The sequence below is a fragment of the Bubalus bubalis genome, chromosome 4 (genome assembly GCF_019923935.1).
Source record: "Bubalus bubalis isolate 160015118507 breed Murrah chromosome 4, NDDB_SH_1, whole genome shotgun sequence".
In the NCBI taxonomy this organism is placed as follows: domain Eukaryota; kingdom Metazoa; phylum Chordata; class Mammalia; order Artiodactyla; family Bovidae; genus Bubalus; species Bubalus bubalis.
Genome location: NC_059160.1, coordinates 63,321,715 through 63,377,870, shown reverse-complemented (window position 1 = coordinate 63,377,870; position 56,156 = coordinate 63,321,715). Strand labels below are relative to the sequence as shown.

General features: G+C 46.1%; 5 protein-coding genes, 1 long non-coding RNA gene and 1 other non-coding gene across 22 annotated transcripts; 6 read left to right on the top strand and 1 right to left on the bottom strand.

The window, feature by feature from the left end:
- The first annotated feature begins 6,029 nt into the window (after positions 1 to 6,029).
- APOF (apolipoprotein F) lies at positions 6,030 to 7,484 on the top strand. 3 transcript variants are annotated; one of them, XM_006075010.4, is made up of 2 exons: positions 6,030 to 6,190; positions 6,420 to 7,484. In XM_006075010.4, the coding sequence occupies exons 1-2, from the start codon at positions 6,106 to 6,108 to the stop codon at positions 7,379 to 7,381; spliced, it is 1,047 nt and encodes a 348-aa protein (XP_006075072.1). In that variant the 5' UTR covers positions 6,030 to 6,105; the 3' UTR covers positions 7,382 to 7,484. The 3 variants fall into 3 exon arrangements, with proteins under 3 accessions (XP_006075072.1, XP_025139539.1, XP_006075074.1); XM_025283754.3 differs by having other exon boundaries at positions 6,124 to 6,253; XM_006075012.4 differs by having other exon boundaries at positions 6,184 to 6,325.
- Positions 7,485 to 8,355: 871 nt separating this feature from the next.
- STAT2 (signal transducer and activator of transcription 2) lies at positions 8,356 to 24,821 on the top strand. 2 transcript variants are annotated; one of them, XM_006075025.4, is made up of 24 exons: positions 8,356 to 8,593; positions 11,413 to 11,556; positions 11,706 to 11,859; positions 12,205 to 12,300; positions 12,476 to 12,565; positions 12,657 to 12,732; positions 13,152 to 13,237; positions 13,401 to 13,549; positions 16,447 to 16,605; positions 16,709 to 16,801; positions 17,018 to 17,077; positions 17,439 to 17,459; positions 17,670 to 17,763; positions 18,143 to 18,190; positions 18,271 to 18,354; positions 18,501 to 18,599; positions 18,701 to 18,836; positions 18,958 to 19,010; positions 19,136 to 19,230; positions 20,488 to 20,624; positions 20,798 to 20,980; positions 21,219 to 21,276; positions 22,099 to 22,427; positions 22,711 to 24,821. In XM_006075025.4, exons 2-24 carry the CDS (start codon positions 11,426 to 11,428, stop codon positions 22,851 to 22,853), a joined length of 2,574 nt encoding a protein of 857 aa, XP_006075087.3. In that variant the 5' UTR covers positions 8,356 to 8,593; positions 11,413 to 11,425; the 3' UTR covers positions 22,854 to 24,821. The 2 variants fall into 2 exon arrangements, with proteins under 2 accessions (XP_006075087.3, XP_006075086.3); XM_006075024.4 differs by having other exon boundaries at positions 11,706 to 11,883.
- Positions 23,582 to 33,035, bottom strand: IL23A (interleukin 23 subunit alpha). Its single transcript, XM_044941509.2, has 5 exons — positions 30,430 to 33,035; positions 25,274 to 25,799; positions 24,950 to 25,051; positions 24,161 to 24,307; positions 23,582 to 24,045 (listed from the first exon to the last, which is right to left on the bottom strand). The coding sequence occupies exons 2-5, from the start codon at positions 25,439 to 25,441 to the stop codon at positions 23,884 to 23,886; spliced, it is 579 nt and encodes a 192-aa protein (XP_044797444.2). The 5' UTR covers positions 25,442 to 25,799; positions 30,430 to 33,035; the 3' UTR covers positions 23,582 to 23,883.
- Positions 25,864 to 28,189, top strand: LOC112584549. 2 transcript variants are annotated; one of them, XR_006550495.2, is made up of 3 exons: positions 25,864 to 26,162; positions 26,944 to 27,039; positions 27,152 to 28,189. It is a non-coding gene; the product is annotated as an uncharacterized LOC112584549 (long non-coding RNA). The 2 variants fall into 2 exon arrangements; XR_003108827.3 differs by having other exon boundaries at positions 27,139 to 28,189.
- On the top strand, positions 29,179 to 43,067 carry PAN2 (poly(A) specific ribonuclease subunit PAN2). 10 transcript variants are annotated; one of them, XM_006075018.3, is made up of 26 exons: positions 29,179 to 29,316; positions 29,970 to 30,375; positions 33,030 to 33,199; positions 33,311 to 33,431; positions 33,572 to 33,649; positions 34,242 to 34,509; positions 34,924 to 35,266; positions 35,467 to 35,563; positions 36,407 to 36,526; positions 36,739 to 36,858; positions 37,136 to 37,264; positions 37,393 to 37,592; positions 37,692 to 37,825; positions 37,964 to 38,070; positions 38,286 to 38,384; positions 38,502 to 38,575; positions 38,682 to 38,829; positions 39,270 to 39,413; positions 39,542 to 39,601; positions 39,829 to 39,919; positions 40,494 to 40,651; positions 40,748 to 40,891; positions 41,022 to 41,201; positions 41,327 to 41,420; positions 41,697 to 41,894; positions 42,394 to 43,067. In XM_006075018.3, the coding sequence occupies exons 2-26, from the start codon at positions 30,094 to 30,096 to the stop codon at positions 42,426 to 42,428; spliced, it is 3,594 nt and encodes a 1,197-aa protein (XP_006075080.1). In that variant the 5' UTR covers positions 29,179 to 29,316; positions 29,970 to 30,093; the 3' UTR covers positions 42,429 to 43,067. The 10 variants fall into 10 exon arrangements, with proteins under 10 accessions (XP_006075080.1, XP_006075075.1, XP_006075078.1 ...); XM_006075013.3 differs by having other exon boundaries at positions 39,243 to 39,413; XM_006075016.3 differs by having other exon boundaries at positions 37,692 to 37,837.
- TRNAE-UUC lies at positions 38,884 to 38,957 on the top strand. The gene has a single exon. It is a non-coding gene; the product is annotated as a tRNA-Glu (tRNA).
- Positions 43,068 to 45,054: 1,987 nt separating the features above from the next.
- Positions 45,055 to 48,300, top strand: CNPY2 (canopy FGF signaling regulator 2). Of its 3 annotated transcripts, none has more exons than XM_006075026.4 (6): positions 45,055 to 45,373; positions 46,001 to 46,113; positions 46,258 to 46,373; positions 47,146 to 47,349; positions 47,511 to 47,607; positions 48,135 to 48,300. In XM_006075026.4, exons 2-6 carry the CDS (start codon positions 46,026 to 46,028, stop codon positions 48,176 to 48,178), a joined length of 549 nt encoding a protein of 182 aa, XP_006075088.1. In that variant the 5' UTR covers positions 45,055 to 45,373; positions 46,001 to 46,025; the 3' UTR covers positions 48,179 to 48,300. The 3 variants fall into 3 exon arrangements, with proteins under 3 accessions (XP_006075088.1, XP_025139540.1, XP_044797445.1); XM_025283755.3 differs by lacking the exon at positions 45,055 to 45,373 and adding an exon at positions 45,493 to 45,871; XM_044941510.2 differs by lacking the exon at positions 45,055 to 45,373 and adding an exon at positions 45,817 to 45,840.
- Positions 48,301 to 56,156: the final 7,856 nt, after the last annotated feature.

The following is a 56,156-nucleotide window of genomic DNA, read 5'->3' as shown; positions in this document are numbered from 1 at the left end:
CTAGTTGGTATCTTCATTTTTAAGAAGAGGATTATTCTCTACCTGCAGCTCAGCTGCTTATGAAAGCGCACAAATGTGACTTTGATTGGCCTGGAAGAATGGCTCCTGTGTGGTACCTGTCATTATGTAGTACCACACTGTTTTGATTACTATAGCTTTTTAAAAATTTTCAGGAACCACTTCATTTTTCATTTTACTGACTTCTTTTTGATCACCAAATTTGCTTTCTTCTTTGTAGTGATGTAGCTTTGTAATACGGAGAAGGCAATGGCACCCCACTCTAGTACTCTTGCCTGGAAAATCCCATGGACGGAGGAGCCAGGTGGGCTGCAGTCCATGGGGTCGAGAAGAGTTGGACAAGACTGAACGACTTCACTTTCACTTTTCACTTTCATGCCTTGGAGAAGGAAATGGCAATCCACTCCAGTGTTCTTGCCTGGAGAATCCCAGGGATGGGGGAGCCTGGTGGGCTGCCGTCTACGGGGTCGCACAGAGTCGGACACGACTGAAGCAACTTAGCAGCAGCAGCAGCAGCTTTGTAATAAGTTCTGAAATCAGGAAACAAGTTCTCCAATTTTATTTTCTTTTTCAAGATTGTTTTGGCTATTCAATGTCTCTTGAAATTCCATGTGAATATTAGGATGGTTTCTCTACTTTACAAAAAACATCACTAGGATTTTGGTAGAGATTGCATCAGATTTGTTAGTCTCTTTGGGTAGTATTGATATCTTAACAGTATTAAGTCTTCCAGTCCATGGGTGTAATAGCTTTCTGTTTATTTTTGCCTATTTAATTTCTGTCAGCAATGTTTTGTAGTTTTCAGTGTATAAGCTTTTTTTTTTTTTTTGCCTCCTTTGTTTACTCCTAATTATTTTATTCTTTTTGATGATGTTGTAAAAAAAAGTTTGTTGTAAAAAAATTGTTTTTTCTCTTAATTTCATTTTTCCATGTTTTTCATTGTTAGGCTATAGAAATGCAACCAATTTGAGGTGTTGATTTTGTATCCTGTAATTTTGCTTAATTTGCTTATTAATTCTCATAAGTTTGTGTGTGTGTGTGTTGCAGTTATTTAGGGTTTTCTACATATATGATCATGTCTTCTGCAAACAGAGATAATTTTGCTTTTTTCTTTCCAATTTGGATGTCTTGTTTTCTTTTTCTTGCGTAATTGCACTGGATAGAACATCTGTCACTATGTTGAGTAAAAATGGCATAAACAAACATCTTTGTCTGTTCCTGATCTTAGAGGAAAAACTTTCAGTCTTTTTACCATTGAATATGATGTTAGCTGTGGGTTTTTCATATATAGCCTTTGTTATTGAGCAAGCTTTTTCCTATTTATATTTTATTGATGTAAGATGCTTCTCTACATCAATTGATATGATTATGTCATTTTTCTCCTTCATTCTGTTAATGTAGTGAATTATACTGATTGATTTTCACATACTGACCCACTCTTACATTCTAGAAATAAATCCTGCCTGATAATGTTGTATAACGATCTTAATATGCTGCCAAATTCAACATGCTAGTATTTTGCACTCATAGTCTTATGAAATATGTTTTCTGTAGTTTTCGCTCCTTGTAGGGTCTTTGTCTAGCTCAGATATCAGGGTAATACTGGTGACCTAGAATTAGTTTGAAATGTCTCTCCTCTTTGATATACTGAAAGAGTCTGAAAAGGAGTGGTGTTAATTCTTCTTCAAATGTTTGGCAGGAAAAAAAGGAATGAAAAAGAAAACCCGCAAATGTTTGGTAGAATTCACCTATAAAGCTGTTTTGTCTGGGGCTTTTCCATATTAGGAAAATTTTGGTTACTGAGTCAATCTCCCTACTAATTAAAGGTATATTCAAATTTTCTATTACTTCATGATTCAGTTGTGGTAGGTTGTGTGTTTCTAGCAATTTATCCATTTTCTCTAGATTATACAATTTATTAGCACATACTTATTCATGCATCCACATATGTTAAGTCTGACTCTGCAACACTATGGACTGTAGCCCTCCAGGCTCCTGCGTATGGGATTCTCCGGGCAAGAATACTGGAGTGGGTTGCCATGCCTTACTCCAGGGAACCTACCTGACCCAGGGATCAAACCCAAGTCTCTTGCATCTCCTACATTGGCACCTGGGTTCTCTACCACTAGTGCTACCTGGGAAGCCCACATCTATTCATGATATTCTCTTAAAGTCCTTTTTGTTTCTGTAAAACAAGTATTAATATCCCCATTTTTGTTTCTTCTTTTTATTGAGATGTAATTGACATATTAGTTGCAGATGTACAACATAATGATTTGATATTTGCATATATTGCAAAGCAATCACCACAATAAATCTATTTAACATCCATCACCAAGTATAGTTATGACTTTTTTCTTGTGATGAGAATTTTTAAGGTCTATTCTTTTAGCAACTTTCAAATATACAATACAGTATTATTAACTATACTCACCATGTTGTACATCACATCCCTAGGACTTTTCAGTTTTCTAACTGGAAGTTTGTGCCTTTTGACTTCCTCTACCCATTTTGCTCAGTCCCCACCTCCTGGCAACTACCAATCTGTTCTTTGTATCTGTGAGTTCAATTTTTCTTAAAAGATTCCACACATAAGTGACATCATGAGGTATATGTCTTTCTGAGGCTGACATTTCATTTAGCAAATTGCTCTCAAGGTCTATCTAGTGGTAAAGAACCCGCATGCCAATGCAGGAGATGTAAGAAATGCAGGTTCAATCCCTGGGTTAGGAAGATCCGTTGGGAGATTGAATGGCAACCCACTCCAGTATTCTTGGCTGGAGAATTCCAGGTACAAAGGAGCCTGGTGGGCTATGGTCCATAGGGTCATAAAGAGTTGGACATGACTGAATTGACTTAGCATGCTCACATGCAAATTCAGGTAACTGGACTTCCCTGGTGGCTCAGTGATAAAGAATCCACCTACCAAGGCAGGAGATGCGTCATCAATGATCCCCAGGTCAGGAAGATTTCCTGGAGAAGGAAATGGCAACCAACTCCAGTATTCTTGCCTGGGAAATCCCATTGACAGAAGGAGCCTGGCAGGCTACAGTCCATGGGGTTGCAAAGAGTCAGACACAACTTAGTGACTAAACAACAACAACAACTTCAGGTAGTGCTGGATCCCTCCCTTTGCACCTCGTTCTTGCTTCCTACAGTTTTGGTAGTGTATCTGTACAGACCAACCCATCTTCTTTCTTCTATCTGCTCTTAGTCGTCAGGGGCCACTTTTGGGAGCTAAGAGAAATAAAATAAATAGAGGGAAGGACCCTGAGCCCCTCCGTCTGGCCTGTTCCTTTTGTTTATCTATCAGAAGTGAGTGACAACACCAAGAAAACTTTTTACTGCAACCACATGTAGAAACCTGTACTAGTTTCAGAAGGCATCAGATACCATCTTTACTGCTGAACCCTAGAGGAAACTGCTTAAACCTAAACTCCCAATTTTTGGAGAATTGGTTAGATATGGAAAGAGTTACTACCCAGATGATGAATAGATTTTTTTTTATGTTTCCCATTAAAATTAGAAAAGTGAGAAGTGAAAGTTGTACTGATTTCATTCAACTTACCAATATTTTCAGTTTCCCAGAACTTCACCCAGTGTATCCTGTTAATGAGAACTTATTAAATGTTTTGGGGAGTCTTGCCAGAGATCATCAGTCTTTTTACCTTACCTCTTCTCCCTTTCAGAATCTACAGAGGAAATTTCCCTCATCTCATGTATAGGTCCAGGGTAAAACCTTAGGATGACAGGGATATGGGGCAGGACTAGCAGGGTCAAAAACAGAAAAGGCCCTATGTCAGCATAGGACAAAGGTGAGAACGACAAAGTCTGGGCTGGAAAGAGATGAATAAATATTTGCACATGCTACATCCTTCACTGTTTTGGATGCTATCAGCATTCTGGTCCTTGTGATTTTGGCTAGGCTAAAGAGGAAAGTGGGATACAACCAAAAAATCAAAATAGTCATTCCAGCCATGAAGATACCAAAGCAAAGATGTTTGGACTTTCTTGTTCCTCTGATTTGTTTCTTCCTCAAAACAGTGAGGACCTCCCATAGCCTTTATGGGTGTGAGGTATGTTCAGGGTAACTGAAGTTTCTAAGGGCCGAGGCACTTCCAAGCTCTGACCAGTCCTGGAGTCTCTTCATCCCAAGCCTTTCCCCACTTCTCACTCTGAGTCCTGTTTCTTTCCAGCAGGGCTGTTCTGTCGACCTACCATGATCCAGGCTGCGCTGTTCCTTTTCTTTGTCTTGCTGTCCCCGGTGGCTTCCTTCCCAAAAAATGCCCAGGGAGGGGCCCCGACCTTCCAGCAGTCTATCTCAGAAACTGGGCATTCTCTGAACCTGCTTTCCAGCCAAATACCTCTCCCAGATCCTAAAACCTGCCAGCATCTCTTGCATGTGGCCCCCTCCTTAGCCCCTCTGCTTGAGCACCTATCCAACTTAGCTTTGGAGGTGGTTCTGGAAGAGGCTGGTTGCACAACCTGAGGCTCACATTCTGCAGCTTCAGCTTGTTAAGATGGGAGAAAAGGACCAAACCCCTTATCCATGAAAGCAAAAAGCACAATGAAGGAAAAGGCACTGGCAATGCTAAAGTAATTCTGAGGAATCTTGGGGGACCCCCAGGGAGGCCTGGATAAATAAAAAACTCAGCTACTTACCTTGAGAGGTTTATTAATGATGGTGAATAAAACCCTCTGGGCTGGCTAGTCTGCCAGTTAACTTGGATGGTGATTGAATTCGCTGAGAAGCCATCTCCCATGTTGCTGGTAACACAATTCAGAGCTTTTGCTATCAACATCTTCTAGAAATGCCAGTATGAGTCTTGGGAACTAGTTGGAGAATTAGGTAAAAAGCTTAAAACATCCCCATGTTAAGAGCCTCTCAATGTCTATGGGTGACAACAATATAATTTATAAAATGTTCTACAGCTATTCTGAAGTGCTTTATGGAGAAACTGATTCAGGAACTTGTCCAGATTCTTTACTTCAGGTATTCAATGCCACATTGTAGACAGATCTGCTCTTCCAGGACTGTGTTCAAAGATGGGACAGGGACTTCCCTGATGGTTCAGTGGTTAAGAATCTGCCTTCCAATGCAGGGGAAGCAGGTTTGATCCCTGGTCTGGGCACTAAGATCCCACATGCCACAGGTTAACTAAGCCCATACACCCTCAACTATGCACCACAACTAGAGAGAAGCCCACACAATGTAACAAACATCCTGCGTGCTGGAACAAATACCAAACACAGACAAATAAATAAATAAGATGGGACACAGTAAGTAGGCAGAAATGTTGGACACTACTTAGGATGCTGCTGCTGCTGCTGCTAAGTTGCTTCAGTCGTGTCTGACTCTGTGTGACCCCATAGATGGCAGCCCACCAGGCTCCCCTGTCCCCGGGATTCTCCAGGCAAGAACACTGGAGTGGGTTGCCATTTCCTTCTCCAACGCGTGAAGTGAAAAGTGAAAAGTTAAAGTGAAGTCACTCAGTCGTGTCCGACTCTTAGCGACCCCATGGACTGCAGCCTACCAGGGTCCTCCGTCCATGGGATTTTCCAGGCAAGGGTACTGGAGTGGGGTGCCATTGCCTTCTCCCTACTTAGGATAGATATACTCTATTTCATCCCAGTGCTGGCGTTAACCTTGCCCTTCTCCACTTAGTAGCTCTCAGTTCTTATTTCACATTACATTTTTCATATTTTCTTTCAGTTAGCATATACTGTGCCTGTAATACATCTCAGCATGAGAAGCATTTGAACTTTTTTCCTCATTCATCTACCTGTACTAAATCCCCAATGAGACACTGTAGCTTGCTAATTTAATTTTTAAACTGAAAAGAGAAATAAAAGGGAATGATAGACATCCAATCTCTTCTGATTCTTAATCTCCCAGCTTCTATCATGAGCTAAAGTGGGAACGTGACAGGGACTGGTTGGAAATGCCAAATACCAAAGTTTTTAGATACTGAGGCCAAGTGTGTGACAAGCGCACAAAGTTTGAGAAGCCAGAACAGATGAATAAATATTTGCAGAGATTACATCTCTTACTGATACTAGGGGAAAGCCAGTATATCTGCTCTCTTCATGGGGCAGAGGAGTCAGCAGAACAGGATCGAGGGGCTACCAAATCCATCAAAGCAGTCTCACTTCTTAATCACTGCACTGTTTGGTAATTTGGAGCTCCTTGTAAATGGGTGGAAATCATGCTGAGGAAGACCTGAAGATGGAGAAGGTCAAGTGGGAACAATTGGGTTGAGTTTCCTGTTTTTCAGTCCTTTAGCTAAAAAAGAACAGAAGTTTGGAGGTAACAGATGAGGTTCGCCCTGAGTCCTGGGCTCCTTTTGGACCACAGCCCTTAAGGAAATGGTTTGTATGTTTCTGCTTTCTCCCCTCTCCAGGGCACTCTGTTACGAACCTGCATGGTCTCAGACTCATCATGTTACCAGTTGAGCTACTTCTTTGCTGCTTCCTGCTGCACGCTGCAGATGCCATTTCATCTGGAAACCAGATGGATGTCTTACTACATCTTCCTTCACCCTTGGAATCCTCGCTAACTTCCTCGTACCCCTTGTCTTGCCAGACCCTTCTTCCCAAATCCCTCCCTGGCTTCACTCAGATGGCCCCTCTCCCCAGGTTTCTGGTAAGCCTGGCACTGATGATCGCCCTGGACAAAGCTGGTTGTCAAGGTGATGTACAGGTCCTGCAGCTTCAGCTGTACCGCCAGGGGGGTGTAAATGCTACACAGACCCTCATCAGACATCTTCAAGAGCTGGAGAAAAGCCGAAGCACAGGGAGGGGAGTGTCAGTAGATGCTCTGGCCTCTGCTCTGCAGCTGTGGGCTAGAGAGAACCCAGGCCCACAGAGAGCCCGACGATCACCCTCCATCAAAGACTGTGAGCAGGAGCAGGAGCAGAATGTGCACAATATAGTCCAGATGTTGCCGGGAGTGGGAACCTTCTACAATCTGGGCACAGCAATATATTATGCTGTTCAGAACTGCTTGGACGTGGCCAAGGAACGAGGCCGAGATGGGGTTATAGATCTGGGTTATGACCTTCTGATGGCCATGGCTGGATCGTCAAGGGGATCCACAGGACTAATAATCGGTACTGCACTTAAACCTGCACTGAAGGCTGGGGTTCAGCGGTTGATCCAGTATTACTATGAGAGAGAGGCAAACACCCCTCCACCAGAGACCAGCAAGGAAGTCTTTCGGAGCACCTCAGATATGAGTGAAGTGGAAGAAACAACTATCATGGCCCCTTTCGTGTCAGAAGTAGTAAGTTCAAATCCATGCTGGGGGTGGACCTTATTCAACAACTGTGGCTTAGATCCTAGGTATTGGAATATTGAGATATAAAAGAAGGTGGTAGGATCCAACCGTTAGGATTCCACCCTTTCACTGACAGAGGGCCTAGATTCAACCCCCAGTCAGGGAACTAAGATCATGCAAGCCGTGCAGCACAGCCAAAATAAAAAATAATAAAAAGATGGTTACCTCTGAGTAAAGAGAATTCAATCCAGTCCACTTAATCCAGCAGAACTCTACTCTGATTCCTTCCCTTCTATAAACTACCATCCATAACCAGATCAGGATTAAGTGTTCTGAGATTACAAAAAGGCAAAGAAAGAGGGGAATGAGAAGAGCTAAACTTTTTCTGCTCACTTTTTGGTGGTGTGGCCAAAAATAAGTACATAATAAAAGAAGGTGGTAAACACGATGACTAGATCTAGTATTCTGATAAGTTGTAATGTGTGTGTTCAAAATCCAAATCTCTGATTTCTTATCAAGGAAAAAAGCAGTACTGTAACGTGTAAGAGTTTTAAAGTTTGTGGTTTGGAATCAGAGGATTTGGCTTTGAATCCAGGCTCCACTTGTTAGAGCTTCAGTGATCATTGACTAGTAACTTATTTCTCCAAACTCAGTTTTTTAAAATTTGTAAAGTGAGGGTAATGATTTGCATCTCAATAGGTTTCGTGGAAATTAAAAATGATATGCTGTACTAATACTTAGCACCGTACCAACAATAAAGAAGCTTTTGTCATTGTTATTGTTGTTGTTACTTAAGCCCTCCCCTTCCCGTCCCAAAGTGTCGCAATTCCGCTTCGTATATCAACGCCTACAAGGTCTTGTCTAGTCTCGGTTCCGCCGAGTGGGTTCTGATTCTCGGAAATCAGCTGTTTCAGTCCTGAACAATTCTGCTAATTGGACTCCTCCCTTCGCACACACGGGGCGGGGCTTACTTGAGCTCGCCTACCATTTGCTGCTGCTGGAGGTGTGGTTTCGGTTCCTCTTGCCCCGCCCCTTGGGGAAGGAGGAGTTGTGGTGGCGCCAATGAGCTCACTTCCTGGGGAAGCGTTTGGCTGAACGGCCGCCAGTGCCGAAGTGCCCCTCTGGAAGTGACGAACTCTGAGATTCAGCCTCTTTCTCAAGCCTGCGGAAAGGGGGCGGGTCCGAGACGCCGGCAGAAGCCGAGGGCGTCTCTGGAGGCCCTGGTGCGGGAACGCTTTCTGGCGTCCGGAAGCTTGGACCGGAGCTACTGCAGGGAACTGGGTCTGAGACCCTAACCAGGTACTGGCCTTGTGAGGGCGCGCGGGGGTGTAGGTGGAGGCGCGAATTTTTTCCTCAGATGGAAGGTAGGCCCGGGCGGGTACACCCCGGAGGGGTCAGACTGTTTCCAGGTAGAAATAGGAGCTGTCGCTTGCTGCCCCTCCTGTCCAACCTAGGGGTCCATTCGTAATGCCCCACTCCAGAAACACCCCTACTTCCAAGACTCGAAACCTGGCATTGTTGCATTGGTTCAGCGTCTTGGCCAACACTTTTACTTTTTGGTCTGTGTGTGTGTGTGTGTGTGTGTGTGTGTGTGTTTGTTTTATTGGAGGACAAATGCGTTACAGTATTGTGTTGGTTTCTGCTATATATATCAGCTGTAGGTATATATGTGTCCCCTCCCTCTTGAACCTCCCTCCCACCTCCCACCCCATCCCACTCTTCTAGGTTCAGTTCAGTTCAGTTCAGTCACTCAGTCGTGTCCAACTCTTTGCGACCCCATGAACCTCAGCAAGCCAGGCCTCCCTGTCCATCACTAACTCCCGGAGTCCACCCAAACCCATGTCCATCAAGTCGGTGATGCCATCCAACCATGTCATCCTCTGTTGTCCCCTTCTCCTCCTGCCCTCAATCTTTCCCACCATCAGGGTCTTTTCCAGTGAGTCAGCTCTTCGCATCAGGTGGCCAAAGTATTGGAGTTTCAGCTTCAACATCAGTCCTTCCAGTGAACACCCAGGACTGATCTTTAGGATGGACTGGTTGGATCTCTTTGCAGTCCAAGGGATTATCAAGAGTCTTCTCCAACACCACAGTTCAAAAGCATCAATTCTTCGGCGCTCAGCTTTCTTTACAGTCTAACTCTCACATCCATACATGACCACTGGAAAAACCATAGCCTTGACTAGACGGACCTTTGTTGGCAAAGTAATGTCTCTGCTTTTTAATATGCTGTCTAGGTTGGTCATAACTTTCCTTCCAAGGAGGTAAGCGTCTTTTAATTTCATGGCTGCAGTCACCATCTGCAGTGATTTTGGAGCCCAGAAAAATAAAGTCACCCACTGTTTCCACTGTTTCCCCATCTGCTTGCCATGAAGTGATGGGACTGGATGCCATGATCTTAGTTTTCTGAATGTTGAGCTTTAAGCCAACTTTTACACTCTCTTCTTTCACTTTAATCAAGAGGCTCATTAGTTCTTCACTTTCTGCCAAAAGGGTGGTGTCATCTGCATATCTGAGGTTATTGATATTTCTCCTGACAATCTTGATTCCAGCTTGTGCTTCTTCCAGCCCAGCGTTTCTCATGATGTACTCTGCATATAAGTTAAAGAAGCAGGGTGACAATATATAGCCTTAATGTACTCCTTTCCCGATTTGGAACCAGTCTTTTGTTCCATGTCCAGTTCTAACTGTTGCTTCCTGACCTGCATACGGTCTGTGTTATTTCTGATCCTCAGCAAAAGAAAAAAAATACAGTTCAATTCAGAAAAGCTTACGGAGAACAAAATGTGCACCTGAAAGAGTAATAGATAACTGGAGAAAGAAGAGTTTATAGCCCTTAACCTCCGTGTTTGCAATGTATTTAAGAAGGCCAGGTTTTTTGTTTTTTTTCTCATATTTAAACCTCAGGGTTTACTTTCCGCTTTGCTTTATTAATACCAGCTGATTAGTTCCTTAGGTACTGAGGCCTGGTCATTTGTTTTTTTAAAAGCAATACAAATATATAGTTTAAAAAGTCAAGCTCTATTAAAAGAGTTAAAATGGCGGAGCCCCTGCCCAATTCTTTCCTTCCCCTGTTTCTACTTCCCAGAGGAAGAAATGATTACTATACTGGTGGAAAAGAATCTTTCCCACCCTAAGCATTTGATTTGTAATTAAATCATGTGACCTTTTCTTAGACTACAGAAGGGGGTGTTTGTTCTTTTCTGTTAGGCTCAGGCTGCAAGAAGTTTAGATTTCCTAAACAGACAGATGGCAGTGGGCAGGGAGAGGTAAGGAGAACAGTTCTTCACCGAGCCTGTTTGGTGACCAGCAAAAACCAGTTTTGAGTGAAATTGGTTTCACTCAATTAAAATTGGGTATTGATTATCTCACAAAGTTGATAATCCACATGAAGAATTAGAAATTGACAGAGGTCATACAAGTGTCATAGTCCTAGGGATTGAGTGACCCCTTGCACAGTGTTTAGGCATCTTAAGCATCTGCTAAAGAGTGGAGCTCCTCCTTCCAACTGGGAGAGCAGTTTATCTCCATGGAGGTTTCAGCCTCTGATAAAAGGTTTGGGGCCAGCAGGGATAATGCTGAGATAAAAACTCAAGGCTGACTTCTAAATGGTCCGGCATAAGTGTATACAAAACCAAACAAATGCATGTATAAGTTCACTGGGGGAAATAAATAAAGATTGTGGAAATACCATTACTGCTTATTGAAGTTGGGTGACAGTTGGTGATGGACAGGGAGGCCTGGCGTGCTGCGATTCATGGGGTCGCAAAGAGTCAGACACGACTGAGCGACTGATCTGATCTGATCTGACAGGTACATGGATGATCCTTGTACTACTCACTCAACTTTGTTGTGTGTTTGAAAATTACCACTGAAACAAAAAAGGCCTACACATTGGAGTTCTTAAATAATACTCCATAGAAAAATATGCACCAAACTGGTAATACTGGTTACTTCTGGAGAGGAGGAAAAGGGATCAAGATTGGAAGTGGGATCAATCTAGACTTTAATTTTTTTCTTGCTGGTATGATTTAATTTTTAAATTTGTAATAATAAATAATCATGAGACTGTGGATGATTTAGTCCAGCAAAATTTCCAGTTGGGAATCTACATCCTTCAGGCTCACACCCCAAATGGCGCAGTGGGAGATGCTGCAGAACCTTGACAGCCCGTTTCTGGATCAGCTGCATGAGCTCTACTCAAATAGCCTCCTGCCGATGGATGTTCGACAGCACTTGGCTGTCTGGATTGAAGATCAGAACTGGTGAGGCCTTCTGGGAATTGGGGGGATGAAGAGAGTGATTTCTTTCTCCTGAGCCCCCAGGATCCTGGAGACACCCAGAAGGGGTTGAATGGCCTCAAAATAGTACCAGTTCTGCAGACACACACATCCTTGTTCTTCCTGGTCCACAGGCAGAAAGCTGCACTGGGAAACGATGCTGCCATGGCTAATATGCTATGCTTGCACTTCTTGGACCAACTCAACTCTGAGTGTGGCCGATGCAGCCAAGACTCTGAGTATTTTTTGCTACAGCACAACTTGCGAAAATTCTATCGGGATATTCAGGTACTCAGAGGAGCAGGGGATAAGGTAGGAATGGGAGCTGAATGAAGAGGAGGACTTTCTGGATATGGAACGTGGAACAGGACCTGGAGGTTCAAAGGGACAGGAGAAGATCTGGGGGGAAAAGGACAGAGTCTGGATTTAGGGGATCCCTGGAAGAGAGAAGGGCAGAGTCTAGATGATCCTATTAGAAAGAGGCTAGGGTTTGGAGAACCAGTGGTGAAACAGGGTAGGGCTTGGGATCCCGAGGAAGGGGAGAATACCGAGGCCACCAGTGTGGAGGGTCTGAGGTGGTAGTTTATTGATGGCAGTTGAGTTCTATCAATTCTTCCTCTTTTCCTACTGCAGGCCCTTCCCACTGGCTCTACCCAGTTGGCTGAGATGATCTTTAATCTCCTTCTGGAAGAAAAAAGAATTCTGACCTGGGCTCAGAGGGCTCAGCTGGTGAGAACAATTTGGTGGTGTGTTGAAAAGCTCCTGGAGTAGAGAGGGACCATGGAAAGGACTCAGGAAATTTGCCTCAGAACAAGATCTCTCCACATCCTGTGGTTTAATTTCAGGTCTGGATTTTAGGGGTGACAGGTCAGAGTTGAAATGTGCTCATAGCCTTTTATTTCAGGAGCAACGAGATCCAGCCCCTGAAGCACCTGGGGAGAGCCAGCAGCATGAACTTGATTCCCGGATCCTGAAATTACAGGCTATGAAGGAGGTTGGTAGACGTGGCAAGAGCCAGGGTGGGCAGGACTCAACCTGCCTTCTTTCATAGAGGCAGCCTCACTGGGGTCTCATCTCTTCTGCAGAAGCTGGTGAAATCCATCAGCCAACTGAAAGACCAGCAGGATGTCTTCTGTTTCCGATATAATATCGAGAAATCAGGTAGAAAGCACTTTGAAGGGTGGGGTACCTACTGGGAGGCCAAGGGTAGAGTAGAGCAGAAGGGAAAAGTCCCAGTAAATGGTAATCAACTTGTGGCTGCATCTTTCTGGTTATAGTCCTGCTGCCATGCAATGCTGGAAGTGCCAGGGTATGTTGTATAGGTCAGGGTAATGATATAAACCAAGGGATAGCTGGTGAAGGTTGGAGGAGGTGTTTGGGAAACTGCCTTGGCTGATTGAGTGGGCTTCTAGTTCTAGCAAGACGATGCAGAATTTGCCTGAGGGCCCAGAGATGCCTGTGCTTTGCTTGGTTCCCTTTCTTCTCCCTTTCAAACTCCCTTCTCCTGACTCTAACTGAGGTCTGGATCAGGAGGAGCCCTAGGTCTGAGCACTTGTCTCCCTCCCTCTCCTGCCATCCAGTGAGGACACCTTCTTTGGACCCCCGTCAGACCAGACAGATGGACATTCTTCAGGAAACACTCAATGAACTGGACAGACAGAGAAAGGTGGGAGTCAGAGGACAGAAGGAGTGGGCAGCAGGGAACTGGGGAAAATGAGGCATTGGGAGCCCTGGCTTCCTGGCCTTGGTTTCTTTGTCTCTTTATGCCTAGTTGGATGGTGGAGGGTAATGGTAAGAGGCTCTCAGTACTTACTTTATGTCTTCCATAGGAGGTGCTGGATGCCTCCAAAGCACTGCTAGGCCAATTAACTACCTTAATTGAGCTATTGCTGCCCAAGTTGGAGGAATGGAAAGTCCAGCAGCAGAAAGCCTGCATTGGAGCGCCCCCTGTCGGAGGGTTGGAACAGCTGGAGAAGTGGTGAGAGACACCTCCCCAACTTCATGCTCACCTGTCCCTAGTCCTAACTACCACCTGTGCTTTGTAGATTATAATGCCCTGAATGAGCTTCCCCAGTGGCTCAGTGGTAAGGAATCCACCTGCAATGCAGGAGACCTGCCTTCAGTCCCTGGGTTGGGAAGATCCCCTGGAGGAGGAAATGGCAATCCACTCCAGTTTTCTTGCCTGAGAAATCCCATGGACAGAGGAGCCTGGCAGGCTACAGCCTGTGGGGTCACAAAGAGTCAGGCACGGTTGACTGAGCACACACACAATGGCCTGTATATGACAAGAGACACCGCCCTCCTTAGTCTCTACTCCCCAGAATGACCTCAGCTCCCTTGTCTGACTGCAGCTACACGCTGCTCTTCATTCTCACCACTCAGCAAGCCCAGAGCCCAGTCTTTGCTTTGGTGAAAGACTCTGATCCACAGTCCAATTTTTCCTGCCTCTTTAATCACCAGAGAAATATCTTTTTACCTTTTTTTAGTGCAATGAATATAATGCCACCAAAAAAAGGAAAAGAAAATTACCTGTTAACCTTAATATCTGTTTGTAGCTACTATAATATTAAACAAAAATTGAAACGTACTATTCAAACTACTTTGAGACCTGTGAGTTTGTTTTTTTAACTTAGCATTATATAATATTTACTTGTGATATGTTTTTTTTGGCCATTCCACACGTCATGTGGGATCCTAGTTTCCCAAGCAGGGATCAAACCCATGCCCCTTGCAGTAGAAGCCTGGAGTCTTAACCAGCAGGGAAGTCCCTACCTATGATACTTTTAATAGATGCATAATAGTTCCCTTTATGGGAGTAATATAATTTAATTAATAAACTCCTATATTTGGATATTCAGGTTGCTTTTAATTTCTTGCTATTGTTTTCTAGTAAACTATCTTATATTATCTATTGTGATGTAAAAAAAATAACTAATGTGTCCTTCAATATATTTGATTTGAAAGATACCTATTATTTAAATATCTTATGAGAAAATTTATTATAATTTAATCTATTAAAAATACATCACAGGGAACTTCCCTGGCGGTCCAGTGGTAAGACTGTGCCCTTCCACTGCAGAGGGCATGGGTTCGATCACTGGTCAGGGAACTAAGGTCGTGCATGCTGTGTAGTACAGCTGAAAGTTAATAAATAAATAAATAAAAAATATCACAACTTTCAGGTAAGTTGAAAACAGGTGTATAGGGCTTAGGGTACAGGATAAGTATTTAAATTACAGTTGCAGGATTGGCAAACTATGGCCTGTGAGTGATTTCTTGCTTTTTTTATTTTTGGCTGTGCTGTGCTGGCTTGTGGGATCTTAGTTCCGTGACCAAGGACAAACTCATTCCCTTTACAGTGGAAGTGCTAACCATTGGACTGCCAGGGAATTCTCGATTTCTCACTGTTTTAAACAGTGCTGCAGTAAATAACCTCTCACTGTTTTAAACAGTGCTGCAGTAAATAACACGTTTGCATGCGTGTTGAGTCATGTCCATTTCTTTGTGACCCCATGGACGGTAGCCTGTTAGGCTCCTCTGTCCGTGGAATTTTCCAGGCAAGAATACTGGAGTGTGTTGCCTTTTCTTCCTCCAGAAATAACCTCATAGTTACATCTTTATTTACAACCCTAATTTATTTCTGTAAGTTGTTGGAAGTGATATTCCCAGGTTAGAGAATATATCTTTTCTTGGTGGTGCTGCTGTTATTGTGTTGTTCTTTTGTTTCATTGTTTTTATATACAAAGAGCTTTATTGCTTTCTCTGATTGTAAATATATGCCAATTGAAAAAATTTCAGACTACTGAAAAGAGGGGAAAAAAAGTAAAAATTATCCATCTGCATAATCTGATCATGCAGAGGTACCCACTGTTAATACTTTTGAATACATTTTCCCAGATTTTCCCTGTGCATATACACAAATATACATCTGTTTTAAACAGAAATCAGATTCTATCATATATGTATACTATCTTATATTTTTTAATTTAATATTTTTGGACATTTTCCATATTAAAATTTTCCACCTATTTTATCGTTATTTTTAATGGTTGCATAGTATTCCATGGTGTAACTATAACATAATTTATACCATGGGATCTCAAAGAGTCAAACATGACTTAGCGACTAAATTACCACCACGTATACCCAGTGCCAATTGTTTCTAATTTTTCTATTACAGATAACAAAGCCATGAACTGTGACCATCTGTCTGTCCATTTGTTTGATTATTTCCTTAGGGTGTATCTTAGAAATGGAATACTATAAAGCATATGTACATTTTTGAGGCTTTTTAAAAAATAGTTCCAAACTGCTATCCCAGTCTGTTTGCTTTTATGTAGTGGACGATTGTTTTCCTGTTACCACATTGTCTATTGGTCTTATATCTTATTATAAAAACAGTAAAATATAGAAGTTAAAAGTATGGATGGTACAGCCAGACTGCCTGGGACCACATACAACTTCATTCTTTACTAGTTTTATGACCTTGAGCAAGTCACTTTACTCTTTCTGTGCCTCAGCTTTATCCTCCATAAAATAGGGATAAAATAGTACCTACCTCATAGGGTTGTTTTAAGAATTAAATGCATGAAGATGTGTAAAGCACTTTAAAAAAAAGAGATCAAGCATCATATGTTATCTTTATTATGTTAAATATAGTTTTTGGTTTTATATGTGAAAGTGGCTTTCATTTTCATTCCTTGCATTATGAACAATGTTGAATAATATTTCATACACTTTCATACACATTGGGACACTTTTTTTGTCCCAATCAGTTTATGACTTTCCACATAGTTAAAGGGGAGCTTTTGGAGCCTGTTTGGGGGTTCCAGGAAACTCATGATTCTTTCTTCCTTGGATTATGTCATTACCCAGGTTCACAGATGGAGCGAAGCTGCTGTTTCACTTGCGGCAGCTGCTGAAGGAGCTGAAGGAGTTGAGTCACATGGTCTCCTATGATGGGGACCCTCTGAACAAAGGGGTGGACCTGCGGGAGGCCCAGGTCACAGAGCTGCTGCAGCGCCTGCTCCACAGGTCTGGAGGCCAAGAAAGGACCCCTCGGAGGCCAGAGGGAAAGGACCAAGGGAGCCATTCTTACAGATACTGACCTCTATATATTCTCTCCACATCTCTCCAGAGCCTTTGTAGTAGAAAATCAGCCCTGCATGCCCCAAACTCTTCATCGACCCCTCATCCTCAAGACAGGGAGCAAGTTCACCGTCCGAACAAGGTTGGCATCTCAGAACTCATTCCTGCTTTCTTTTTCCAGCCCTGACACTGTGTGCTCTTTGGCTTTTCAGATCTTCTCACTGTGAGCTGTTTCTTCTCTCATTTCCCCTCAGTCCACTTACCCCTTCTCATCTCTTCCCTTATCTTTTTTAAACATCTGTTCTATCCAGGAGATTGAGGTTGACCACTTTCCCCCATCTACCTCCCTCTCCTCCAGGCTGCTAGTGAGACTCCAGGAAGGCAATGAATCACTGACTGCGGAAGTCTCCGTTGACAGGTAAGTTGGGGCAGGTGAAGGGTGGGACCCAGAGGCGCCCAGGACACGGGATGATGGAGTGGAGGAGACAGCTACCATTCACAACCAGGCCCTAGGGCTGTGTTCTTTCCCCTTCCATTACTACCTCATAGAAATAGTTCATCCCTTTTGAGTCATTACTATGTGACATGTAGCTTGTCAAGTACCCAATTTAAAATTGTCACAGGAACCCCAGGAGTTAGATATTATCAATGCACTTTATATCTCTAGTGCAAGCCACATAACTGGTGAGCTATTTGAACTTAGGTCTGTCTGACCCCAAAGACTGAATCCCTTACTTCTACATTATTTTGCTTCCTAATGATTTTTTTTTTCTTTTTAGGGATTCTCCCAAATCACAAGGGTAGGTACCTAACAAGGATGCTGCAGACTCTGTGCACTGCATGAGCTGCTCAGTCACGTGTGACAGCCCTGATGGGGACACAGGCGAGGAGGTTGATTTGTGTGGTGCATGGACACAGAAAGGAGGGGAGGTCTGAAAGGAAGTGGGACTTTTGTTTTCCTACCGGACTTTGCTCCTGACCTCCATATATCTTCTTTTTCCTCGGAACAGCTTCCGGAAGTTCAACATTCTGACCTCAAACCAGAAAACTTTGACCCCCGAGAAGGGCCAGACTCAGGGCTTAATTTGGGACTTTGGCTACCTGGTAAGGTGGTTAAGAAGGAATGCTTTTTTTTTTAATATTTATTTTTGTTTATTTGGCTGGATTGGATCTTAGTTGCAGTACATGACATCTTTGTTGTGACATGCGGGATCTCTAGTTGTGGTATGTGGGCTTAGTTGCCCTGTGGCATGTGGGATCTTAATTCCCAGACAAAGTATCAAACCCATGTCGACTGGAAGGTGGATTTTCAGCCACTGGTCCATCAGGGAAGTCCCAGAGGGATGCTGTTTTAAGCCGGTAGTGCAATGGAACAGGCTGGGGGAAGTTCCCAGGCCCTGGGAAGTCCTGAGGACAAAGCCGGGGTTCCAGGGGCCCTGAGGTCTCTTCTCTGGCATTCTTTCTCCCTCCCTTCCATTCACAGACTCTGGTGGAGCAGCGTTCAGGGGGTTCAGGAAAAGGCAACAATAAGGTGAGGCCTGCACAGAGGATTATGGGGCAGGAGGAACTTGCCAGAGGGCACTCTGATCACTGAGTCTTCTGTTGTCCCAGGGGCTGCTGTCCGTTACAGAGGAATTGCACATCATTAGCTTCACAGTCAAATACACCTACCAGGGTCTGAAGCAGGAGCTGACAGTAAGTGAAAATGAAGTGCATTTGTGGGGAGACATAAGGAGGGGTTAAGCAGAAACCATTCATGGTAGGCTGTGATCAGGCCCTTACCAAACGTCTACAGTTGGAAACCTCACATCCCTCGCTGGTGATTTGTGTCTCCTCCTCAGACGGACACCCTCCCTGTGGTGATTATTTCTAACATGAACCAACTCTCAATTGCCTGGGCCTCTGTTCTCTGGTTCAATCTGCTCAGCTCAAACCCCCAGGTAGGAGGTGGGGCCAACAGGTGAAGGGAGGGCAGGAGGGGTGTGGAGCTTGGTGTGAGGGCACTGCTTCTGAGCCACCCTGTCCCCTCCCACCTCTGCAGGATCAGCAGTTCTTCTCCAACCCCCCAAAGGCCCCATGGAACTTGCTGGGCCCTGCTCTCAGTTGGCAATTCTCCTCCTATGTTAAGCGAGGCCTCGACTCAGACCAGCTCGGCATGCTGAGGGACAAGCTGTTTGGTACCGATACTTCTCTTCTGTCAGCCTTTCCCTAGCCTCTGTCTGCCCCAGCCCTCCGTCCTTGCTGTCCCAGGACCTTTGGCCTTGCCTCCTTCCGTCATCTTGAACTGTCCTTCCACAGGGCAGAACTCCAAGACTGAGGGTGCGTCGTTGTCCTGGGTTGACTTCATTAAGGTAATTCCCTGCATCCCTTGCAGCTGGCCCCTGGCCCCCTCCAGTTACTAGCCCTTCCCCCACCCCTCACTCTCCACACCCGGGGCAGCTCTGCACCTCTTCCTGCCTTGCCGTTCTTCCTTCAGCGAGAGAGTCCCCCTGGCAAGCTACCGTTTTGGACATGGCTCGACAAGATTCTGGACCTGATACATGACCACCTGAAGGATCTCTGGAAGGATGGGTAAGGCCTTGGTCAGTCTCCCTCCTTCCACTCCCTCAGGCCCAGCTGCCTTTCTGGGCTTGAGAGTGGACTCTGTGCGCCCTCGTGTGGCAAGTAGAGGGAGTGTGCAAAACCCGCTGCAACGTCACACCCCCTCACGTTCGCAGTAGTAGTCTCCTAGCCTGTATTTGATTCCAGTACTCTTGCCTGGAAAATCCCATGGACGGAGGAGCCTGGTAGGCTGCAGTCCATGGGGTCGCTAAGAGTCGGGCACGACTGAGTGACTTCATTTTCACTTTTCACTCTCATGCATTGGAGAAGGAAATGGCAACCCATTCCAGTATTCTTGCCTGGAGAATCCCAGGGATGGGGGAGCCCAGTGCGCGGCCGTCTGTGGGGTCGCACAGAGTCAGACACAACTGAAGCGACTTAGCAGCAGCAGCAGCCTGTATTTGTCAAGCATCCACTGTGTTCATGTGGCAATTGAGAGTTGGTTCATGTTAGAAATAATCACCACAGGGAGGGTGTCTGTCTGAGGAGGAGACAGAAATCACCAGTGAGGGATGTGAGGTTTCCAACTGTAGACGTTTGGTAAGGGCCTGATCACAGCCTACCATGAATGGTTTCTGCTTAACCCGTCAGTGTTAAGGCAAGGCCAAAGGTCCTGGGACAGCAAGGACGGAGGGCTGGGGCAGACAGAGGCTAGGGAAAGGCTGACAGAAGAGAAGTATCGGTACCAAACAGCTTGTCCCTCAGCATGCCGAGCTGGTCTGAGTCGAGGCCTCGCTTAACATAGGAGGAGAATTGCCAACTGAGAGCAGGGCCCAGCAAGTTCCATGGGGCCTTCGGGGGGTTGGAGCCTACTAGGTGCTCTTGATGAATTCTCTCATGTAATCCTTTCAGCCCTGCTGCATGGTGGGTGTTGCCACCCTCAAGTGAGGAAGTGAGGGCTCAGGGAGATTAAGGGAGTTACACCAGGGGGACAGTCGGGATTCGAACCCAGGGCTGTCTGACCCCACCCCTGTGCACTTTCCACCACACTGCCCATTTGGGCAACCCTTTGCCTTTTACAAGGTGCTTTTCACCTGTGTGATCTCACTGAAGCTTCACACCTCTTCCAGCCCTGGGAGGTGGATACTGTCAGTTAAGTGAAATGACTTGGCCAACACAGAACAGTCTGTAACAGGTTGGCAGGGCTGAGGCCCAGCCCTGGCACTCTGTTCTTCTACAAGGGGAGTAGGAAGCAGCAGGGCCTCACAGCTGCTCTCCATGCTGCAGACGTATCATGGGCTTTGTGAGCCGGAACCAGGTGCGCCGGCTGCTGAAGAAGACTGTCTCCGGCACCTTCCTGCTGCGCTTTAGCGAAACGTTGGAAGGGGGCATTACCTGCTCCTGGGTGGAACACCAAGATGATGGTCAGCAGCTCTACCGTTCCCCTCAGCCTCTCCTTTCCTCCCCTCTACTGCCCTTGGCTTCCCTGGCTCTGTCCCAAATCCCTTGGCAGATTTGGGGTTGGGCAGCCAGGGTGGGAAGCCCTCGGGCCCAGCCTCTCCTCTCAAGCCTGCCTGTTCCTACATCCGCTCTCTAGACGAGGTGCTCATCAACTCTGTGCAGCCCTTCACCAAGGAGGTGCTGCAGTCACTTCCACTGACCAAGATCATCAGCCAGTACCAGATGCTCACGGAGGAGAACATACCTGAGAACCCACTGCGCTTCCTCTACCCGCGAATCCCCCGGGATGAGGCTTTCGGTTGCTACTCCCAGGAGAAAAGTGAGAACCGTTGATATATTTCACTGGTAGAGTGCAGGGGTCCACAGGCATCCATAAATGCAGCTCTTCTGTTTCAAGATGGGAAAACCAACATCCAGAGGGGAAGGGATTTGTCTGTGGGACGCTGCTAGTCAGTCAGTAGGGAGACATGGCAGTCAGGACCACCTGCACTAGAGGACCCTGGGGCGACGTGTCCAGTCCACTGACCTCCCCTGCCTCCTGTGTCTGTCCCCCATAGTTAATCCTGAGGAGCGGAAGAAATACCTGAAACATAAGCTCATTTTTGTCTCTAACAGGTGAGATATGAACTCCTTGCCCACCTTCCTTAACCCTTCTTGGTTAATATAGTTACCCAGACCTGCCCAGTTCCAGTCTCCTCAGCCTTCTTTCCTACCAACCCAGGCTCCCCAGCCCTCTGGGGTTTTTTTCCTACTCTTTTAGTCTCTCTCTATTTTCCTGCTGCCATCCTTAGGTTGTCTCCATGGGGGTTCCCTGATAATAATCGTCATCATCACTAATGTTAATGGACATCTACTTGATGCAAAGGATAGTAGTAGATTCTTTTAGAACATGTTTTTTTTTTTTTTTTTTTTTCTTTTTTCATTTAATCCTTATGAGAACCCAGCCAAGCCAGAAATGGTAATAGCCACAGTTAATGAAAGTTCATTATGTGCCAGGCACTGAGCTAAAAGCTTTGTGTTCGTTTTCTTTAGTGACTTCATAACAGTCCTGTGAGGCAGAAAAAAAAAACTGTTATTACTGTTTTCAGCTGAGGAACCTGAGGTTTAATGTGGTGAAGTGTCATGCCTCGGGTACATGGCTGATCGGCAATTCAGGTCTCTCAAATTCCAGAGCCCTGATTTTAACCATCCTACTCCTCTCAAGTATTCTGAAGTATGCTTGTTTAGGCTCAGAGTGGTTGGGTCACTTTGCCTAAGGTCCCGCAACTAGTAAATGATAAGATTTAAACTCTAGTAAGCCTAATTCCAGAGCCTTTGGTCTTAAGCCCTCTGCTCTGTTGCCTTTTTAGACTAGAAAGATAGCCTCTGCTTTCTCTGCCATTCCCCACTTCACCTAAACAACTGAGCCCTGCTCTTTTGTCTGTATTGGGTATCCAGACAGGTGGATGAACTGCAGCAACTGCCGGAGCTCAACTTGGAGCCAGAGCTGGAGTCATTAGAGCTGGGTCTGGGGTTCACGTCAGGGCCTGAGCACGGGCCAGGCCTGGACCTAGAGCCACTGCTGGAGGCAGGATTGGATCTAAGCATGGAGCCCATGCTGGAGCCCACGCTGGAGCCCACGCTAGGCGAGGTGTCACAGGGAGTCCTAGAACCACACCCGGGACCACAACTGCAGCTGGAGCCTATTCCAGAGCTCGAACTACAGCCCATGCCAGAACCAGATTTGCCCTATGATCTGAGACACTTGAACACTGAGGACATGGAAAGTAAGTGATGATGTGCAACCAGGGAAGAGAGGACACATTGCCTTTCCCAACTCCCCTCCCCTACTCGCTACAGAAAAAGCCTGTGTTCTAAGCTCCTCATTGGAGAAAGGCTGATTGCGCTGCAATTCATTTCATTAGGAAATACACACGCCTCGCCCACCTCACCTAATGCCCCCCTCAGGCCCTATCTAGGCCTCTGCTGCCATCCTCTCTCACTTTCCCTGCTGGTTTGGGAACTCCTAGTCTGAGATCAGGGCCTGACTTCTTTCTCTGGATGATCTAGTCTTTAGGAACAGCATGAGGATTGAAGAAATCATGCCAAACGGTGATCCACTGTTGCCTTGCCAGAACACCATGGATGAAGCTGACGTCTTCAACCCCAGCCACTTCTATGCAGATGGGCCCTTGAGCCCTTCTGACTACTAGGAGCTACATTTCCTCAGATCTTTCTGTGCATTTGCCCCTCGTACCCCTCACACATGACACTGCTCTCCAAGGATGGGACATGAGGCATGTGCCCCTTCTAAACTGGGTTAACCCTGGGGGAATGTGAGGGAGAAGCATAATATGGGTAAGGGAGAGGCAGCAGTGAATCAGCAGGGATGTTACCCATGGCTCCGACTAGGAGCCTGGAGGCTGCCTGCTGTGCTGGGAGGTACAGGCATTCAAGGGCAGACCAGGACAGTTAGGAGGTTCCTGTATGGCTCAGGGCAGTGGCTTCTTTCCAGTATGGAAGGCTTTCAACATTTTAGTGACTGGTAAGACTAACCTGGTGCTCATTTCGTCTTTCTGGAATGCCCTTTCTGCTCATAACAGCTCTGACTTCTGATCCCGCAGTACCTGGGGACTCCTAGCATTGGCCAAATACACTGTTGGCCAAGAAAGAAGGGAAGGAAGCCCTGGGTCAAGGAGCAAGAGAAGGCCATGCTTAGGAGCGATACTTCCCAATTGCAGTCCCTTGTAACCTCATTCAGCTTGCTCAGCCTTAGCAGGGATTATGGCCAAAAAGATCCCAGTTACTCTATATACCAAGGGGTCATGAGGTAAGACCCCTTTCCACTGTAGCCCTGCAGAGCAGAAGGATACATTTTATAGTGCTTTGGCCCTATTTTTTCCATTCTGTTTCTTTTTACTGACAAGCCTAGACTTAGAGATCCACATAAATAAGTCTTTATTGAAAAAGGTACATAATTCAGTATAAATATAATAAATAATCCTCATCCCCAAGCTCCTGCCACTATAAATAATCCCAAAATTTCCCTTCCCATGTAATAAATATTCAGCCTCTCCTAGGTCAACATTGTAAGTCAGTCAGTTTTGGTAATTTTTCAACAGAAGAAGTCTCATTAAAATTAATGGACCAATGAACTTGTTGGCTCACAGGTGTCTAGTTGATAGATTGATCTTAGCATTACTGAGCCACGGAGGTCTGGGTGTCATCCTTAAGCTACTGGCTTTAGGGGCTCAGAGTTGCTGCTCCGTGGGCAAAGACCCGGGCAGCTACAGCCACAAAGGCCTGGAGGCTTCGAAGGATCTTGAGACGGAGAAGCAGGCGCTGCCATGGCTGGCTGGGAATAGGGCTTGGAGTCTGCTCAGTTTCCCAGTGGTGACCCTTGGGCTGAAAGGACACAGGACACAATCAGAGAAGACTGTAAATCATTCACCCCACCCCCACCCCCAGGCCCTGTCTCTGACACCTGCAAGCCCCTCTCCTCCAGGTCCCTAGTTCATACCTGCAAGAGTTCCCTGAGGCCCAGTATGGAGGCGTGAAGCTGGTCCACAGGGCCATATGGGAGTAGAGAAGGCTCCCCTGTGAAAATATCTGAGCCCAGCAGCTTCTCGTAAAAAACCAGGCCTCGATGAATTCTTTGCAAGCAGGACTGGGGAGAAAAGAAAGCCGTGAAAGAAAACAGATATGGGGACTTCCCAGGCGGTCCAGTGGTTAAGATGCCACGCTTCCACTGCAGGGGCCATGGGTTTGATCCCTGGTTGGGTACAGCTCAGCTCAGCCAAAATCAAAATGAAAGAAAGAAAACAGATCCCTTCTAATTTCTCCACCAAAGACTCACCTGATATTTGCCATTCTTAAGACATGGCTGTGATCTGAATGTTTGCGTCCCTGTGAAATTCATATGTTGAAATCCTGACCCTCAGTGTGGTGGTGGTAGGAAGTGGGACTTTTGGGAAGTTACTAGGTCATGAGGATGCAGCCCTCATGAATGGAATTATTGGTCTTATAAAAGAGACCCACAGAACTCCTTACTCCTTCCCACAATGTGAGGAGACAAGAAGTCTGATCTGGAAGAGGGCCCTCACTTAACCACACTGGCACCTTGACCTCAGACTTCCAGCCTCCGGAGCTGTGAGAAATAAATGTCTGTTGTTTATAAACTACTGAGTCTATGGTTTATTATTAAAGCAGGCTGAATGGACAAGGACAGATACAACTTTTACTAATTCACCATGGTGTCCAGCTCTATCTCCAGTCCCCTCTTCCTTGGGGGCCAGCCTCATCTTTGTACCTGACTGTTGTCCCTGAGTCCTTGTGGATCACAGCCATCCTCACACTGGATACGGGGGACATCATCTGTAGTCTCATCACCTCCTTCTTCTCTTGGTAGATCCTGAAATGGAGGAGGGGTGGAAAGAGTAAAGAAATAAGTACCCTCAAATCCTACCTGGGCCTTTTGGCCCTTACTGTCCCTGGATGCCCTCTTCAGGGGTTCTGTCAACCACTGTTCTCTCTTACCCTGATGGCTTTCAACCCTCCAGCTTCCACCCCAGGCCACAGCATCTTCCACTATAGCCTTGGAGAGCTCAGATGGGCTCTAGGGGCCGCCACTCACCACATGTCCCATTGGTAGGTGTGCACTCCAGGCCAGCATGCAGAGTTGCTGTGAGAGCTGTTGGCCCCGAGTCCAAGCAGGGCTGCTGTCCTCTGACACAGCCCGGCCCTGAGCTGTCCAGGGCAGCAGTAGCAGCAGCAGCAGCATCACAGCTCTGTTCCCCAGCATCTCGTTGCCTGCCTCTCCAATCTGGCTGGCTCCGTGCCTTGCAGTCCCTGTGGAACCTCTGTCCACTTCCCCTTGCTCTCAATCTGATTCTCTCTGTTCTGTGCGTCTGGTTCTCTCTTGCTCACCGTGGTTCTGAGCTGCTTCCTGTAGATTTTCTCCCCTTGTCTCAGTCTCTTTTTAAGGTCCTTGCATTGTGAGACCCGCCCTTTATACTAGCAGGTGACTCACAGCAGGTGGGATTCCCCTCCTGCATCATCCCCCTCCGTGGGGAGCCCAGGTAAGTAGCCTCAGTTCCAGGGGAAATGAGTCGTGTGGTGGCTGTGGCTGGAGGCCTGGGATGAGACTTCTGTGTAATGCTCTCCAGGAATCAAAGTGGCCGAAGACAGGGGGAGGGGTGGGAACAGCAAATATTTAAATGAATCTAGTCTCAAGTTCCTTCCTGTTTAACCTTTCGCTCATCTTTTTGTGTCTCTAAGCTATATTAGCCCTCCCTTTAAACCTAATTTCCTCACCTCCTGCTTGAGTAAAAACCAAAACAGAAGCATTCTTTTATCTCCCAATAGGATGGCAAGATCAGTTTGGAATGAAGCTGGCTCACCTGATGCCCTCAATCCAAGAATAAGGGGGCTTCTTTTTCTCTGTTGGGAAGTGTTATTTTCACTAGGAGAGGATGGACATGAAACATTTTGTGAACTGGGAAGCCGCATCTGTTCAGTATAAGGTATTACTGCTCCCTCACTTCAGGCCTCACTCTGGAGGCTAGGGGGACCGTTGGGAGGAGAGAACTGTTGCTAAGAACCATCTGATTCCTCAACCTTAGTGGCCCAAGTTTCTTGGGCTCTGTGGGATTCAGGTGATTTGGGGGTAGGGGACATCAGTGTGTAAGTGAGGTCTAGAAATCCAACTGGAGATATTCCAGCACCGAGCCCTTCACCGTGGCTAGAAAGTCCAGGGTTCTGGGTAGTTGAAGGTGCACTGTGTCAGTGACCCTGGCTGGTCCTTCAGCCTGTTGCATCCATGGGTAAAATCCACTGATACTGATTTCATCACCATCCCTGATGCAACATTCAGTGAAACAGCTGAGACTGTGAGGCTGGACGTGGGAGTGGAGGGTGGCCCAAACCTGGGACTGTCCCCACCCCAGTGGAGGGTCCCAGGACAATCTGGACGTCAGAATGAGGCCATGGATGACCACACAGATGGCTCCCAAAGCCTTTCCAAGAGGTTGACCCTTTTTCTCTGAGAAACTTACCTTCGACAGAGGTCTCCGCTCCCTTAGTACTATTCAAAACTGCCCAGTGAAATTTCTGATTCAAATGTGACTCTGTGGTAAATCCACCCTTGGGATAAAATATTTCCAGCCTCAGAGAAGTTATCTCAGTTTGAGTGAGAAATGGTTTGCCTTCTGAGAAAGATGGATATGCATGAAATAAGGAAATTGGGAGTAGGGTGGGGGAGCTCACCTCACTTTTGTATGTCTTCCATGTTTTTCCCACCTCTAGTTCCCATTCTGGGAGCCGTTTAGGATAAGAGATGGAAGGTGAAAAGGAGGAAGAGGAGGAAGTGGAACTCTGGGGGATGGGATGAGAGGGACAAGGGTGAGTTGGAAGCACGGGGCTTTGTTTCACTTCCTGGTGCTTTGGGAGTTGGGTAGGAAGCAAGGTTGGTGGGGTGACTGTGGGACTGTTGTGTGACAGGAACTACTTCCAGGACTATATCTGACCTGGAGCTGCAAGGAGACCATGACGTCAGCAAGACCTCAACCGTTATGCAAATTATATTGACAAGACACTCCCAAGCAGGCCTTTCCAGCTGGATGCCTGGACACCAAATCCAGTTGAAGTTTCCCCAGGTGGTTAGTAATGATGGCTTCTATCCAACTCTCACTTTATACCAAATACTTGGTTTAAGCACTTTTCATGTATTAACCCATTTAATTTTCACAACAGCCCAATGAGATGGGTACAAATGAGGAAACTGAGGTGCAAAGATAAGTAACTTACCTAAGATCACTATTAAGTGGCCAGAATTACCACATAGACCAGATTCTGCATTCTCATTCTATTATATTGGATGCTGTGAGGGGACACCACGCATCTTAATAAAGTAGCTCTTTTAGCCTGATGTTGCTGGTATTTCAGGCCTTGTAATTCTCACTGCTAAGTCTTAAAAAAAATTTTTTTGGCTACACTGGGTCTTAGTTCTGGCAAGGATCTTTGATCCTTGAGGCATGCAAATTCTTAAGTTGCAGCATGAGGGATCTTGGGATTCCCTGACCAGGGAACACACCCAGGCCCCTGCATTGGGAGCGAAGAGTCTTGGCCACTGGATCACCAGGGAAATCCCTGTTAAGTCTTTCTTAATTTGAGACCTAAATATGGAAATTTCTCAAAGTGTAGGAACTGTCCCTATTACTCAGCACACATTTTTTTACAAGATTTTAAATCTAGGGACCTCTGAAGTCAGATCAGTTTGAGAAACCCTCTTGAGTTAAATGTGCTTTTCTCTCGGTCTATGACCTCTAAGCCTAGAATCCTGACTCAGAGAATCCTGAATCAGAGGGGTTCTAGACTTAGAGGTCATAGACCGAGAGAAAAACATGTTTAACTCAGAGGGTCTCTCAAACTGATCTGATTTCAGAGGTCCCTAGATGGTGACTTCCCTTGTAGCTCAGTCGGTAAACAATCTGCCTGCAACGCAGGAGACTGGGTTCGATTCCTGGGCTGGGAAGATCCCCTGGAGAAGGAAATCGCAACCCACTCCACTATTCTTGCCCGGAGAATTCCATGGACAGAGAAACCTGGAGGGCTATAGTCAATGAGGTCGCAAGAGTCGGACAGGACTTAGCGACTAACCACCGCCACCACATTGAGATGCTTTAAAACTGTATTCTCTGTGAGGAATCCCATCAACGCTGCCCTTTATGTGGCCTTTACAAACTGAACTAAAATACCCTACAGACATCTAACATTCTGGATCTATTCCAAAGCAGTTCAAGCTCAGAGTTATACCCCAAGAATCCCTGAGTAAGTGTTGACACTAAATATGTTAAGTCCGGGGAAGGCAAACGTCTCAATTTGCCATGTCCTGCCCCCTGAGGAATAATGTCCTGCTCCACGAGCTAGGGGAATTTTATAGCTGAGGGGTCCTGTTCCCTGGAAATATTACCGGCGACTCTAGGGAGGGAATAATCACAGATGGGAGTTTCAGATGGTTGCCTTTAGAATCGTAGAAGATGCAGCTACTTGAGCCGTGTTAGGAGGCTGCCTCCCGCTTCCTTTTTTCTCTCCCATGCCTGAAAATGACAGGAAATGCCGGCAAGTTTCAGGAGTAACAAGTCGGAGTTGGCGAAGTGCTCAAAGAGTATCACGGGGAAAGGGGGTGGACTGGGCCATAATGGGAATATCCAGCAATCGATTCCCAGTGCTTTGCTTTTGGGTTCCCTTACTCTAGTCTTGAGCTATACAGAGCTTGAAAGTTCGGGCTCCAAGCCTGGGGCTTTCTAATTTCTTTTAAAGAAGGCTTAAATAAGACAACGGTTACTCTACCACCACCGAACTGGGACAAGGTTCTGACTCCGTTTGTCCCTATCCGCGCCCCGTAGGTCTTGTTTTGCTCAGCTCGCTCGTCACACGTCTTCTCGCGGGTCCGGCTGTACCTGGCTGCTCCCGATTGGCTAAGGTAAGCCTCTCGCCCTTCCTAATTGGAAGCTGAGACTGGGAGTGCACGCCCTTTCCGTCGTAGAGTTTGATTGAACCTGAGGCGCGGGGGAGAAGTGGGGAAACTGGAATTTCCCGCGGAGCTGACGGCGCTTGCTCTCCCCCTACTCGTTTTAATTCCACGCGCTCCAAAATATCCGCCATGGAGAAATCTTGGTAATGACCTAATCCCCGTAAGCATCCCAGGAACACATCTGACCCCTGCCCTAATCCCTCCCCTCCCCGCCGCCGAGGGAGAATTATGGGTAATTGATTTTTCTGGTTCCCCCAGAGAATTCTGGGTAACTAGTTATTTCCTTCACGTCCCCCTACCCCCCGCCCCAACTGTGGGTAACTGGCCAGTCTTATTTTCCCCTAGCGAATCCTGGGTAGCATTGCAGAGGATTCTGGGAAACTGACTTACCTTGTTCTGCCCTTTCAACCGTCTACCCCTATCCCTAATTCTGGGAAATAAGCACTTTACCCCCCTCTACCTAACCCCTACCCCCACAGTTGCTGCTCCTGACATTGATGGTTCAGGGATGAACCAGGCAAGTGAGCAGCCCTGAAGGAGGGTGAAAAGGAAGTCAGGGATTAAGTTAACTAGTGGGGTGCTGGGAGTTCAGAGTACCTTAGAGGAGAAGAGCAAGGGACAACATCTTCTACCACCTCTACCCCAGTGCCGATTCCCTTCCTGCCTGTTTCATCCCCTGCCTTGTATTCTTACATCTTCTGCCTGCCTTATCTCCGTCCTGCCAGTAAAATCTAGAACACACTCAATATAAGTACCTGGGCCTACCCGTGACTTAGCTCCCTCTTTCCCTTTGCAGGTCAGGATGTCCATTCTAGGTCCAGTGATGTCCTGCTGAAGGTTGGGTCAGGCATCCAAAGGGGCTGTGGCAAGGGAGGGTGTGTGACACGGGTCAGTCTGCTGCTATCGTCATCATCACCATCATGAACTTCGAGGGTCTGGACCCTGGACTTGCAGAGTATGCCCCGGCCATGCATTCTGCCCTGGATCCTGTCCTGGATGCCCACCTGAACCCGAGTCTGCTACAGAACGTGGAGCTGGACCCGGAGGGAGTGGCCCTAGAGGCTCTTCCAGTCCAGGAGTCAGTGCACATAATGGAAGGTGTCTACTCTGAGTTGCACAGTGTGGTGGCTGAAGTGGGTGTGCCTGTCTCCGTCTCCCACTTTGACTTGCACGAGGAGATGCTGTGGGTGGGAAGCCATGGGGTAAGAACTGTACCCCTTTGAAAGGGCTGAAAGGAGATATTGGGGGTCTCTTACCTGGTTTTAGCCCAAGAACAACTGCTTTGCAGGGAGCCAGAACTGAGTTGAGGTGATGGAGTTAGCTGGGTTTCTAAATCAAGCCAAGAGGAAGGGAGGGGAGGGAGAAGGAGGGAGTCATAGAATGCAGAGATGGATTACATAGGTGTTCTTATTCAGAAGGTATCCCACTTCTTCCACAATTTGTCCATTCCATGCTTTGATTAATCTTGATAACTGTACGCATTCAGTTAGTCTATAGCCATCTGAATACAGTCTCTAATGCTCTTCTTCTGTTTTCCATTTTTATAATTACAGGATGTTTTCTTTTTGACCATGCCAGCCACTTTGGGGATCTTAGTACCCCTGACCAGAGATCAAACCCGGGCCTGGGCAGTGAAAGCATGGAGTCCTAACCACTGGACAGGCAGGGAATTCCCTAATTACAGAATGTTTAACTCCTATTTCTGCACATATTACATGGAATCATTTTGTCTTTGGCTGACTTTAATCACTCTGGGAGCAGTTATCATTGTTAATTTTTAAAAATGTATCCATATTGCCAATATGCTCGGGAGCCCAAAGATTTTGTAAGAAATAACATGGTGTCCGTGGTTTATTTACCTTCCATAGGATGTGAATTGTTTTTCTGTTGGAAAGAGTGAATTTTTTGGTAATACATTCATTTCAGTAGGTACTGTCTACTACTAGACTAGGCTCAGGGAATGAAGCTTAATAAAACATAATCTTTGCCCTCAAGGAGGTCACAGGACAATGAAGGAAAAAACCCAAGTATATGAATATAATTTTATGGCATTTTAAAAGAAACTAAAAAGTGTTTAACTTAATAATTATGAATTTGGGATATGAACTTAATAAATGCCAGTGTGAAAATACGTACTGGATGTTGGTGAGCAAAGAAGAGAATTAGAGGATCTCCAGAAGGAAGTGACACCTGAGCTCAGTCTTGAGAGATGCGTAGGAGCCAGATGAAGAAGAGGGGGAAATTCCATTTTGGGAAAAGCAATGGAATAAACAGTGATTCCCAAGCTAGTACACAGCTTGGTGATTGCACAGTGCAGGAACTACAAGCAGGTAGGGTTTACTGGAATGGAAGATGAAGCTGCAGAGTTAAAGACTTTTCTTCAGCCAGTGTTTTTGAGCACCTTTTAGGTGCCAGACCTTGTTCTGAAGTCTAGGTTTTGAATAAGCATTTTAATAAAAGGCAACAGAAATATATTTATGACATATCCTTAAGAAAAATAGAATCCCTAAGAAAAGTACCGTGGAGTTAGGGGGTTGAGGTATTGAAAGATGTGAGGTATTGCTGTTTTAGATATATAGTCAAGGGAAGGGCTTTCCGATAAAGTAACACTTGAGTGGAGACCTGGATGCAGGCCAGGATGTCCATTCTAATCTCCCTGGAAGGAAGGGAAGGAACCATGCAGTTGTCTGTGGGAGGACATTCTGGAAAGCCTTATAAGCTCTGTTAAAAGAGCTTGGACTTGATTCTTTAGTCCACTAAAGGTTTTTATCCAGAATGACGAGGTCTAGTTTGCATCTTAGGTGGAGTGCTTAAGTAGCAGTATAGAGTGATTTAAGGAGGATGGGACAGGACTCCATGAGGTCAGTGCACAGAATTTTGTAGTAGTTCACCTAAAATGTGATGAAGGCCTGAATGAAGCACTATAGAGATTTATACATCAGAACAGATTTGGGAAGTATTTAGGAAGTTAAATTTAAGTCGACTACCAGTGACTTATTCCACTGGGTAGATCATGGTACCATAGGGAATACAGTTAAGAAGAATTGAAATGGGGGGAAATGGTGAGTTTTATTTAGGATGTAATGAGTTTGCGTTCTCATGGAATAGCTCAAGAGAGGCATGTGGTAGGTATTTGGATGTACAAGTCTGAAACTTGAGGCAATGGTCTGGGCTAGGGGAAAAAATTAGGATTCATCCGGTTTAAGCTGAATGTTTAAACCTTAAGAGTGGGTAAAATTAGGAAGACAAGTAGGGTGAGAAGATGGTGGGCTTGGAATAGTCACGTTTCAAGAGTGGTCATAAGGGTTGCACATAAGAAGATATGAGCTAAGAGTCAGGAGAGAAACCAGGAGTGGATGATGTCATAGGAGCCAAGGGCGGCATGAGTTTCAGTCTCTCTGTTCCAGCCTGTGACCCACAGTACACATTTCCTGGGTGGCTTGTAGAGATGAGGACTTGACTGTGGGACACAAGACTGCCACCTGGCCAGTGGAGGATTGGACCTATGTCCCTAACCTTCTGAGTACTGTTCTAACCAACTGAGCCATTACCTATTCAGCAGGGTCATTGTGAGGATAAAATGAGGTAGAGTTTATAAAAGTACTTTGTAAAGTATTAAATGAACGTAAGATAGTATTCTCAGTGTTTTTATCATAACATATAAATATATTTATATTTAAAGATACTGTATCATATCATATAAGATTGGTGCCCAGCTTTATGCCTTAGTCACTGCCAGCCAGAAAGGCCAGGCAAGAAGGGAGGAAAAACCGAGCAATGTCTAGTTCTCTGATTTGTATCTGGGATAGCCTTGCCGCTCCACTCAGGGTGTCTCTCATCTTTTTGTCCACTACAGGGCCATGCCACATCATTTTTCGGCCCAACTTTGGAGCGCTACTCATCATTTCAGGTCAATGGCAGTGACGACATCCGCCAGATCCAGAGCCTGGAGAATGGCATCCTTTTTCTTACCAAGAACAACCTCAAGTACATGGCCCGAGGGGGCCTCATTATATTTGATTACCTGTAAGTGGCTTCTTACCTCTGGACTGGAGAAGGGGATCCCTCACAGAGTGAGAAGGGTAAAGGATTGGAAACTTTGGAAACCCTGGCCCCTGAGCTTTTCATCTCCCACAGGCTGGATGAGAGTGAAGATATGCACAGCCTGTTGCTGACTGACAGCAGCACTCTGCTCATTGGTGGGCTGCAGAACCACATATTAGAGATTGACCTGAACACTGTCCAGGAGACTCAGAAGGTACAAGTGGGATGCAGGCAGGGCCTGAGGTTATTGGGGGCAGTATAAACTGGAAATGCCTATGATGCTCATATGACCTTTCTGTTCCTTTGGTCTGTGGGAAGAATCATTCTCACGGGTTTCTCCCGCTTCCCTCACAGTACGCAGTTGAGACACCTGGAGTCACTATCATGAGACAGACGAATCGCTTCTTCTTCTGTGGCCACACATCTGGCAAGGTGAATGACTAAGTTCCATTTTTCCTCCCACCTTGGGGCTCTGTTTCGCCAGATATGTGATTGGGCTCTGTTTTTTACTCAATTCTGGGGCTCAGTAGTTGGGGAGGTGGGAGGAGTGAATTGAGTTCCTACTCAGCCACGTTATACTATGAGATTATCTTTGAGCCTGATATTTTCTGTGTTAAGTGGGGTATATTAGAGGCAAAAGGGTAAACAAGTTCTCTTTGGGGTCCCTTCCAGATCTTGGCTTCTCTTTTTGCTTTTTTTGTGCTTTAATTGCCTGTATTGTGGCGCTAGTGGTATAGAACCTGCCTGCCAGTGCAGGAGACATAAGAAACGTGGGTTCTATCCCTGGGTCAGAAAGATCCCCTGGAGGAGGGCATGGCACCCCACTCCAGCATTCTTGCCTGGAGAATCCCATGGACAGAGGAGCCTGGCAGGGCTCACATAGAGTCGGGCTGACTGCAGCAACTTAGCACACACACATTGTAGAGCCTTAGTTCTTTTGGCAGGGACCTCACAGGATTAGGTAGATGGTGGGTCCTATTCCTGAAAACAGTGTTGGCAGATAACGAAGATCTCTCTTCTTCAGGTTTCTCTGCGAGATCTCCGTACTTTTAAGGTGGAACATGAGTTCGATGCCTTCTCAGGGAGCCTGTCAGATTTTGATGTGCATGGCAACCTGCTGGCCACCTGTGGCTTCTCCAGCCGCCTTACTGGTCTGGCCTGTGACCGTTTCCTCAAAGTTTATGATCTACGCATGATGCGTGCCATCACACCACTTCAAGTTCACGTGGATCCTGCCTTCTTACGCTTCATCCCTACATATACTTCTCGTCTTGCTATCATCTCCCAGTCAGGTATGAAGGGGACATAGGATAGGATAAGAGTTGATGAGTGAAAGAGGGGGTCTAGGAGCAAGAAGGAGTGTACTCCCTGAAATTTTTTTGCTGGGAAAAAAGTAACCTTTCTGAGGGGTCTCAGGGTCTCACTTAGGTTTGGTAAGAGATTAGAGCTTTTATTTTCTCCCTGGATGTGAAGAACACATATGCAAAAAATACAGGTAGAGCAGGCAGACAACTAGAGAACTGGTCTCCAGTGGGTAGCAAACCTCCTTGTGATTTACGGGAGGCACCAGATGGTATTTCCTCTTATCTCTAGGCATGGATTTGGGGCCCATCTTTTCTTGAAGCAGGGGAAGAGAGTAGGAAGGGCATAACAAGATGGCTCCCTTTCACCTTCCAGGGTTCAGTGGGCTTCCTCCTCCCTCCTAGGGCAGTGCCAGTTTTGTGAGCCCACAGGCCTGGCCAACCCAGCAGACATCTTTCATGTGAATCCTGTGGGACCTCTGCTAATGACGTTTGATGTGTCAGCCAGCAAGCAGGCCCTCGCTTTTGGGGATTCTGAGGGCTGTGTGCACCTCTGGACTGATTCCCCTGAGCCTTCCTTCAACCCGTACTCCCGTGAGACCGAGTTTGCTTTGCCCTGTCTCGTGGACTCACTGCCGCCTCTGGACTGGAGCCAGGACCTACTGCCTCTTTCCCTCATCCCTGTCCCGCTCACCACTGACACGCTTCTCTCTGATTGGCCTGCTGCCAACTCTGCTCCAGCTCCCAGGTTGTACCTCACATCTGGGCCAAAAGGAGGGAGGGGGAAAGGGCCAAGATACCAGGAGTCTCGGCAAACCCTGTTATTATTCTACTTCTTTCCTGATTGTTGTCTACTCTTAGTATTTTTTTTTTCTGGTCCCTTGGGGATTGGGAATTGGATGGGCAGACACCACAGTCTTCAAGCCCTAGAACTATACTACATTATAGGCGAGCACCCCCTGTGGATGCAGAGATTCTGCGCACCATGAAGAAGGTGGGCTTCATCGGCTATGCACCTAATCCCCGCACCAGGCTGCGAAATCAGGTTTGTTCAGGGGGGAGAGGGTCAGCCCCCGCCCCAGCCCATTGGTTTTTCTCCTTTGTTTTTAGTAATTCTCCCTAGTTTTTGTTTTTAGTTAGTCAACAAAGGTTTTTGAAGCCTACTGAATTGGAGGTGGTATACTAGGTGTTAGGGTTCAGATACATAAGAGATAGGGTCCTTGCTCTTTAGAAGTTTAGTGTTTGGTTGTTGAAGATAAGACCTATCCATGGCAGAAGTTATTTATGCTTTATCATTAAATGCTAAAGGAATGTTAGAAGCAGTCAGTGTTCGAGTTGTTTAGAGAGAAAAGGGTACTCTGGTCAGAGGCTAGACTGGTCAGAAAGGGCATACTCCACGAGGTGGGTGTTGAGCTGGAGGGATGAAAGACGGGTAAGTAGATAGTAACGGGAGCATTTCAGGATGAGAGAACAGTGTTAGTAGAAGTCTCAGGAGGTCTAACTGACAGGGACCATGTTGGACCGGCTGTTAGTATTGGGAATCAATGAGAAATGAAGTTTGGAATGGGCCTGGTTGTGAAACCTTGTGCGTACCAGTGTACAGTGGAAGCAATGCACCAAAAAGGCCATGCTGGGGGGGTTAGCTCGGTGGCGGTGTGCTGGGCTGAGTGGATAGGGGTGGGGGACCCACTGTGGAAGCATCGGCATTGTCCAGCTGTGATGAGGTAGGGTGATGGCAGTGGGAATGAAAAGGCAGCAGTGGATGCCGAAAACCCCATGAAATTATTAGGTTCGGGACTTGGTGATTGCTTCAGTGTTGGAATAAAAGGTAGGCGGGACCAAAGATCATTATACACCCAACAAGGGTACCTCTTTTTAAAAACCCTAGATTCCTTACCGACTCAAGGAGTCTGACAGTGAATTTGACAGCTTCAGCCAGGTCACTGAGTCACCAATAGGGCGGGAAGAGGAGCCACATCTCCACATGGTCTCTAAGAAGTACCGCAAGGTGCTGGGGGATACCAAGGAAGGGGCCCTCTGGGATGTGGGGGCAGGTTCCTGGGAAAGGTGGTCATCAGAGAAAGGATTGAAGGGCTCATTCAAGAAGCCTTTGCCTATCCCTCTGGACTTGGGAAGGGTCTGGGGGAAGGTTATGGTTACTGCAGAGATTTAGGGGGCTCTGAGGACATCTTCATCTTGCTCAGACTATTTCTGCCTCAGGTGACCATCAAATACTCCAAGCTAGGCCTGGAGGACTTTGACTTCAAGCACTACAATAAGACGCTGTTTGCTGGATTGGAGCCCCACATCCCCAATGCCTACTGTAACTGCATGATCCAGGTAAGGCTGGGTATTCCTGCAACTAGAAGATGGCTACTGCTTTTCTTCTTCTCTCTGGGCCCCTCAACCCCTCTTTTTCCAGGTCTCCCTAACCAAGTGGCCAAGTCCACTTTAGTCTCCTCTGCCATTCTTTCTTGCCCCATAGCCTGCAAGTCCCCCATGAGCTCCGCTTCTTCAGTGGACTCGAGCTTTGTGTTCTCCACCATCTCTTAGCCTTCCCACCGCTCTTTCTCCCTGTGCCAGTTGTCCGCATCAGATCTCCTGCTCTTCCCTCCAGGTGCTCTATTTCCTGGAGCCTGTGCGCTGTCTAATCCAGAACCACCTTTGCCAGAAGGAGTTCTGCCTGGCCTGCGAGCTGGGCTTCCTCTTCCACATGTTGGACCTCTCCCGAGGCGACCCCTGTCAGGTCAGTGCCTGGAGACCTGGGACAATAAAAAGGGAAAGGAGGGGGATAGTAGGCAGGGTCATCACTCTTGCCAGTAATCACAGAAGAGGAAATAACCCTTTTCCACTGACACACTTCCTGCATTCCAGGGCAGTAATTTTCTTCGAGCATTCCGCACCATTCCTGAGGCCTCAGCCCTTGGTCTGATTTTGGCTGACTCAGATGAAGCTTCAGGCAAGGGCAACCTGGCCAGGCTCATTCAGAGGTGGAACCGTTTCATTCTCACGCAACTTCATCAAGATTTGCAGGAGCTGGAAGTACCCCAGGCTTACCGAGGTGCTGGAGGCAGGTATGGAATAGTTCAAGTCACCACGGCAGGCCCCTCTGTGACTAAAAGGGTGTCCTGACTCCCTCAGTGTGCATATCTTGCCCTGTCCACTCTTAGCAGCTTTTGCTCATCGGGGGACTCTGTCATTGGGCAGCTGTTCAGCTGTGAGATGGAAAACTGCAGCCTCTGCCGCTGTGGCAGTGAGACCGTGCGAGCCTCATCCACACTGCTCTTCACACTCTCTTACCCTGAGGGTAGCAACAGTGGTATACCCTGCAGCTGGGGTGGGGGGGCGCTCCCCCAGGTGTCCTCAAACATCAAGGAGAAGGGTGTTGGGGGGCTCATGGTGGGGATAGGGAGGACCTGGAGTGAAGCATCCAGTTTCCCCTCAGATAAAACCGGGAAGAACTGTGACTTTGCTCAGGTGTTGAAGCGAAGCATCTGCCTGGAACAGAATACACAGGCCTGGTGTGACAACTGTGAAAAGTACCAGCCCACGGTGAGTGGGCGCTTGCCCTGGGCCAGAGTCCTGCCACATGGGGGACTCAGCTGTGGTCTCATCCGGGACAGACTAGGTCAGCACCGCCATCCAGAGATCTCTAGTGGGTGGGAAGAACCCCAGTTGGAGGAAGCAGATCCAGGCCTAAACTGTTCCTGTCCAGGTTTCTTTCCCAGTGGGCCTCCTGCCATTCCTTGTTTGTTTCATTCTCTCAGATCCAGACCCGCAACATCCGCCATCTGCCAGATATTCTTGTCATCAACTGTGAGGTGAACAGTTTGAAAGAAGCTGATTTCTGGAGGATGCAGGCTGAGGTCAGGACTTAGGTTGGAAATAGGGCGCTAGGAGTACTTTTTAGTTTTCTTCCTCTTTTAACCTCCACAGATGATTCATGTTCTCCGAGGAACTGGATGTTTTCTCCTTGTGTGCAGGTTGCCTTCAAGATGGCAATAAAGAAGCATAGTGGGGAAATCTCCAAGAATAAGGAGTTTGCTTTGGCTGATTGGTAGGTATTGTCTGTAGAGTGGTCAAAGGATTGAACTACCCAGTGGCCCCTCTTGTCACTGGTCAGATCTCCTTAGAACAAATTTCCAATTCTCCTGTCCTGATAGGAAGGAACTAGGCAGTCCAGAGGGCATGCTGATGTGTCCCTCCATTGAGGAGTTGAAGAATGTCTGGCTTCCTTTCTCCATTCAAATGAAGATGACCAAGAACAAAGGGCTGGATGTTTGCAATTGGACTGATGGGGATGAGATGCAGGTTGTTGAAAAACTGGGAAGAGGAGGGGGAATAAGGGAAAGAAGGTTGGGAAATTCCCTGGTGGTCCAGTGGTGAGGACTCGGCGCTTTCACTGCCGGGGCCCTGGGTTCAATTCCCTGGTCAGGGAACTAAAATCCCATAAGCTTTGTGGCATGACCAAAAAACAAAAGCGAGAGATGGGGCAGAAGCAGGGCAAGGGAAAGGTGGAATTTTTAGTTTCCCTTAGTATAGGGGAAAAAAGAGAATAAGGCCTAGTATTCACCAGCTATGGGCTTTTCTAGAGTGACTCAGTTCAGTGCTGGGAGTCATAGTTGGGCTAGGATGGAAAGAACCCACCCTGGTCCCCTATCCCCATCCCCCAAGCTCCCTGTCCTCTATCCCCATTCCCCTTCCTTCCCCACCCTTAAACTTAGCTTAGCAGCCTGGGTACCCCCTCACAGTGGGGCCCAGCCAGGGCAGAGGAGGAGCATGGTGTCTATGTGTATGACCTGATGGCAACTGTGGTGCACATCCTGGACTCACGCACAGGGGGCAGCCTGGTGGCTCACATCAAAGTTGGAGAGACCTACCACCAGCGCAAGGAGGTGAGTGAGGTAATACAGGGCAGGAATATTCCTGGTGGTAGCCACAGTGGAATCCCAGTTCTGTCCTTATCTTGAGTCTGAGCCAGAATGCTCTAGCCATCACTTTGGCATCCTCTGTATCTCCACAGGGTGTTACCCACCAGCAGTGGTATCTCTTCAATGACTTTCTCATTGAACCTATCGATAAGGTTAGTTGTAACACATTCCATTCCCCCTTGCATCTCCCCTTTCCCTGGCATCCTCATCCTCAGTACCCAAGAGAATGCCAGGCAGATTCACGAGGAGGGATGGGTCCTCAGTAGTAAAAAGCATTAGCAAAGCTAAATATAGCACCTGAGTCCTGTCTTCTCTCTGACTTGGGATAAAGGGGAAGAAAGGCATATATGTTGACCATTAGGTGCTTTTTCTTTTATAGCATGAAGCTGTGCAGTTTGACATGAATTGGAAAGTGCCTGCTATCCTTTATTACATCAAAAGGAATCTTAATTCCAAATACAACCTGAACAGTAAGTAGTATAGCCTAGACCCAAGGGTGTGAGCAATAAGATTCATCTTCAGGAAGAGATCTGGAAAACAGCTTATTAGGATTGGCAACCAGTGTTAATATTTCCAGGGACAGTAGAGTGATTCTGCTCATCAGGCCTTAAATTTAGAAGCTGGGGATCCTGAGGGTGTAATGGGAAGAGGTGATGAGAGGTAATATCTGAAAATAGCTAAGGTTATGATTTTGAGCTTATCTCCAAGTAAGGATCTCTTCTTTTGTGTGTGTGTGGTAATAAACTATATTATTCTAGACTTTCTTTTTTCTTTTTTTTTAATTCTGGATTTTCTAAGGTAAAGTCCAAAGTGAAAATCACTCCTTTCTGGTTTTTTTTTTTTTTCCCTTAGCATATTTCTTGATAATTTTCTGATTTGACCTGTTCGTTGGCCTGTTCTGTTCATCAGACATGATCTTTTTAGTCACATGCTTCGATTACTGGGATCACAGTGTAGACCCAGTCTGTAGTCAGCCACTCTGGTTTCCCTCCCCTGGTCACTTCCCTCTCCACAGCCATCTGTCTTCTGGATTCTCCCCTCCAGTTAAGAATCCTATTGAGGCAAGTGTTCTGCTGGCTGAAGCCTCATTAGCACGGAAGCAGCGGAAAACACATACTACTTTTATTCCCCTGATGCTGAATGAGATGCCACAGGTTGGGGACTTGGTGGGCCTGGATGCTGAGTTTGTCACCCTTAATGAGGTAACCAAGACCAAAAGAGTGGGGTGTTAGGACATAACTCTGGGGATATCAGGAGTCACAAGCATTTCTCTGGTTTCCTTATGAACTCTTATATAGGAAGAAGCAGAGCTGCGCAGTGATGGCACCAAGTCTACCATCAAGCCAAGCCAGATGTCAGTGGCGAGGATTACCTGCGTTAGGGGCCAGGGACCCAATGAGGGTATCCCCTTCATTGATGACTACATCTCTACCCAGGAGCAGGTATTAGGATGTGGATGTGCAAATGTGACAGACCCTGTGCTTCTACAGAAGGTCCTAGAACCTGGGGACGAATGGAAGGGGAACTGTGCATTTCGCTTCTTGTGTGACTTGACCTTTTCTGTATCCCTAGGTGGTGGATTACTTGACTCAGTACTCAGGGATAAAGCCAGGAGACCTTGATGCCAAGATTTCCTCTAAGCACCTCACAACTCTAAAGTCTACCTACTTAAAGCTTCGTTTTCTCATAGACATTGGAGTCAAGTTTGTGGGTCACGGTCTGCAAAAGGACTTCCGGGTCATCAACCTCATGGTTCGGGCAGGGCTCTTTTAAGAGTCTTTCTTTGTGCGGGCCCCCCAGGGTATACATTGTGTTTTGGGAAAATGGGAAATTATGGATCCCCTGCGTTCAGTATCCCACTGTTTTATCCCTGGCAGGTGCCCAAGGACCAAGTCCTTGACACTGTTTATCTATTTCACATGCCCCGGAAACGAATGATTTCCCTGCGATTCCTTGCTTGGTACTTTCTAGGTGAGTTCCTCTGCCTTGTACATCCTTGTGTGGAGCAAGAGCATGAAAATGTGTGAGAGGCCAAGGGGAATAGGGATAACCCTGAATTACTGGTGAGAGTTACAGGTGGATTTAATTAGCTTCAGTATCCCTTTTGTGCACTAGGGATGGTGTTTGGCTCTTTCCCTTAACGGCAGTCAGGGATTTTTTGTTTATTGAGAGTGGGGATGTGAGTAGAGGACATGTTCTTACCTTCCTTTGCTAGCTCCCAAACTATTCCACCTCTGCTTCCCCTAGACCTGAAGATTCAAGGGGAGACCCATGACAGTATTGAGGATGCCCGCACAGCCCTTCAGCTTTACCGAAAGTATCTGGAACTAAGCAAAAATGGCACTGAGCCTGAGTCCTTCCACAAAGTTCTCAAGGGCCTTTACGAGAAAGGTCGAAAGATGGACTGGAAGGTGCCTGAGCCTGAGGGCCAGACAAGTCCCAAGAGTAAGGCCTGGGATGGGACAGGGGAAACTGGCCTGGGTGGGTTGTGAAGATTATAGCCACCATAATAAGAACAATGAAAGTGAAAGTGAAGTCGCTCAGTCATGTCCGACTCTTTTCAACCCCATGGACTGTAGCCTGCCAGGCTCCTCTGTCCATGGGATTCTCAGGTAAGAATACTAGAGTGGGTTGCCGTTTTTTTCCTTTGCCAAATAAGAACAATGGTGATGTTAAAACAGTACCACCCCAGCCTTCTGTTTGTAATAGAAAGCACTTAACGGTTTACAAAGCACTTATTCCTTCCAATATTCAGTGAAATCAGAAATCAGTTTTATTATTGAAGCTCTCTATTGGTCCTAACCTTCTCTTTCCCAATTCTAAAAAGTTTGGGGGAGGTCCATGCCTCTTTTTCTCCTGCATTTTTCCTTCATAAGAAATGTCCCAGGTGCTTTTTCTCCTGACTCACCTTAGGAGTCAATGCTCTTGGTTTTGTCTCTGACAGATGCAGCTGTCTTCTCTTCAGTGCTGGCACTCTGACCTCATGCTCTCCCAACGAACAGCTCCCTCCCTTTAGTGTTCTGTGGCCCCAGAACTGGGAGATGAGTTCCCAAGTTGGCTATACCCTGTCTACTTCCAGAATTGGACTTGCTCAGGGTCTACAGATGGTGCTATTAATAGAACTGGAATGCAGCAGGATTGTTGCAAAAGGTCTAGGAGCCAGATTAATTTTTCATCCTTTGCAAAATAGTGGGCCAGAAACAGCCTAGAATTGACCCAGATGGAAAGTAATTCATGTTCTTAATAATTATCCTGGGTAATTAATATACAGGTAAAGAAGCTCCTGGAACCTAAACGCTCAGTTCCTACTGAAGTCCCAGACACTGATAGGATACAACAGAAACTCAAGACCTAGCCTAAGTCTGGCTGCTTGAGGGTTGCCCAGAGGGGCCAGCATTTAGAGTCTGGTGGTCCCAGCAAACCAGTGTTGCCAACATCATCATTGCCAAAAGGGCCTTTGAGTCCTAGACAAAGCTTGGCTGCTGGCTTCACTCCTGCTGACAGCTGAGAAACATCTGTCTTCCATCCACTCTCCTGTCCCAAGTTTTGTTTTCTTGCTATTTTTTTAAAATTCTTGTTTTAAACTGCATGTTTTGTAAAATAAAAACAAAAATATTATTGAGTGTCATCTATTTCATTAGAAATATCTGCACGTGGGGTTCTCTGACTTCAGCCTCCTCTCCTTTGTGTTGGCTTTTTATTGTGTTGGCTTTTTATTGGGTTGGCTTTTTATTGGGTTGGCCAAGAAATTCCTTCAGCTTTTGAGTAAAAATAAAGGACACATTTTTCATTTTCACCAATAACTTGGTTGAACAGCCATTTTGTTTCACTACCTTCTGCCATTTTTCAAGCAACTCCATAATTCCATTTTCCCAAAACTTTTCTTTTTGAACAAAGGACTGTTCCAGGTGCCTTGTACAGTCTTCCAGAGAATTGAAATTTTTTTCACTAAGAGAATTTTCTAAAGACCAAAATTAATGGAAATCCAAAGGTGCAGTGTCTGGTGAATACAACAGATGCATTGGAACTTCCCAGCCAAGCTGGAACAGTTTTTGCCTGGTCATCAAAGCCTTGCGTTATTCCTAATGGAAGACTATGTTTTTTCTGTTAATTCAGGACACTTTTCATTGAGTGCTGGTGTCAGCTGGTCTAACTGGGAGCAGTACTTGGAATTGTTTGGTTTTCTGGAAGGAGCTCATAATAGAGAACTCCCCATCCCACACAACTTCACCTTCTTTGTATAAGGACCAGCCTTTGGCGTAGTTGGTGGTGATTCATTTTGCTTGTGCTATGATCTTTTTTGTGTCACGTTATTGTACAGTATTCACTTTTCATTGCTCATCACAATTTGTTTTAAAAACAAGGTTTTGGAACTTCCCTGGTGGTCCAGTGGGTAAGACTGTGCTTCCACTGCAAGGGGCGCAGGTTTGATCCCTGGCCAGGGAAGTCCTGCATGCCTCCAAGTGTGGCCAAAAAAGAATACAGAACGTTTTCGTTAGGGTTAGTAGAGAATCGCATGTGGAAATACAGCCAAGAAGGTGATGTTTTAGGTTTTTTTTTCCACTTAACATATGTGGAATCCAAACAACAAAACAACCAAGCTGGTGCAAATTATTTTCAATGTCTGATTTGGATTCTTTTAAAAAATCTCTTCACTGATTTGGATATTTTGAGTATGTCAGCTGTCTTCCCTCGTGGTATAACATTGATTGTTCTCAATGTCTTGATTGATTGCTATCAACCTCAACTGGCCTACCCAACCGTGGAGCATCCTCCAGCAAGAAATCTCCAGCCGAGATCTTTGCAAACCACTTTTGACACATTTCATCAATCACAGCGCCTTCTCCACACACAACACACATCTTTTTGCGTTTCAGTTGCATTTTTTTTCTCTCGAAACAAGCAGTATGCCAAAGACGTTGCTTTCTTCTTTCATCTTAAATAGTAAAATGGCTACACAAAAATTAACCAATTTTGCTAAGTATTTTTAGTTATGACAACTGTCACACTACAATCTAACAAAATTGCTTCGAATGAAGTTAAAGACAACTAAGCACTACTACAGACATCTTACATGACAAAAACCAAAGGAACTCTTTTGGAAACCCAATATTACAAGTGGAAAAAACTAAGTCAAAGTCTCACCCATGAAGATAAAATTCTCAAGTCCAAAATTCAGGATATTGGAGATGCATGTCATTCCTGGGCAGTTAGGCCTTTGGTGTGGCTGCCTAGAACCCTAGGGTCGGATTCTTTTAAGAGGTACAGTATGGTTTCCCCGTTTTGTGTAAAATGTGAGTTGGAGAAACTGACAAACTACAGGTCCCAGGAATCTTAAAACCTGTAGCTACTAACAAAGTATCAGTGTGGTGATGTGGTGCTTCCTGGGAGATGTAGTTTCCCGGGTATTAAAACCAGGGATTCTCACTGGCTAGCCGCATACCTTTCTTTTAGAAGGTCCGAGCCCACCTAGATTGGCGTGTGTGAGCCTGACCGCCTCCGCGCACGACGTCAGGCTCTGACCCTGCTTCAAGCCACTCCTATTCTTCGGCTGACCTCTGATGGTCACGTGGAGCTCCTCGCCACGCAAGTCTGGGTCCTGCGATCCACCGGGGTCCTTGCTGTCTGGGAGCCGCTCCTAAGCTGCCTGTTCGCGCGAGAGTTTGGAGGGGCGGGTTTGGGGTCGGTCTCCGGTGTGCGACGCGTACTGTAGCGCCTCTGAGCCCTGCTTAGGAATCCACTTAGGACTCGAGGAGCTGGCTCAGGCAGTCACCGGGGCACCCCGTGTCTGGAGCGCGCAGGAGCGCTCTGGAGAAGCCCGGACAGCCCCGCTCCCCCGCAGCCAGGTGCTAGGGTCGGGAGCTAAAGTGAGAGTTCGGCTGTCTTCCAGTGCCTGGGCCACGGCGGCGGCCCTGGGAGCAGAGGTGGGATGGATCCGAGTGGCACTGAGGGTTGGGGTTGGACTGGAGCGAAGGCAGTGGTGGGGTCTTTACAAAGGGGGCTGGTCCGCACGGAGGAATAGCTTATAGGCTGGAGGTGGGGATGCAGCAGTCTTCGGTGCTGGGTCCAAATAGGCCCTAGTTATTGAGTGCTCTTCTCGCCAGTCAGCCACCTCGCTACCTCTTGGCCAGAATCAGCTACTCTCCTTGCCAGCAGCTCCTCTGTGCCTGTCATCCTTGCTTAATCCCAGCCACCAACCCATGACTGCCACATAGCCCTGTGATCCTAGGCAGCCACCGCTTAAGTACCAACATCTGAGGGCTCACCTGTCGACGTAGTATCTGGAACTAAGACCCAAGTCCCAAGCCCGCTCTCTCACCCACTGCCCCGGGGCCTCCGGGACATCGAGCGCCGGAACAGAGGAGCCCCTTTGTGTCCAGGCCATTTCCTGGAAAGTAGAGCCAGATCACACTGAGGCCTTTGTAGGCTTGGGATGAGGGATGGGGAGGGGTGGTGGTGGCGGGGATTAGAAGCTGACTGGGTGTTGTGGCGGCCGGGGGTGGGGGGCGGGCGAATGGAGTAGGCTTCTCACATCTATGCTTTAAACCCAGGTGGAGCATCCCCATTGCGTCAAAGATGAAAGGCTGGGGTTGGCTGGCCCTGCTTCTGGGGGCCCTGTTGGGAACTACCTGGGCCCGGAGGAGCCAGGATCTACACTGTGGAGGTAAAGGCACAGAAGAAGAAATGGGAGGAAGCAGGGTGGGATGGGGAAGATAGAGCCTTGGAGAGGATGGGATCCAAGGCCTGGGAGAAGGATGAGTGGAAGCCCGTAGGTTGATTCCTTTCTCCCCCTACCCCCTTGCATCAGCTTGCAGGGCTCTGGTGGATGAACTTGAGTGGGAAATTGCCCAGGTGGATCCCAAGAAGACCATTCAGATGGGCTCTTTCCGAATCAATCCAGATGGCAGCCAGTCAGTGGTGGAGGTAATTTGACTGTTCCCCCAAATAGCTCATTCTAACTTTGAATGAGAACTCAACTAATGAGATATCTAAAAGATTGGGCTGTTTCATTTGGAAGAGGCTGGAGGCTTGTATCCCATACATTTGCTTCCCTGGCTCCCTAATACAGCAGAAATCCTAATACTTTGTAGAAGTTGTTACAACTTAGCGTGCATGCAACTGCCTGATGCTCTCCTTTTAAGGGCAGGTATTAGCCTCATTTTAATACCAAAAAAAAATAATAACCTTACAGCCATAAGAATTAAAGAAATTCAAAGGAAGAGAACACATAGTGACCAGAGTTAATCAAAGAGGTCATTTATCTATAATTTGGAAAGACACCTATTTTATTTTTTCCGCTTGTATAATGAGGTAAAATAAGATCACATATTTGAATGGACTTTTGTTGTTTAGTTGCTAAGTTGTATCTGACTCTTTGCGACCCCATGGACTGTGGCCCTCCAGGCTCCTCTGTCCATGGGAATTCCCAGGCAAGAATACTGGAGTAGGTTGCCATTTCCTTCTCCAGGGAATCTTCCCCGACCCAGGGATTGAACCCAGGTCTCCTGCATTGGCAGGTAGATTCTTTACCGCTGAGCCACTAGGACTTCAGAATTACACAAATCATAATGGTTTTAAATTGGAGAAGGCTTTTTAGAGTAGGTTGATCAAGCTAGATTTGGAAGGAAAAGTAAGGGTATAAATTATTAATGTACAGAGGTAGAAGAATATGACCCAAGGCTGAGGACATTTCTAGGTGCCTTATGCTCGCTCAGAGGCCCACCTCACAGAGCTGCTAGAGGAGGTATGCGACCGGATGAAAGAGTATGGGGAACAGATTGACCCTTCCACGCACCGCAAGAACTATGTACGTGTCGTGGGCCGGAATGGAGAATCCAGTGAACTGGACCTACAGGGCATTCGAATTGATTCAGACATCAGTGGCACCCTCAAGTTCGCGGTGAGCTATGGGAATGGGTAGCTGGTTCTTGAAAATTAGGGGAGTTATTGGAGAGCCCAAGTGGAAATTTGAGTTCATGTCCTTCTCCTCCTCTCTGGAGGTGGAGACCAGAGGCTTCCCCTTGCTGGCTTCTCTCACTCCTTTCTCCCTTGGGTTGACAGTGTGAGAGCATTGTGGAGGAGTACGAGGATGAACTCATTGAATTCTTTTCCCGAGAGGCTGACAATGTTAAAGACAAACTTTGTAGTAAGCGAACAGGTAAGCTACGGTCACTTTACCTCCTGTCCTCACATCTCTGTGGAACCTGGCGCATTTTCTAGTGTGTGTCCCACTCCCTGTCCTCCAGCACCCCCAACACCTCCTCCTCCAGCCTACTCTATGAAGTTAACTTAAGAGTTACTTATGGCTTAGGGACTTGGGTTGATCCTCTGCATTCTCTTCCTATCAGCTTTCAGAATTTGTGGCTCCCTCACCTGAGATACATAGAGGGGAGAGGATGATGGGAGAGTTTTGTCATTTTAAAGTCTATGCTGGGGGGTGGGGGACTTCCCTGGTGGGCCAGTGGTTAGGACTCTGCACTTCCACTGCCGGGGGCATGGGTTGGATCCCTGGTCAGGAATTAAGACCCTACATGCCTTGAGGTGTGGCAAAAAAAAAAAAAAAAGCATATGATCTGAAAAATGGTGGTCGGTGTGTGTCAATTTGTTTTGGGGTATTTTCTTGATTGTGGCATATATCAGCGTGAGAGTGGCGTTTTCTTTGAAACTGTCATGTGCTATTTGCAGATCTATGTGACCATGCCCTGCACATATCCCATGATGAGCTGTGAACCACTGGAGCAGCTCAGACTGACAAGCTTGATGGATCACCCCCAGGAGGGGAAGAGGGTAGCGATGCCTTTTATATTATGTTTTTACTGAAATGAACTGAAAAAATATGAAACCAAAAGTATGAACTGTGTTGTCTTTTCATGCCCAGAATTGGCCCTTACATTAGGCTTGAAAATAGGAGATTCCAGACAGGAAGAAAAAAAAGGGAAGGAAAGGAAAAGCTTTGGGAATTGTATAGTGCTAAGGTAGAAGGGCAGGAGGAGAAGGGGACGACTGGATAGCATCACAGACTCAATGGACATGGGTTTGGGTGAACTCCGGGAGTTGGTGATGGACAGGGAGGCCTGGTGTGCTGCAGTTTATGGGGTCACAAAGAGTTGGACACGACTGAGTGACTGAGGAGCCTGAACCATAATTCTTTTGTCATCTGAAATTCCTGATGGACTAACAAACTGGATAAGCATTTATTCAGTGCTTACTCAATATAATGTGTTTAGAGTCTAATTATTGTGAGAAGAGGAACCTCTATGCATAAGCTAGGGAACATGAATAAGTGTATAGTAGTATGGGCTTCCCTGGTGGCTCAGCGGTAAAGAATCCACCTACAGTGCAGGAGCTGCAGGTTCAATCCCTGAGTTGGGAAGATCGCCTGGAGAAGGGAATGGCAACCCACTCCAGTATCCTTGCCTGGAGAATCCCATGGACAGAGGAGCCTGGCGGGCTACAGTCCATGGGGTCGAAAAGAGTTAGACATGACTGAAGGGACTTAGCATGTATGCACGCATTCATGGTAGTATAGGATTCTAGAAATTAGTTGTATTCATACTGATGAAACATAAGATAGAGCACAGTCCTAAAGGAAATGGATTATTTTACCCTCTGTACCCTTCCAGATGGAGGGATCAGCAAGAGCAGACAGGAAAGGGCAAATGGATGTGATCATCTCAGCTGACAAGTAAGGGCTTTGTCAGATAGGGAGAGATGAGGTAAGAAATGTTATTGAAGGAAAGGTGTTGCTTTCAGATTCCATGCCAACAGCAACATGTCATCTCCATCCCTAGCTATGGCCATTGTGGACTATAAGTACACTACGGTGTGGACTACACACACTTTCTGTGCGTAGAGATTCTGTCCTGGGACACAGGATGAAAATGTAAAGGATACTTCTTTGAGGAGCTTCTAAAACACCCTGATCCTAAAGTGGCTGTCTCAGGGTTTGGAATGGAACATCTGTCCTAGGGAGAAACACCTGTTACTAAGGTTTATTACATTTCAAAGACTTTTTAAAAATTATTTATTTGGCTGTGCAGGGTCTTAGTTGTGGGAACTTTTACCTGCAGCATATGGGATCTAGTTCCCTGACCAGGGATTGAAACTGGGTACCTAGCGTTGGGATCGCAGAGTCTTAGCCACTGGACCACCAGGGAAGGCCCCATTTCAAAGACTTTTTAAACTAAGCACTTTAGAATCTAAGGGCCCTTGGAGGTCACAGATACCCCCAAGGTCATCTTACAGGTTCACTTCTGCAGATGAAGTAACTGATTTTACCGATAAAGAAACTGAGGCCCACAGAAACCACAGGTCCTCAAGTTCTGTATTTAGTGGCAAAACTGAATCTATAAGCTAATGTTCCCAAGTGTCAACTGATCTAATATAGCTGTGAAGTAGCTTCTGTATTAAGTCTTTTTTTCCCCTCTTCATACCTTGCACTAAGCCTGGCACATGGAATGAATATGTTCAGCAAAGCTTTCGTGTACCAGAAATCCCTATGAAATCTAACTAGCTCAGAGCAAGCACCTGATACTAGTTGACAACTAAATTCAGGGTCAAGTGCTAACTCTTTCTCTCATCAGTCATAAGAAATGTATCCTGTCAAATCACTTTTCTAGCCGTTACTACTAAGCGTTATGTCTTCTGTGATGCAGGTGAATAATGTTCACATGCTTCATTCCCCTATGAGTATCCCTAGGATTCTGTCCATCGTCTGCTTGCAGTCTGAAAAGCTCTTCCTCTTCCACCAGAAAGTTTCTCAGAAACATAAGTGAGAGTACTCTTATGGGGAACCCAAAACTCATCTAATTTATACACAAAAAAGATATTTACAAATTTAAATAAATAAAACAAGTTACTTGTGATGTGCCTCATTAGTTTATCAAGGTACAGCTGTTAAGAATGTTCCAGACCAAGAGTTTTTGCCACTGGGACACAGGCATGTGTCTCATATGGGAAAGAGTGGACCTTATCATCCTTGACTTGATCCTCAGAAGGTCAGGAGGATATATTTTGCTTATCTCTCAATTCATACCACAGGTTAACACAAGGAATCCATGAATTTTTCTGAACCTTTCTGGAGCTACTAAAATTATTCTAGCCTAGTATTTGGTAGAGCATATACTCAACCCTGGCCTTCCCTGGTGGCTTAGACAGTAAACAATCTGCCTGCAATGTAGAAGACTGGGGTTTGATCCCTGGGTTGGGAAGATCCCCTGGAGAAGGAAATGGCAACCCATTCCAGTATTCTTGCCTGGAGAATTCCATGGACAGAGGAACTTGGTAGGCTACAGTCCAGGGGGTCGAAAAAAGAGCTGGACACAACTGAGTGACTCACACTTTGACTTTTCACTTTCATACTCAACCTCATATATATGGTTACACCCTAAATTTTACATGCCTTCTAAATGAGTTTATCAGAAAAATGTTAGCATTTAATGAAACATTCCCAAAGACAATGTGATAGCCTTGTTTCTTTTGTTTTTGGTTTGGTGAAGCTTACAGGATTTTAAGAAGACTCTTGAGAGCCCCTTGGACAGCAAGGAGATCTAACCAGTCCATCCTAAAGGAAATCAGTCCTGAATATTCATTGTAAGGACTGATGCTGAAGCTGAAACTCCAATACTTTGACCACCTGATGCGAAGAACTGACTCATTTGAAAAGACCCTGATGCTGGGAAAGATTGAAGGTGAGAGGAGAAGGGGATGACAGAGAATGCGATGGTTAGATGGCATAACCAACTCAATGGACATGAGTTTGAGTAAGCTCTGGGAGTTGGTGATGGACAGGGAAGCCTGGCATACTGCAGTCCATGGGGTCGCAAAGAGTTGGACATGACTGAGCGACTGAACTGAACTGATAATAGTTTTAGTTCCCCAAGCAAACTCAGGCAGACTGCCAGGGAATTCCCAAAGACAGTGTTAAATGAGATCCAGGGTGACTAGGAAAATGTATTGTGTGAAAATCTAGTCTATGTTTTAGAGGATTTTCTTTTTGCTGTAAAAGGATTCTAAGCAGGAACAAAAATCCTTTAAATATAAGACAAAAATGAATAATAAGGGAAAAATAAATATTTTACTTATATAACACATTTATTTAATCTTTATAACTCTAAGAAATACTAGATATTACTCCCATTTTGCAGATGCAGAAAACAAGCTCAAAGAGGGTTGCGGTATCCAAGGCTTCATCCCCAGTGATCACCTCATGCCTAGGCCAGTGGAGTCTTCATATAGTCCCTAGTGGCTCTGTAAAGTAGTACTTCTTTTATTTGTTTGAAAACTACCTTCAAGTTTGAATGCAAGCCCTCTGAATCTAATAATGTACAGTGAAAAAGCACTGTATCCACTTTTCAGCCTTTTTCCAGCCTGATTATTCCTTGTAAGAAGTCCATTCTATCCCCCTGGTCTTTTTAGGTGCTAAATGTTTGTCTCTCCTACCTTTATTACCTGTATACTGGGAAGGTCATCATTTATCATGTATTTCAGGTATGAGTGTACAAAGGTTTTACAGGATGAATGAGACTATAGTTCTTTATCTTTTTGTTTGTTTAGTTCCCCAACCAGGGATCAAACCCCTTCCCCCTGCATTGGAAGTGTGGAGTCCTAATTACTGAACCCCAGGGAATTCCCTATAGTTCTTATCTTTTAAAATATCTTTAAACATACCACTGAAAAAAAAAAAAATACCACTGAGCTAATGTGCCCAAGAGACAGTTAACAATGACTCAAAGTCCCCTTCCTGAGTTGCAGCTGATAATATACAGTCATCATCATATAAACAATACAGCTTAGTAATTACAATACAGCTTCTGGAGTGAGGCCAACCTAGGTCTGAATTCCAGCAATGCCAATTATAAGCTATGATCCTGAGTGGGATACTTTATCTAAACCTTGGGTTCCTCCTATGTAAAGATACTACTGTTACCTACATCCCTTAGAGTTGTGAGGATCAATTAAGGTAATGCATGTGCCACATTTACACAATATCTGGAAATAGTAAGTACTCAACAAATTTTAGTTATTACCTATTTAAGTAAAGGAGTTTGGTTTCAGTTCAGTTCAGTTGTTCATTCGTGTCCAACTCTTTGCGACCCCATGCACTGTAGTACACCAGGCTTCCCTGTCCATCACCAATTCCTGGAGCTTGCTCAAATTCGTCCATTGAGTCAGTGATGCCATCCAACCATCTCATCATCTGTTGTCCCTTCTGCCTTCAATCTTTCCCAGCATCAGAGTCTTTTCCAATGAGTCAGTTCTTCCCATCAAGTGGCCAAAGTATTGGAGTTTCAGCTTTAGCATCAGTCCTACCAATGAATATTCAGGCCTGATTTCCTTTAGGATGGACTGGTTTGATCTCCTTGCAGACTCTTGAGGGACTTTCAAGTCTTCTCCAACACCACAGTTCAAAAGCATCAATTCTTCAGCACTCAGATTTCTTTATGGTCCACCTCTCACATCCATAAGTGACTACAGGAAAAACCATAGCTTTGACTATACAGACCTTTGTCGATAAAGTAATGTCTCTGCTTTTTAATGCTGTCTAGGTTTGTCACAGCTTTTCTTCCAAGGAGGAAACATCTTTTAATTTCATGGCTGCAGTCACCATCTGCAATGATTTTTGGAGCCCAAGAAAATAAAGTCTGTCACTGTTTCCATTGTTTCTTGTCTATTTTCCATGAAGTGATGGGACAAGATGCCATGATCTTAGTTTTTTGAAAGTTGAGTTTTAAGCCAACTTTTTCACTCCCCTTTTTCCCTTTCATCAAGAGGCTCTTTAGATCCTCTTTGCATTCTGCCGTAAGGGTGGTGTCATCTTCATATCTGAGGTTGTTGATATTTCTCCCTGCAGTCTTGATTCCAGCTTATGCTTTATCCAGTCCAGCGTTTCTCATGATGTACTCTGCATATAAGTTAAATAAGCAGGGTGACAATATACAGTCTTGACGTACTCCTTTCCCAATTTGGAACCAGTCTGTTGTTCTATGTCTGGTCCTAACTGTTGCTTCTTAACCTGCATACAGATTTCTCAGGAGGCAGGTAAGGTGTTCTGGTATTCCCATATCTTTAAGAATTTTCCACAGTTTGTCGTGATCCATACAGTCAGAGGCTTTAGCATAGTCAATGAAGCAGAAGTAGATGTTTTTCTGCAGTTTGGTTTACTGATGAATTTTTAGGGTGTATTCTTCTACTTATCCTTGGCCACCAGAGGGCACTATTGCCCTTGTCCATTTTAAAGAGGTCATTCCCAAGGTCAAGATGACCTCAATTCTCAGTCTTCTCTCCCTTGTCCCCTCCAGTTTTTCAGACACGTAGCTGTATTTGGACCTATAATTCACTTGGCTGCTTTATTCATGTTAATCCTTCTCCTTTAACTTTTTTCCCCACCTCCCCAGATCCCAGATAGCTTCAGAGAAAAGACTCTAAGCCAGTTTCTGAAAAATACCATTCAGTCCCTTTGATCCCTGGGTTTTCCCATTGATCTTATAGCAATGGATGTCAGAACTGAACAACCTTAAAATAAGTCTGTTGCAGGAAGGCGGACTGTTTCCAGGGCCCAAAAAGTGTCTCTTGTCTAATATTCAGAAATGAATTGTCTGAGGAGACACACATGCTGACAAAGCAAGAGACTTTATTGGGAATGGGTACCCGGGTGGAGAGCAGTAGGGTAAGGGGACCCAGGAGAATTACTCTGCCACGTGGCTCAAAGTCTCAGGTTTTATGGTGATGGGGTTAGTTTCTGGCTTGTCTTTGGACAATCATTCTGACTCAGGGTTCATCTTGGTGGCACACGCATTGCTCAGCCAAGATGGATGCCAGCAAGAAGGATTCTGGGAGGTGGTTAGGACATGTGGTGTCTCCTCTTAATCTTTCCTGAACTCTTCTGGTTGGTGATGGCTTATTAGTTCCGTGTTCCTTAGTAGGACCTCCTGTCATAAAATAACTCACACAAATAGTTACTATGGTGCCTGGCCAGGGTGGGTGGTTTCAGTCAGTGTGTTTCCCCTAACAAGTCCATAAAGGCCTCATGACACTAGGCTCCAGGACGCTGTAAGCATTATTATTCCCCACCCTTCCTTCATCACTAGAGTTCCAGAACAGGTTACCCTCATGGCCACTCAGTAATTATCCTTTTGGTAGCCTCACCCTAAGAATGCCTTCTGTCTGTCCGGGCACTAGAGTTCAGTCCTCTGGTCTGCAGGCTAGTCTCTGTGGATGATTAGCCAGAGAGAAGAAACCAGGTCAAACTATTCTAGGGTTAGGAGGAAATCCTCTGTGAGATGCTAAATTGGGAACAAGTATTGATCAGTGGAGCTTTGAAGTCACCGAGGAGATAGCTAAGTTCAGTGCTCCTCTGGGGCACTATTTATGAAGTTCTTTCCTAGGATCTGGTCCCCAAGCCAAAGAAGCATTGCTTGGTAGGTGTAAAGCTAAGTATAAAGAAATCTGGCAAGAGAAAATGACTTTTCTTTCTCTCTTTCCAAGTTCAAGCTATAAACTAGGTTCTTTATAAATGGGATCTAGCTAAACCTGGCTTAGATGGTACTGAGACCTCTGAACTTTGTTACTTCTATGTAAGGAGATAAAAGGACTGTTCATCTGGGCGTAGGTCAGTTCCTCTCTGCCCTTGGGTCAATGACAGTGATAGCTTATAGAGGCAGAAAGGTTCTAAGTTCTTGTCTACCCAGAATAATTAGTCAAGAATGATATAGAAGATCACTTCAGTGCCATGGTTCATTTAACGGTCTCTGGGGAGCACAGGATACGAGTATATAGAAGACAGCCAAATACGTGTAAAGGTCCAGAGGTCCTATGAGAGTAACAGGAGTGATGTAACAAAAAAGGAGGTGATTTTGGGTGAAGGGTTGTTCTGCAGCTCCTGATCTTTTGGTTATATGTGGTGTGGACTGGTTGTGTGGGGTTATGTGACTGGAGTGGCAGTGAGACTAACACCCAGGACCCAGAGGCTCTGGACTGCTCTGGAAGCCCTCACATTAAGGGGGCCTTTGTAGGAGTTGCTTTGTCTGATACTCAGATGGTAAGGAATCGGCCTGTGACGCAGGAGACCTGGGTTCTGATCCCCGGGTCAGGAGGATCCCCTGGAGGAGGGAATGCCAACCCACTCCAGAATTCTTGCCTGGAGAATTCCATGGACAGAGGAGCCTGGCGGGCTATAGTCCATAGAGTCACAAAGAGTAGGACACGACTAAGCAAATAACACTTCGTAAGACTTGGGTTTCCTGGCACTAATCACAGAACTGACAGCTGGCGAAGACCACCCGATATTCAGGTTCCTGCCTTTGCTTTCCTTCTCCACATTTTGGGATCTGTTGGTATCTATAATACCACGCCTTCTGCTTACCTCAAATGATTTCCAAGTAGCTAATTCTGGCATCATAGCCTGTGTCCACATGATGTCACCTCTATTGCCATTAAGTCATTAACCAATGACATTGATCAAGAAAGCATGCCAATGGAGTACGATCAGTTGCCGTGATAGTATTAAGGGGTTGGCTTCGGAGGCCCTTTCAAAGGTCAAAGGCCTTGGAGCTTTTTTTTCTAACAGCCACCGTACAGTTAACCCTAAACGTGTTAAGGGCAAGGGGAAAAGCCTAAGAAGGAAGTTAACTGAGTTCTCAGGCACATACTTAACCACCTACACGCTTCCCCCCGCCCATCCACCCTCAATTAGCCCACCTCGGACGG

Bases quoted from the DNA above. Each gene is read 5' to 3' on its own strand.
- APOF (XM_006075010.4), top strand. From the start codon at position 6,106: ATGGGGCAGAGGAGTCAGCAGAACAGGATCGAGGGGCTACCAAATCCA. The intron at 6,191-6,419 runs GTAATTTGGAGC...TCCCCTCTCCAG, and splicing joins CTTAATCACTGCACTGTTTG to GGCACTCTGTTACGAACCTG.
- STAT2 (XM_006075024.4), top strand. From the start codon at position 11,426: ATGGCGCAGTGGGAGATGCTGCAGAACCTTGACAGCCCGTTTCTGGAT. The intron at 18,191-18,270 runs GTGAGGCCTGCA...CTGTTGTCCCAG, and splicing joins CAGGAAAAGGCAACAATAAG to GGGCTGCTGTCCGTTACAGA. The intron at 18,837-18,957 runs GTACCGATACTT...GTCCTTCCACAG, and splicing joins GCTGAGGGACAAGCTGTTTG to GGCAGAACTCCAAGACTGAG.
- IL23A (XM_044941509.2), bottom strand. From the start codon at position 25,441: ATGCTGGGGAACAGAGCTGTGATGCTGCTGCTGCTGCTACTGCTGCCC. The intron at 25,052-25,273 runs GTGAGTGGCGGC...CCTCCATTTCAG, and splicing joins ACCTACCAATGGGACATGTG to GATCTACCAAGAGAAGAAGG. The intron at 24,046-24,160 runs GTATGAACTAGG...GTGTCCTTTCAG, and splicing joins GCCTCAGGGAACTCTTGCAG to CCCAAGGGTCACCACTGGGA.
- PAN2 (XM_025283745.2), top strand. From the start codon at position 30,094: ATGAACTTCGAGGGTCTGGACCCTGGACTTGCAGAGTATGCCCCGGCC. The intron at 35,267-35,466 runs GTTGTACCTCAC...ACTACATTATAG, and splicing joins AACTCTGCTCCAGCTCCCAG to GCGAGCACCCCCTGTGGATG. The intron at 35,564-36,406 runs GTTTGTTCAGGG...TAAAAACCCTAG, and splicing joins GCACCAGGCTGCGAAATCAG to ATTCCTTACCGACTCAAGGA.
- CNPY2 (XM_006075026.4), top strand. From the start codon at position 46,026: ATGAAAGGCTGGGGTTGGCTGGCCCTGCTTCTGGGGGCCCTGTTGGGA. The intron at 46,374-47,145 runs GTAATTTGACTG...GGACATTTCTAG, and splicing joins GCAGCCAGTCAGTGGTGGAG to GTGCCTTATGCTCGCTCAGA. The intron at 47,350-47,510 runs GTGAGCTATGGG...TTGGGTTGACAG, and splicing joins GTGGCACCCTCAAGTTCGCG to TGTGAGAGCATTGTGGAGGA.